The 60,948-nt window shown below is 49.6% G+C and overlaps 1 protein-coding gene and 1 long non-coding RNA gene across 6 annotated transcripts; both read left to right on the top strand.

The window, feature by feature from the left end:
* Positions 1–676: 676 nt before the first annotated feature.
* RPS6KA1 (ribosomal protein S6 kinase A1) lies at positions 677–40,100 on the top strand. Of its 5 annotated transcripts, XM_030505211.1 has the most exons (23): positions 677–838; positions 7,092–7,136; positions 22,621–22,674; positions 27,200–27,316; positions 28,365–28,446; positions 28,732–28,812; positions 29,605–29,684; positions 30,287–30,393; positions 30,955–30,992; positions 31,124–31,266; positions 31,789–31,859; positions 32,109–32,197; positions 32,410–32,474; positions 33,434–33,536; positions 33,824–33,951; positions 34,408–34,533; positions 34,996–35,085; positions 35,302–35,460; positions 35,671–35,832; positions 36,394–36,470; positions 36,592–36,709; positions 37,111–37,248; positions 37,691–40,100. In XM_030505211.1, the coding sequence occupies exons 1-23, from the start codon at positions 776–778 to the stop codon at positions 37,811–37,813; spliced, it is 2,259 nt and encodes a 752-aa protein (XP_030361071.1). In that variant the 5' UTR covers positions 677–775; the 3' UTR covers positions 37,814–40,100. The 5 variants fall into 5 exon arrangements, with proteins under 5 accessions (XP_030361071.1, XP_030361073.1, XP_030361074.1 ...); XM_030505213.1 differs by lacking the exon at positions 7,092–7,136 and having other exon boundaries at positions 704–838; XM_030505214.1 differs by lacking the exon at positions 22,621–22,674 and having other exon boundaries at positions 704–838.
* A 12,823-nt stretch (positions 40,101–52,923) lies between these two features.
* LOC115616201 lies at positions 52,924–57,116 on the top strand. Its single transcript, XR_003994228.1, has 5 exons — positions 52,924–53,216; positions 55,405–55,554; positions 55,698–55,855; positions 56,255–56,342; positions 56,810–57,116. It is a non-coding gene; the product is annotated as an uncharacterized LOC115616201 (long non-coding RNA).
* Positions 57,117–60,948: the final 3,832 nt, after the last annotated feature.

The raw sequence follows: 60,948 nt of genomic DNA, 5'->3' as shown, positions 1-60,948 counted from the left end.
GGGCTTGGAGCAACCTGCTCTAGTGGAAGGTGTCCCTGCCCGTGGCAGGGAGTTGGACACATGCATTAAGAACAGTTGTGCATAAGCCACCTTTCCTCTGAGGCTCTCCCGAACACCAGAGAAAGGTGAGGATGTTTTCTGGCCATGTTCTGTAGGGAAGTCAAGGGGGGGAGACGCTGCAGGCAGAGATGAGCAGTGACTCATCGCACATCTCAAACTTGGAATCCGGATTTCCCAGAGCAGTTTCCTGCCTTAAGCAGCAAAGCTGAATTGTGTCACCCAGTTTCTCCTCACCACCTTTTCATCTGGTGATGCTGTACAGCACTGTGATGCTCCTGCAGGGGGGAAAAGCACCTTCCCAAGGCCCAGGAGAGCGGGACGCTTGGTGTAGTTGTCAGTAGGTGTTCTCGGTGCTTGGAGGGTTCCCTGCTAGTGGCTGCTCCTCTCACCTTGTGAGGAGCCGGCAGGATTAGATCCGTTTGCATCCAGAGTGCATCAGGGCAGGGTGAAGGGTGCGGGATCCCCGGACACACCGCCCCGCTGCCGGCGCCCCCCGCAGCACCCCTACACCGGTGCGTGTCTGCCGGTGGGGGGGTCCCCGGGCCGGGCTCCGGCCCGCCCCGCGGCTCAGCGGGCGGAGCCGCCCCGCCCCTCCCGTCCCCTCCTTTCCCCTCCCGCCGCGCCCGGCCCGGCCCGGCCCGGCCCGGGCAGCCGGTGCCCAGCGCGGGCCGCTCCGCCGCTCCGAGCGCAGCCCCGCGGGCAGCCCGCCGGCACCATGCCGCTCGCACAGCTCGCCGAGCCCTGGCCCGACATGGAGGTGGTGCATCTGGACACGGAGGTGAGCAGGCACCGGCCTTTACCGACCGCGGGGGCTCCGCCGAACAAAGGAGCGCCCGGTCCGGTCCCCCCGTTCCCTTCCCCTCCCGGCGCGGTCCCCGCGGCTGGAAGGGGATGGGCGGCCCGGGGGGGATGCAGCCGGCCGGGGCTGTGCGGGGCCGGGGGCTGCTCCGGCCGGTGTGGGGCTGGGGCAGGCTTCCCGGCCCCGCTGCTGCGATTGCTCGGGGAGCGCAAGCAGCGTGCTCCTACATCTCCAACCAGACAGAGAGGGAAACGGTCCCCGCTGAAGGCCCAGGGAACGAATGTCTCCGGTTTGGGGTCTTTCTCCTGCGGGCTTCCTCGCTATCCGCCTTCCCAGCCCCGACTGCTCTCTCAGGCCACTCCAACTCCGGTCACGGTCCTGTGTCACTTTCCTGGATGTCCGCTCTTCCTTCTTGCTTTCCTCTTTTCCCTTCTAATTCAGCCCCCCGAGCCAGATGTGCAGGACAGCACACTGCCTCTGTCCACATCTGCAGGCTTCCATCACAGCCATTTCAGAATAAAGGGACAGCTCGTAGCAGTTTCCAGCCATCGCAGAGCAGCCGCTGAGGCACTGCGCTCTGCCACTCTTTAGTTAAACATCTTCTCATCCAGCCGGGAACTAGCAGCTCTCCTGGGGAAACCGGGAGGCGGGGGACGACACATCTTGGTGCTTTCCCATCGTTTTGTCTGGATTCGATGCCGTCACGCTCCTTTATCTTGCCTGGGGATGTCTTGATCAGTCAGATTTGCTCGTTCCTGTTTAAATTTGCCTCTTGAGAGATCTGTGCTTTGAGTGGAAGCAGTAGTTCACTGCTGCTGTGACAGCAGGGGGGTCTGCTGGCGATCGGGGCTCAGGTAGATTGCCTAATTTTCATCAGCCAGATGTGCGACAGCTTCTCCTAGAAACCCCCATGTGTGGGGGGTGCTGTGGGCTCAGAGCATCTGCTCTGAAGCATTGCTTGAGTCGTGAGGGTGGGTTTGTGTTGGAAGGTGGAAGAGGAGCGAGGTCCTGTGGCCATAATTGCGTTGCCTGAAAGCACATGGTGCACCTCAGGCCGGGGCACAGGTTAGTGCTGGGGGACAGGGATTTTCTTTGTGGTTTCTAAGTAGGAAGATAGCCCGAAAAGCCAAAAAATGCAACTAGACTCATAATGGGAGGAAACTAATGCCAGTGCCCAGGGCGGTGAATGCCGTGGGTGAGATTTCAGTTACTCCTTAATCCCAGGTCTCCCAGGTGCCAGGCAGGCGCTGTGTCAGCATCACGGGATCTCTCCCGAGCAGAAGCGGCCCAGGGGGGGTCTGGTGCCTTCACAGCCCGAGTCAGCTGCGAAGATCGTGGCTGGTTTCCCCATTGCATTAGTAACTGGTGTGTTGGTTGTAAATTGAAAGTGGAGGGCCTGCCCCTGGCTTCTGAGCTTCCCCCATCTCACCTTGGCCATGGCTCTAGGGCAGGGTCGGGACCTGCTCTCAGGTGGTATTTCTGCAGATCTGTCTTTTCACATCTCAGCATCATGATTGGGACACTGGCAGTTTACCTGCCTTTGTCTCAAAGTGTGGAGTGCTTGATTCCAGTGAGGAAAGCTAATACAGATGTTCTTCACCTCTAACCCTGGCTGCCATCGCCTGGGCCGGGAGTTAGAGGGTTCCCTGAGATCCAGCAGCGTATCTGCAAACAGCAGAGAGGGACTAAGGCTTGGGGGGAGTTTTGCACCTTGAGGCCCAAGGTAGGGGCCCAAGGATTAAGTTTTCACCACTCCTGGGCGAGGTGGCACCACTGAGAAACCCAGGAGACTTCTGGAACACTGGTTACGTAAATTGCCCTGGGATCGCTGCCATCCGGGTTAGAAACCGGCTCCCTCCAACCTTTGTTTTCTGAGTCATGGAGCAGAGGTGCTTGTCACCATGCTGGCGGATGGAGGCATCAGCCCTGTTGTTATGGGATTTGGTGTTTTTCCACTGCATTCCAGCAGTGTTGGCTGTTTGCTGCTGGAGACGGGTGCCCCTTGTCCCAGTGCACCGGAGCTCAGCCTGGAGCCGGGCTGGGGAAACACATGGGAGCGGGTGGCAGTGGGAGCCTGAACGGATCCCTTGCAGGAGACGAGTCCCTCAGTGCTGAGCTACCACCGTAATACTTTTCCTTGGTTTTCCCCTCCTGTCCTCTCTGCTGCTTGTATTACTCAGGATATTGCTTATGTAGTAGAAAAACCTGGCTGGGGCAGAGCACAGGCAGTGGGCAGTGGAGCTGAATGACTCCATCACCGTAGCGATGGATGCTGTCATCGGGACTATGCTTTTCTTTGAGACTCTTGTCTTATGACACAAACATCCAGCAACACAACTGACGTGGGATTACGCCAAACCCAACCACTTCAAGCTAATTATTTTTGCCAGTATAAGTGTCTTATCCTTTATGGAGCTGGAGCTGTTCATGAATAACTATCTGCTTCAAGCATCTTAGCTGAACAATGCAGAAAACAATGATCAAAAGATAGGGGAGGAAGCTGAGAAACTGTTGTCTCCGATACACCTCATGCGTAGACTCCTTGGTCTGTTTGTGCTGTGTGAGTTCTTTTGGAGATCTTTATTTGTGCAGAATCTCTGACATGCAGCAAGATCCACAAATTCCACTTAATAATAGTAATAAAATGCCTTGTTCTTGTGTCAAACTACCAGAAGCTCTGGGGTGGAGGGTTTCTTTCCCATTCCTTCCTGCTTGAATGCTTCATGGTTCATCAAAATTGGGTGAAAGAGAGTCCCTGAGTACCTCGTACCCTTGTTGTGTTGCATACGGGCATCTCAAAAGTGACTAGTCAAAACCTAGAGGTCCAGAAATAGCAGCAGGCTGCTCTTCTAAACAGAGCTGTCGATAATCCAGGATGACTTGTGCTGATGGTGCTAACTATAGAGCACAGCCCTCGATGGCAGCAGGAGTGGGCACAGTCTCACATGGTCCTGCTGGGGTGCCACTCGTCCCTGTTTCACATCAGAGCAGCACTCGCCTGTCCTGTAAATTGCTCCCTGTGCTGCGGATTATGTGGAATTAAAGGGATTTAAAATGCAAGATGTCCTAAGATAAATATCTCCCAAGTTCAGCCATGCTGGCAGTTGCGTAACTGAGTGCACTTGTTTTCCAGGATACTTCTCTGCCTGCTATTAAGAAAAACTTATTAGAGCAGCACGTGTGCAGAAGGGCTTTTGTATTACCTCTCAGGCAGTTGTAGCTGTCACTTGCCCAGAGGTGCCCTCGCTGCCAGGCTGCTGCTCCACGTGCCCATCAGATTAGCTCTGTAATCCCTGTTTCTGCTCGCCCCAGAGCTGCAGGGACAGGCTGCTGGCCCCCGGGGAGGCTCGTGTCATTGCCTTCTTGGTAGCCCAAGCCCTGCTCTACCAGCATCTTCATCAGCTCCTTGCTGCCCTGGGCACCCAAGGGAAGGAGCTGTGCCTCCCTCCTGCAGCAGGCATTGCCTGGTTGCTGCCTATGGGAGAGCTTCAGGGTTGCTCTAAGTTCAGGAGGCTCCTTTCCAACCCGAAAACAATGTGCTGTAAGAGGGCATCTGGCACAGAGGCAAACACACATGCGCTCGCTAACATGCTGTGCGTGGTATGCAGGGGGAGTGCAGGAATAAAGCATTTTAAAGAGGCAAATGTCAAACCAAGAAACCCACAAACTCTTTCAGCTCTACTTACGATGCGGTGAATGGCTGTATTTTATCTCGGGAGGTGATGAGTCTGTAACTGTGAGTGTGTTTCCATCCTGGACACTTACAAATGCCTCTTGAATTCCATATGAGGGAATAAGGACTGGGTTTGCTCTGGGGTGGAAGGAAAGCACTTGGCTGTAAATAAGGCTGATTCTCTCCTTATACATCTGCCTTATGTCAGCTTGAGAAAGTGACTGTTTCATCCGGAGCTTCATCCCTCTGAGACCATGGACTTAAATGCCCAAGAAACCTCCTTGGCATGGATGCTGTTCTCTTTCTTTCCACATCCCTTCCATCCCCAGGTAGGATGGATTTCTGCCAACAGCAGTGCGTAAGACAAGTGTTCCTCAGGGTAGGGAGCTGATGAAATGCAGCACTCAAAAGGTCAGCAGGAGACACCTGGTGTCTCTGAGCTTATCCTTGAAGCTGAAGGGTTGGACAGACCCTTGCCTTGTGCTAGTCTTCCCAGGGGAATAAAAGAGCTGTCCCATGCATCAGCTCACCTCTCTCCTGACACGTGCCTCGTAGATCTTTCTCCAGACCATGAGCCAGGCACTGCTTCCCTCTGTCCAACGCCCAAATTCTACTTCTTAAGCTGTTTTAGACATAAACAGCCCTCCCCGAGCTATGGTTTGGATTAGCAACGAGTGATGGATTGTTGATCAGTGGCAGCTAAGCCAGTAAACGTGAGCATATTTCCAAGTCTGGTTATCTTGAGCGCAGCATCTGCCCCTTCTTTGTGGAGGCTCTACATAAACACAGAATCTTACTTCACTTCTTTGCTATTCTTTGTCCTAATGTCACCAAGAGCTCCATGTAAACATCAGGGCAATGTTCCTCTGGAAGAACTTGGCTTGTGTGGCAGCGCTAGTGCTTTCTTCAGTCACTGGCTGAAAACACTTGGGAACTTAAGCTGAGTTTATGTTGATACTAAGGTGAGTTATGGAGCTCAGGGTGGATCCAGGGTGCTCTAAACTACAGCATTAGAGGCTGTAGCATCAGAGGACAACCAAGAGGCAGGTTATCTTCTCCCCATCAGGTGTGATGGTACTCCATATTGTGGTAGTCCTGTGAGGTGCTGCAGGCAGCCAGGTTGGGCTGAGGTGGGAGCGGAGAGACCTAAATATGAAGATACATGGGGACTCTGGAGTAGTGTCTGTGGATTTGAAGTATCTGAAAACTAAGCTTGTGCTACAATTTAGTTCTTTAGTGTTACACCTTTTCTAGCTGCGAGCTCGCAGCCAAGCAGGCATGACCTCCTATGGGAAGGAGAAGAGTGTGAAGCTGGAAGCACCCAGGGAATGTTGTAGGAAGCGAGTGCAGCATTAGAGGGAGGTTTTCTCAGCGGTTCTCTCTAGATCAACAATTGCAAGGTTTATTTTGTATTGAAAGTGGGAAGAAGGTAGTGTGAAGACAGATGTCAGGTTGATGTCCCCTTGCTTCTCCAGGGAAGGAGCTGGCTTGGTTTCTGTTAGACTCCTCAAAAGCTCTCAAACCCAGTCATTTCACTAAGAGTTTGAGGCTGAAATACAATTGCATTGCAGCTCTTCTCTTGGACTATAACATCTGAAGAGGAGTGAATAAATTTGCCTTGTTTTCTCAAAGAAAGAGAGGAATTCCATGATTTTTGGAGCCTGACACTGTAGCACAAATAGATGTCAAAGCAAAATCTTCTTGCCCTTGTTTTTCTCCAGACTCTGCAGAAAATCTTTTGTACGTGCTTACTCTGCTCTGAGTATGTGTCTCATTAGATCCCACCCACTTCTGCTCCTGCTGGTTCCTCCAGGCACGGTGCTGTGCTGAACCTGATATGTCTTCGTGTCTTCAGTTCAGTGCTCGGTGTGACCGGCTGATGCTACTCTGAGCGGTTCAGGTCACCTGCAGTGGCTTTGTGCAGAGCTCCAGCAGCAGGAGCTGGATTTACAGGCCAGAGGTGGCCTGGAGCTAAACAGGAGGTGCAGGTTTCCTGCTGACAGGGTACTAAAGGTACTAAAGAACTGATAAATGTTCATGCTATCGCCAACGTCATGGCCCAGTGGCTGTTAACTGCACTCTAGCACTGCTTTTCCATCTTCACTTCAGCTCACCATCATATTCTTCCAGTAATTCCAGAGAAACAGCAGAGGGGGTATCCCCAGCGTGGATGCAGGAGGGATGGGATGGTACAATGGATGGGCTATGTCTGTAGGGCAGTTTCTGCAGCACGTGCTGCTTAGGGTGGGATTCCTGCACCCACTCCCCAGGGATCCATATCTGAGGAGTGCTGGTCACCCCACAAGTAATGGTTGGTATGTAAGCAGCCCTAATTTCATTTGGGGGAAATTAGGGCATAATAAGTGCAGGGTTTTCTCTTGGCAGACAGTGTCTCCTACGTGTATGGGGAGTGTTCAAGTTGTCCCATGTCTGAAAGTGGCATCCTCCCACTCCTTGTCCTGCCTGAAGGGCTCTCAAGGCCAGCAGCCTCTGTAAGGGGGGTGTAAGGAGCAGTCCCATGCCCGGCGTGTGCTAATAGCACGTTCTCTTCTTTTGCAGAATGGGCAGGCTGCTCCAGAAGAAAGTGGGAATATTCCATCCAAGGTAAAAATGCTCTGGGGTTATGTTTTCAAGTCATCCCTCTGAGCTGCGTGGGGGGTGTGAGCTGACTTGGGGAATGGGTTGGGACAGCTATTTTTAAATCCTGTAAACTGCTGCTTTGTAATCTGAATGAGTGCATGTGGGAGAGTAAGGGACTGGAGTAGGGGAAGAGAAAAGATAAACCCTCTTCCTTTCTCTCCCTTTGGTCATCCAAATACCTGGAAAGTTTCCCAAAGGGCTACCTCAGCCCAGCACACAGGAGACAGGCTGGAGGCTGTAGCAGAGGGCTAGAAGTGAGAATCCCTGGGGTGTTTCAGTGTGGTGTTTACACCTTTCTCTGTGTTGTGATCTTGCCAGATGGATGAGAAATACAAGAGTATTTGATGGTTTTGGCACAGCTGCCCTTGCTGAGCGCCTTGTATCTGTTTATTCTCTTGCTTTGGTGGGGCTGGGAGAAGCTCTGCTTCTGTCAGGTTGTCCTCTGCATCCCATCGTTAGCATCAGCTGGGAATAGTAGAGGGAACTGAGCTGCTGTCTTCCATGTTTTGGGCAAGGGTCTTAATCCGCTGGACCTTCTTCAGACACCTAAAGCTCTTCCTGCTCCACACATGAACAGCATGATGTTGAAGGGCTTAATTTCTCTGATGGGAGCCCTCTCCAGGTATGAGGCAGAGGCACAATGTTACTGGTGTGGGTATTTCCTAATCGTGCCCATACCTCTCTGTCCTGCGAGATACTGTGCAGGGCAGAAGAGCCACTGCAGTACCTTGAAATCAGAAGCCTTTCAGGATCTCCTTGTCTGATATGTACGTGCTCTAACCATCAAGAATGACACAATGTGCTTAGTTCGGCTCAGGAGACCAAGCACGGATTGTGCCTTCCCATCAGTGAGTGCCCTGTAGCAGTTTCTCTCTCTGAATCACCATCTATGCTAAAGGCCATGGGGCTTATTGTGTTAGTTTTCCAGTTATATTTTTAGTAAAATTCAAACCTAAAACGCAATTGTCTACTTTTGAGACAGTTTTTTTCCAGAAACTTAGGTTGGAACTTCCAGCAGTGCAATTGCACCTCACCTGCCTGGCCTGCATTCATGTCCCAGTTGCTGGACTAGCGCTTCTGCAGTGACTTGCAAAGAAATGTGACGTGGGTTACGTGAACTCAGGTCAATGACACCGTGCACTTCCCTCCCATGAGATTAGTGGTTTTATGGTTCTTCACTGTGCCTGCAGCTCTGGCATGGGAAAAAAAAGTGTATCTGTCTCTTCTGGTTGCATTCCAGCTGGGTTTCTAAGACTTGAGACTGTGGCTCTTTCATCTTCAAACACTTGGCTAAACTGCCCTCTCATAAAAGCCACTGAAGGATGTTGCTTGAAAAATACTTGCAGGTTTTTTTTCTTTGAAAGACATCCCTGGGAAAACCCTGGCTGATTCCATCTGGAGATGCAGCCCCATGGAAAGATCATGTGATAGAGGCCAAAAAGCACTTGGGCTTCTTTTTGCTGCTCCGTGTCTGTCCCTTTGTGGGGCATGGATGTGAAGTCCCCAGTGCAGCTGGGGAGCTGGAGCGGAGCAGCAGCAAGCTGTCCAGCATCCCCCAGCATGCAGGTGTCCAGCTCTGCACTTTTCCAAGGCACCGTGGCCAAAATGCCTGCGAGCAGTGTCTGACAATCCCATTTTCGGTAACGTCTGAACACACGAAGCCCTCTACACGCTCCTGAAATAACCTCAGTCGTGTTTCCAAGTTTGTACAAGGTACGTTTGCTACCAGCACAGACAAATGAAATCCTTCCTATAAACACATACCTTCAACTTGAGGGCAAACTCTGGTGCTCTGAACCAGCTGTGATGCTGCAGATGGGGGAAGCAAACAGCACACTGAAGATCTGTGTCTTTTTCTGTTCACTTTGCGGGTAGACGTCAGCAGCAGCTTCTGGCACTGGCTCTGCCTACAAGGACTAAGGAAGGACAAATATAGGGCAGTAAACAGCCGAGCTTGGCTATTCTCAAGTTGAAGGTTGCTCAGGATCTCTCCCCTACCTTCTCCTCTAGCTGTGTGTGAAGAGCTGGAAGGGGAAGAGGCACCTTTATTCTAGGTTTGTACTCGCTATCCTTTTGCAGCTAATTCTGTGATCTCTTCTAAAAATAGCCTGAAGCAGTGACAGTGGCGATTACTCGACACCCACACACAAGTGCTGTCCCTGTCCCTGTGAGGAGGATGCTGCCACAAGTACAGTCATTATTTGCCTGGGCAATAACCAAAGACACTTTGCAAAGGAGGAAATCCAGGAGTTCCTCAAAAGAGTTGGGAACTTCACAGCTGGTGGTGTGCGACTGCTGCAGTCTAATGCCTCCATCATCATCTCGCCTACTGTCATTGCACGTTAGGGTCTTTGGGCATGAAATGGGCACTGCAGAGGTAGGAGGGGATGTTTTGGGCCAGGCTGGCTGTGATCTGGTACTTTCTAGCTGCTTCTGTAGCTCCAACTCAGCTTCCTGCCGAGGACAGCTGGTGCATTTCACAACTTCTTGTGGATTCCCACCTTTCAAGAGCAATTGTGGAACACAAGTCCCTGCAAGCATCGTACCTCAGCATGTTTATCTGAGTATCTTGGAAATGCCTGCAAGATCCTACAGGTTGCATGGTCACAGGACTGGGTCTGTAGTCAGGGCCATCCCAACAGCATTCCAGCTCTGTGGCCATAAGGAATTCCAAACTAAACCCTCTCCTGTCAGCGAGCACAACCCTAGATTGCTCATGCCTGAATCCTTGCTTATCTGGATGTTCCCAGTGTGCCCCTACTGTAAAAGCTTTCAATCTGTCAGGCAATCCTGCCCACATCCCTAAAACCAGATTGCTATTCCAGCGCTGCATTGAGGACCTTTGGCAAAGATTGGTACAAGGATGGCTTGTTGTGGTGTTCATCTCTTTGCTGATGGTGTTTGACCCCGTTTAAATTTGATGTTGGCTTTAGGATAGCAGCAGCAGAGGTGGTGCAAGGTTTCAGTGCAACATCTGTGGGCTGCTGAACAGAAGAGCTGCTCTTTCACGTTGGTATTGGTGGTAGAGGAGCAGGACTGCTGCCCTGGCATCCTCTGCATTGCAGAGAGCTCAGGGTCTGCTTTCCTCTTGTTCTGTTGCCTTTGACACAGCCTGGGCTGATGCCAAGAGGAGCATCTCCTGTGATAGCCTTGGCTTAACCTCAGCTGCATCTCTGTGCAGGTCAGGAACAAAACAGGAGGTCTCTTGCTGTGCTCTCCAAAGCTGCTCTCCCCCAGGGGCTAATCAGCAGCGCTGTGCATTGGTCCCTAGGTGCTGAACCTTGTTCTCCTCTATGTTCTTTAGGTTTTAATTGTCAGGTAGGCTGAATATTGGTCATTGTTCAGCGACAGAGGGCTTGAATTCAGTGGAAAGAATGAAACCTCTCATAATAGGGGTTTTACAGCTTGCTCTGCAGCCAGCTTGGCTGAGAAGTGAGCTGGTGCTCCCTGAAGGTGCCAAGTGTGAGGAATTATGCATAGAAGTACAACACCCAATTAGTGAAATCACTTCATAATGAAGAGCAGAGGAGGGGATTTGCAGTGCTCCGTGTGCCCACTCTCTCTCTGGAGGTAGCTGAGGCTGGGAGTGCTGATCAGTTTGTTCTTGGGTGATAATAGTGTGCAATGAAAACTGGGGAGGTGAATAAATAACCACTTCCAGCTCTGCCTTGCGCCATAAAAGAGACCTTTGAGACTGGAGCAAGGCTTTGCTCTGCTGCACGTACAAGGTGTGAGGTGCTCCACCTGCTCAAGGCAGGAAACTGTAGTGGGAATGCAGTAAAGGGGAAGATATGGCTCTTTCCCAGATCTGTGTAGTTCCTGCTGATTTATCCTTGTGCCCTGATCATGTAAAGCTTGCAGAAAGGTCCTCCCCTGCAGTATCTTCAGCAAGGGAAGCTGTAGGCAGGAACCCTGGACATGGATATTTCTGGCTAGAGAAACACTGTTAATATCAGCGTGTGTTGTTCTGGGTGAGACACCCTGCTGTAATGCTCTAGTGATGACAAAGTACGCTTACAGTCACAGCTCTGGATGGTAATTCTTTGGGATGAGTTGGAGGAGACAGGGTTGTAGCCATCTACCTGTGATAGCTCTGTGCCAGTCCTCTCTGTGGTTCAACAGCAGTCGGCTGCTGCTAGAAATAAGGCTGATTCTTGGCTTTGCTGCACTCCTCCTGTGAAGAGCCCAGCTCTTCACTCCCACCTGCAAACTGGATGTATCTGGAGCAGCTTTCCTGCAGGCTGGACTTCACCGCTGGTGAGGAATCCTGCTCAGACCTCTACTCATGAACTGGGAATTCTTCAGGATGTAAGAGAGGAAGGCTTTGTGCTGCTCCATCGTGGCATAGTGCGTTGGTGCTTGCTCATAGCTCTGCTTTCCAACAGTACATCTCTCTCCTTCACACAGACCTTGCGCTGTGTGTCTTGCTGCAGGCTGCACCGACTGGCAGAACATCCACTGACAGTTGTCCTGTCTTCCCTGGAGCTGCATCACTAAACACGTGAACCTGGCTGCAGGTTGAGTGCACGACAGAAAACACATCCAGTGGTGTGATCCTCACCAGTGTTGGACATCACTCTAATCACAGCCTCTTAACATGAAGGGGTTTAAACCAAACAAGTGACATTCTCTGCTTTGAACCGTGTTTGCGCAGCTGCTGCTGTTTTCTCCAAGAACTGGAAAGCTGTTGAATATGGGAAGAAACAGGTACCTCAACAAATCCCTCTGTGCCCATTGCCCCTCTTCTGTTGCTTCCAGCCAAGAGCACTCTGGCCAGAGCACAGGTATCTGTGCAGGACCTGGGATAACCTGATGGGAGTAGAACATCTCAAGCACGGCATGGTGCTGCCTGGAAATCTGCCTTCCCCTGCGCGCCGCAGGGGCTGAGCTGCAGCTATTGCCCCTCTTAACGTTCAGCTTTTTCAGCCTGGCAGCAGTAAAGCTCTTAGTTTGAACTGGCTGCTCCGTTGTGTCAGTTGAAGTAATGAAGTGGGTTTGTTTTTGAAGTAAAGCCTGACAGCTGCCTGGCTCCTTCCTGCCAGAGCGTGTGCTCCTCGTCCTTGGCAAGGCCGGGCTCTGGTTAACAGCAAGCTGCTGAGCTCTTCAAACAATAACAAATAAATGCCTGTTTGAGGAGCAGAGGCTCTGATGAGCTGCAGACTGTAATGAATAATTGAAGAGGGGTCAGTTTACAGGACTAGACACGAGGAATGCAGCAGTCTGCAGAGCTAGTGCTCCAACAGCCCTCACGCATGGAGCGCCGACCCATCGAAAACGCTCCGGATTCTCCTCTTCCATTTCCATCCCCCTCGTGGGTTCATAGAAACTGCCTTGAGCTCTGTCTCCAGAAAGCCTCTGCTATTGAAGAAAAGAAAAATAAACCTTTTGCTGTGTGCTGTACTGGGGGAAACCTGTGTCATCCATCTCCCCATCAGAGTTAAAGGAGCTCCTGAGCCTGCAGGAAGGCGAGGGACCCTCCTGCCAGCCTTGGCCAGGCTTCCTGTGCTGGGGATGCAGAGGGCATGGGATTGCTGGAGCCAAGTTCCTTGTGGACCCAGGAGGAAGCAAGGCTTCTCTCTGCCTGAAAGGTGGATGGAGATGGACTGCTGGGGATGGGGTGAAGGCAGCTCCCTCTGTGCAAGGGATAGGAGCAGAGAGCTGGCGCCAAAGAGGACCCCAGAGAGCTCAAACTTAAGAACTTGCTCACATTTGGTTTTTGAAGGGGTCAGAGCGGGCTTCAGTCTCTGGACTGTGCGTCCCTATGGCTGGGTTCACTGGGGGGTCACTGGCTCTGTGCCTGGCTGAGATGCTGCTCTGGGACTCTCCCTGCACACACAGGCAGTCTGTCTGGAGGCTTTACAAGCTTTACAAGTCTCAGCTTTAGTTGGAAGCTGAAGCCTGGTTTTAATAGGAGCCTTCCAGTAAATTCCTTCCAGAGCTTCAGGTGAGGCTGCAATAACTTTCCCCCCTCCCTGGTTGCACTGTGCTGCCTGCCAGGGGCTGCCACTGGGCTGGGGTCTGTCCCAGGAGGATAGTCCCAGCTATCCTCTAAGCCCTCCTGCCTTGCCCGGAGCACTTCTTTGCGCTTAGGAAGAGCCACTGGCTCTGTGCCTGGGGCTGCCTCCACAGCGGGGAGGCACAGGCATTGCCTCCCAGGAGCTCATCTCATTGAAACATGCTCTGAGGCAGAAAGGGTTTCCCAAGTGCAGCGTGAAATCCAGGTCCTTCCCTTGCCAGTCCTGGAGAGTGCAGCTGGGAAACGTCATCCCTTTGGTTATGGAAAACGAGGGAATTTATCCCTCATTTGTACTTGAAACCTCAGCCTCAGCGTTGCTGCTGGTGTGGCTCTGGGAATACCGAGCGGACTGTGAACGCAATCTTCCTGTGCTCCTGAAAGCACTCTGAGCTGTGGTGTATTGATTTCCTCGCCACCAGAGAGGTGTATTTAGCTGGATGGCTTGGGCTGGTGTGGGTATAGAGCAGGAATATGCTGTGTCTGCTTATAGAGGGGGGAGGTGATGGCCTTCAGGGTCACTTCTTTTGTGCAGCAGCGCCGGGGTCTCCACTGAACAGAGCAGGGGGTAAAAAGCTCCTTAAAATAGCATTTATTGTATCTTAGGGGGACAGGCCAAAACGTGGCATTCCCAGTGCTCACGGTGATTGTGGTTCCCGTACTGTGATGTTTGGGAAGGGGATGGATAGTGATCCTCCCAGTCCCATCCCTGGCACACAGGGGATGTGCCAATGGCAGAGCTGAGCTGCAGAGGGGCTTTTTCCAAGCATTAATGAAGGCACTCATCCTGTACGCTGTCACTGGGGTGCTGGTAACACATGGGTCGGGATGTGCTTGAAGGCGAGGTTTTTCCCTCTTAACACTGCTATAGTTCAGAGCCACCATAAAAATGTGATGATCACTTTTCGTTCCCTATATCTCGGACTTGTGGCCTTCCCAAAGGATTGGGAGAGCTGGGTTCTCCCAGCATGCACATACCAAAGCCTGGTAGGTACCAAGTAAAGGCTTTCCCAAAGTCCTGAGACCACTTTTCATGTGTCTCGCAACGAGAAAACCACCAGCAGCATGTGTGCTGTGGGAGGAGTATGGAATTCCTGCGTTCCTGCAATATAGTTTCCACATCCCACGATAACTCCAGGGGCCACAAACAAGTTCTTGTTGTGAAACCAGCGTTGTATTTTATGATTCAGTTAGAGTGTTTATCTTCTATACTGGAAGTAGCAAAACTGCATCGTGCACAGAGGAAGGACAGTGCTTTAATGCTTGGTCCTAAGGTTATTCTTCACTTAGAAGAGCCTGGGTTGGGGTCTTCTGGTTTTACCACCATCAAAGCATCAGTTGATCGGCATTTGCTGAGCGTGAACCTTTCCTCCTTGCTGGGGAATACGTGTGGGGCTGTGGGAAGGGGGGGCACTATCCTTTGCACTTTCTAAATAGAGAATTTATCCTGTAAAAGCTGCATAAGTCAGTAGTTCCTTATCTCCTGGCAGTTAAAGGAGTTTTCCTCTCTGGCATCTCATTTCCCTGGGTGCAAAGTCCTCCACAGCAGGCTGCAGCGGCGCCTGAGAGCTATTGGAAAGTCTCAGAGGGGTTTGGGAGCATCTTTTGCCTGAGCTTGTATTTTGAGGCCAGACTGCTCATTGTCAGCTGATCCTGGCCAGCCGTGGCCTGTAGTGCCTGGAAAGGGTGGAGAGATTTAATTTAATGGGTTTGTTTAAAAGAAACTTTCAGGATCTGGTGCCAGATTGCTCCTGGAGAGAGCCAGGAGCAGGGAAGAGACCAGGGGGTGCCTGTGCCTGAGCCGCTCAGCTCTCTCCATCCCAAAAGGGACCTGAGCCCTCTGGCACAAAGCAGGTATTTGGGTGCTCCTGGTGAAATGAGTGGGTTACTGAGCAGCTCAAAAAGGGTGTTGTGAAGCAGAAGGACTTGCCTTGCCAGGGGAACTGTGCTGTGTGAGCCCACCTCTGCCTTCTTCAGCCTCATGCTTTGCTTTAGGAAACATTTCATCCCTTCATCCCTCGATCCCCCCTGGTTTAGAGCTGCTGAATCTTCCCCCAGAGGCATTTATGAAATAGGGGCTATTTATGAAACGGGTCCTTTTGGCTCTTACCCCCCAGTTTTAGAACAGAAACAACGTTTTGGGTATTAAAGATGCTCCGAGTGCCACCTGCTGGAGTGTGCTCGGGGGGAGCGGTGGCTGGGCAGGCAGCCTGGCAGGGTGCCCTGGGCTCTCATCCCCTTTGGGGTGACACAGCCCATCCCATGGCTGCACGCACCGTCCGTGGTGTCCCACCACACACTGCCGGGAAGTCCTGTGCTCTGTTACTGGAATTCCAGGATTTGCAGCCTCCCAGATTTTGCAGTGTGTCCTCCCTGTGTCCACCTCTGTGGGAGATGATGTGTGTCCCCCTCTGACATACAAGAGAAGTGAACTTGCTGGTAAGAAAAGGAGCCCAGAAAAAGCATAAAAGGGTGGAACTGCTCCATCTGAACACCAAACAGGGTAAAGCTGCACCACCCTGGGCTGAGTTTTCCCTTTTTAGGGATTTGCTTGTAACCCCCATTGCGGAGAGCCAAGGTCACTGCTCGGAGTGGCAGCAAAGTCCTTCCCAAGGGTCACCAGATTAATTGGACACTGAGCATTTGGCTGCCTCTGTGAGGAATCGCCCCGAGGAAGATGGCAGGGTGCCTCTGGGATGCTCTGAGCCTAAGGCTTTTGTTTTAAGCCATATAGAGGAAGGTTCCTGGTGTTTTCCGTGCCAGGATGGAGCTGGTCATTCCCTTCTCCCAGCTGCCTTGCCCCGTATGTGCATGAAGGTAGAGATGAGCAGGATTTCTAGACACCAGCGTTCCCAACGCCCTCACTGTGCAGAGCTCTGACTCTGTGACCTGGGTTTCTGCCCCCTCCCTCGGTTTGGGTTTGTTTTGTTTTTCAGGAGACCAATCAAACAGTCCTCGGAGATGGTGCAGGGTGAAACGTGCCTCCTCCTACCGCAGCACTGCTCCCTCTCAGTAATCCCTTCCTGCAAACCACAAGCAGCAAAGCTCCTGCCAGGAATCCGCCCCCATCCTTATCCACTTATTGGGAAGTTCCAGTTGCTGGAGTCTCCGGTGCTCCTTCGCTGTGTTTGTAGAAGTGACTTTATCCAAGACTTCCATCTTCAAAGCCACCCTGCGGAGGGCCCTGGCTGCCTCCCCAGGCTTTGGTCTGTCAAACAGCAAATGCCCTTATTCAGCTCAGTTTAGTTTAAAGGACTAATGAAGCCGCCTCCTTCCCTGCACATCCTCTTGGATTGCTCTAAGAATCTCCTTCTTCTTTTAAGCTTTGTCTGTGACCCCACACGTTTGTGCCGTCCTGTTTTTCCCTTCTGCAAAAGCTGTTGCTGATTCTCTGATGTCTCGTAGGGGCACAGGCTCACCTCTTCCCTCTATCTGCCACCTGATTTTATAACACCCCCCCAAGGACTGAATTCTTCTTCAGCTTTTCCTGCTCTGAGTGTGGTTGGAAGTGGCTGAAGAGCTCAAGTGAGAGGTCTCGTGTTTTCTCCTCGACCTTTTGCAGGCGCAGGCATGCAGGTACTATGTAAAAGTAACCCTGTCTGATAGAATGCAATAAAAGGGTGGTCAGCCCTTCACTTTGAGCAGGCAGCCCTGCAGTAATGCTGAATCAGTGATGTTTGGGATGATGCTGGAGTTGGAAAACCAGAGCCCGCAAGGTTTTGTACCTGGAAGGGAGGGCAGCAGTGGGGCAACAGGAGCTGTATGGCCCAGGGAACATGGGCTGAGCTGGAACCTGTTGGAACACGTGCAGGAGAACAGGACAGAGTCTTCTCTTGGGCAAAGAGGTTTTTAAATCTGCTTAAGGTTTCAAATTATTACTGTTTTCTTTAATTGTGTGTGCTGTGTGTAAGCATGAGAGATGGCTTTGGTGTTTCATCTTTGAATACAACCTTGATACTGTGATGTCCACTGAATTAGATGGATGAAACTTGAATTCTCCCAGGTGTTTGAGTTTTTTAACTTCAGCAATTGAATGAAATTGGTGCAATGTCACAAAATGCTTTGCTTGGCTGGACTTCTGTGTTCAACTTCTCTTCTAAGCTGTAGCGAGCGGCAGGCCAGGAAACAGCTTCTTTCCTGAACACAGAGGAGCAGCACTGCTTATTCTGACCCAGCTCTTGCTCTCCCCTCCCAGCAGAGCCCCAGGAGTGGTGTTGGGCTGACGTGGTGCAGGATGTGCACGTAGCACAGGTCCAAAGTGACATTTCTGAGCTCCTGGGGGGTAGGTGGCATCGCTGCTTCACCTTCCTGGAACAAAGCAAGTTCAAATCTGCAGCTGCTGATGTGACCATCTCGTTGCTGTGGGTACCACTTCCTCTCGTGTCAAAATGGCTCTGCCTCAACCCCAGCTCCCTTCTCTCCATCCTGACTCCCTAAACAGGTCCAGCCTGTCCTCGGTGCTGGCTGGTGGGGTCTGTTTAGATGCAGGTACCACAAGCTGAAGCCCTTTGCTTTGCCAGGCTGTGCAGTGTCTCTGCTCAGGGATGAGTGGTGCTGCTCAGGGACAAGTGTCCCATGGGATTTCTCAGGCTGGAGCCAAGTCTGGGGGCTCCCAGGAGCACTGAAGGTGATCCACCAAAGTGCAGGGAAAAGTTCTGGCCAGTTCTTTGGTTGCAAATGGGACCAACCATCAGCATTACCCAAATAAGGCCTCTGCAGGAGGCAGGCAGTGGCTGGGGAGGTTTCTTTGCTTTGTTTGTTCCCCTTTTTGGGAAGTACCACTCTAAAAAAGAAGTTCCAGACAGAGCCTTTGCCTCTGCTCTTGACAACAGCAAACATCACACTCGTTTCCTCTGCAAAGCAGCATCATCTCTTGTTTCCTGTGTATTTCCAGCTCCCTCCAGAGCAGGAGTTGCTGCCCTGCAGGGAGGTTGTTGCTCTGGAGTAGGCTGCATAAAATAACTCGATGCAGAGTTCAGGAGTGTGAAGCTCCGTGAGCCTGGCACCAGGAGCAGCCTGTGCTGGAGGGTCTGCAAGGTCTTGTTCACCCTGTGCTTCCTCAGCAGCTCAAACCTCTGCTGAGACATCCCTTTGGTCCAGCACGGGGGCACCGCTCCTGCTTTGGGGGCGCATTGATGTGACAGCAGCTGCCTCCCTTCAGGCTGCAGCTCTTCACACCATCACCTTCCTGGTTACGAAACCCTGATCCTTCCCTCCCCAATGCTGTTCCCAGTGCTCCGTGGGGTGTAACTGCATCCTGGCAGGAGGCAAAAGCCTGGTTGCTCTGATTTAAATCTATAAGGCTGGGAAGTGTCTTGATTTATGGAGCCAGTGTTTGGACTTGCTGGAGCGTAGTCCTGCAGTCTTGTCTGCTGACACAGAATTGGATTACAGCGTCTTGAAACCTTTTGGATCTGGCACCGCTGGATTTGGGATTGTTTTTCCATGTGCCAGTGACAGCAGGTCATGCAGAGTTTACAGCTGAGACTTGGCACTTCAATGCCAGCATCTGGCACAGTGCAGCCCATCGTCTCACTACTCCCAGGACCCATGGCTATGAGAACAGAATTGGCAAAACCACTTCTGTCACCAACTTTTTGCTTCTCAAAAATACAGACTAAGACCTAGAAATGACTTAATTCTGCCCTAAAGGCACCAAGCTCAGGCGAGGTGTGTAAGGTCACTGCAAGAGTGACGAAGGAAGGCTCTTAGCCCACGTGTTGCTGGCCCTTAGACCCACAACTTGCTTGCTGGTGTGCAGCTGCGTGCACCGCAGCTTCCTGTGGTTTATGCTTCTTGCTTTAGATTTATCGTCTAATACTGGGATTGTTATCTGCTTGTTTGGTTCTGGTCCCTTCTCTTGGGAGCAGAGGCAGGGAGGCAGTGAAGGTTTGCACTTCTGCAGCATCCATTCCCTCCGTGGCTGTTAACTGTATCTGAAGCAAAGAGCTGATGGCTTCTGCTTGTGACCCAGACTGGTTTATGGTCTCTAGGTTTAGCAAAGGGGCTGTGACTTTTTTAAGGTGCAGAGTAGGGAGAGCTGAAGGGATTCTGTAAAACAGCAACGGAGCTTGCAGGGAGACTAGTGAAACACTGGGTAACTTCTGAAACCATGTAGGGCATCTGTTTTGCATAGATGAAATGCAGATGGCCTCTTGACGGGAACTGGGAGTAAGCACATGGCTCACTCTTTTCCTTGCAAACAGAAACTGGGAGAGAACTGGTTCAGAACCATAGGGCTGAAACCTTCCTTCCTTCTCCACTGCCTGACTCAGCCACTTCCCATCTCCTTCCCGCTCCAGCCCTAGTAAGTCATCCCTTGATGTGTAAGAGCAGGGTGCAGAGCAGTGGTGCAGTGCAGGACCCCAGAGCAAGCAGGCAGGATTGTGCAACCCTCCCATAAGACGTCAGTGTGCAAACCTCACGTGGCGCCTTGCAGCACCATCCTGAAGACCTGGTACAGCAGATGACCAAGTGTCAACTCAGACATGGGGCAGGAACAAACCAGGGGAGGATGCAGAAACTGCCTCCTTCTGGCCTTTCCCCTGGGGACCTGCAATTTGGCTGATCCTACAGGGAGAGCATTTGTGCTGGACTCAGCATTCGTGCTGCTCAGAGCAGGGGCAGCGTAACTTTGGGGAAGAAAAGCTACAGAGACTCTCAGTTGTTGCTGCCTCGTGTAGTGACTGAAATTGTTCTTTCTATGCCTGTTTTCCTGTCTGTGACACAGGGGACTATACTGATCCTCTTGAAAAGCCTGCTGGATTTGCTGATGGAAAGAGCCATGCTAAGCACCCGTAAAGCCATCCAGTGTTTTCATTTGGCTGCTGGTATTGTGCAGCCATCACCACACAATGCAATTTCCCCATACGAAACCACAGTTTCCTTTCAGCAAAATACTCCCAAAATACATCCCAGTGACGTAACTACTACACCCAGGGTTCTCATGCTGCTCTGGGTGCTGCACAGTGCTCTAAGTCCAGAAGCCAGCTTGCAAAGTATGGGAGAATAGCAGCCTAAAGCTTTGGAGATGCTGAGGCTCCTCTTTCGCAGCAAGCCAAGGATCCAGGAGGCAAGTGTCTATCTGCTCTGCTGCAGCACGTGCTCTGTCTCTTCTGCAGGACACAAGAAGTTGGTGAATCTCCTGACCTCAGAGAGCCAGACCTTATCCAGGTTTAATTAGTGACTTCTCTTTCTGGAAAAGGCATTTCTGATGGTAACATTGCTTTCTAAGAAGTGTCTTTCTTAGGTGCTGCCAGAATTTGGGATTGTTTTGGGACCAGAGCATGTGTTGAAGCAACAGAAATTAAAACAGCTTCTGGTTAGTTGTTGATGAATAGGAAGCGAAATGCCAAAAGCATAATCTGTTTCTAGCTCTTGCAGGTTGTTTTTTTTCCCCTTGCATTTCGATGTGACTGTCTCAAGCAGCAAAGTGACAAAACGCGAGCAAAAACAAACCTGTCTCTTGGCTTCTGGCTTGTAAAATCCTTCCTCCAAAAGGGGGAAAGTAGGAAAGAGGACTCGTATTTTGAACTTGGTGTTGGAAAAAACCCCAACAGACGTATGTATGTCGCCAGCTCTGATCCAGGATGACTAAGCCATCTGTGCAGTTCAGAGGCGGCATCGGGAGGTTCAGAAGTTGTCTCCTCCTCTGACTCGAGCAACCTGCTGCTCTCAGAGCTGGTGGTGGCTGGGGGTGTCCTGTTATTGCCCAGGAGCAGCAAATACCATTTCCCAGTGGTGCAGGAATCGGTGTAAAACAGCCTCCCCCAAGGCTGTGGGTGCCAGAAGGCGGCTGGTAGCTCACAGGAGCAGTGTCTTGGGGACGGTGGACGTGCAGAGAAGTGCCTGATCCATCCCCATCCAAGGCAGGGGTTGGTGCCTGCTGGCTGGAGCTGGTTTCCCCATGGGTGGATGTGATCCCCAAGGAGTGGAGGGAGACCACAGAGGTTTTTGCCATCACTTTTGGGTGCTCAGGAAGGGGTTTAGTTGTGGTTTCGGTAGATGGGGGCATCCGCTTCCCACGGGGCAGCCACCTTCGCCCAGACCCAAAGAGATCTTGGCTGCTCCTCCACAACAAGAGCAGAGCGATGGAGGGGAGGAAGGGGAAGAGGTGCCTGCAGGGCCCCGTCCGATCTGATTCAGTCCTTCTGGAGCTGAAAATCAGTTAGTTCTTAACTCTGATCTCGCTGTTTTCCCTTCCTTCAAGACTTGCTGCTTCTCCTCTCGCCTCTCCATAGCTCCTGTCCTACTTTCAGGTCACTCTGTGCCCACCAGTTGACGTTGCTGGCGCCGAAGAGCCCTGCCAGCACCGTGAGAGCTCGAGTCTCTCTTAGATCCCCTCTGTGTGCAGTCACATGAGTTTTATCTCATCTGCAGCCAAAGACTTGAGCCTTGCAGAGGAAATGTTTCAAATCTGATTTGATTGGGGGGGGGTGTGATTTTTCTATTCAAACTTAGCTTGTTATCTAAAAACCAAGTGAACAAGTACCTAGATGTGATAGCAAATCCATGTACCTTCATTAACATACAGCAGGCTTGGGGACTGGCCTTGCAAAAACTTACTACTTCCTGTAAGTCTGAGGTTTTTGGGAAGAAGGAGCCATATCTTAGCTGAGAAGCAATTCTTTTCTGAGCTCCCCTTAAATACTTCTGCATGTCTCCCTATAAAGGTTCACAGAATTGCATCTGGCCCCAGAGGCAGCATAAACTGACATTTCTAATGTTGTTAAGGGACCTGTTGGAGCAGTGGGGCTGGCCCTGCCCTGCCCTCAAGAGATGTGGTGACTTTGGGTATTTGAACATGTTCCTCCTGGTTGCTTTAGGAACACTGAGCGTGACCCTTGTGCCTAAAGGCACAAGAAACCTGGAGAGGGGCTTTTGATAAGGGTCTGTAGGGACAGGCCAAGGGGGAATGGCTTTAACCTGCCAGAGGGGAGGTTGAGATGAGCTCTGAGGCAGAAGCTCTTCCCTGTGAGGGTGCTGAGGCGCTGGCACAGGGTGCCCAGAGAAGCTGTGGCTGCCCCATCCCTGGCAGTGTTCAAGGCCAGGTTGGACACAGGGGCTTGGAGCAACCTGCTCTAGTGGAAGGTGTCCCTGCCCGTGCCAGGGTTGGAGCTGGATGAGCTTTAAGGTCCCTTCAACACAAACCAGTTGGGATTCTGTGCCTAATCATCCTGCCAGAAATTAATTCTCTGTCCTTGGCTGAGGTGCTGATTCTTGGGGAACTCGTGTCATCAAGTCCCACCTCCGTGTCCTTCTCCACTGCCTGTCAGAGTTTACCAAAGCCTTTAACACCACAGCTCAGAACTGCATCCCGGGGAGCACTGTCTGCTGGGCCGATGCCACCAGTGACTGTAAACAGCTCCCCTGCTCTTGTTTGCTTAGCGGAGTATCATGGCCCCTCTGTGCTGATGCTCATTTATTGTCCTGCAGGCAAAATCAGACATCACTTGGATAGAGAAGGACCTTGTGGACTCCGCAGACAAGGTAAGAGCCTGCTATAGATGCACACCTTGAGGAGACTCACGCATTTAATCTGCACTTTCTCCCATGACGGGTTGTCCCACGTATGCGAGGGCATGAGTAGAGCCTCTCTGCAGACCTCATCTCGGCTAGGTGGGACTGCTAACACAGAAAGCAGCTATTACTCACTTGCTCAGATGACGTCCTGGACTTGACTTTATCCTCCTCCTCCTCCTTCCTCCCCACAGCAAACTCCTTTCCATGCTGTCATTTATGTCTCCTGTGGCTTTCTGATCTTGTCAGCTTGCTGGGGCGGGCGCTCCAGCCTTTGCGTTGCCTGGAGGTACAGTGGGGTTTTTTGATGGCTTTTCTGAGGCTCCTCTCCCCACGCTGATAACACAACATGCAACGCTCTCTTGGTCGAGACAAGAGCTATCAGATCTTGCTAGGCCCATGTGCAGAGAGCTGCATCTCCTGCACGGCCTCACCGAGCAAGGTGAAGCCTCCTGGGAAGCGGTGATGCTCACCTCTGGATGGTACGTTGTGGGCACGGTTTCTGCTTCACTGGGCCTGTGGCAGGACGAAGGAGGTGTCAGTATGAACAGTTCTATGCTGCTCTCTGGCACCTACTCCCAGTTCCCTTGCTTTGGACCTCATCAGCTATTGAGGTTCCCTCTGTGGAGCTGGGACCAGCTGCCTTGCTGGTTTTAAGTAATTTCTTTCTTTCGTTATTGGCTCTCAGAGCATGTTATGGGGGTGGAGAGGGCAAGACAGTCATAAGTAGCCTCCTGAGTCCAAAGCAGATCCTCTTTTCATACTCTGCACTCTGGAGATACTCAGAAGTCAGCGCTGGCATCGGGTTATTTCTAATTGCAAAGGTGTGTGGGTGTCTTTTTATTCATTTCAAGGGGTTTCTTTCTTACCCACACCCTCTGGGGTCTTGCTGCAGAAAACATCTGCTTGTCCTTGCCCAATGGAAAGGTCAAAGAGGGACAGGCTTGGAGGAGGAAGGAGGCAAATCAAGAGATCTGAATACCCCCTCTCTGTCCTGCTAATACATCCGAGCAGCAGTGCGGGCAGAAGATGTCTGCATCAGAAATGCCCTTAAAAATACCTTGCATGGAACTTCCCAGGGTGGCTCTTAGATACCTCCAGCATCCACAGCAAGGACTCTTGTGCAGCATAAAGCAAATGAAGGACTAGATGCAAATCCTAGTGATGCCAGAGGGCTCGATCCACCATCCTGTGACAGTGTGAGAGCAGAGCTCTGCAGCTTCCTGAGGTGGCGTTAGACTTCTGCGAGAGGTCTCAGGAGTTAATTTTTTCTTCCTTTTTAAAGAGCAAGTGGCTTCTCAGAATGTTCCCCTGTTACGGAAATACCCCCAAGAGCTCACAGGCTGCCGTGTGATTCGTGTAGCACTACATGAAGTCACTTTAACTAAACCACATACATTTTCTGTCAGCGTCTTTGTCACCCAAACGCGAACGAGGAGCTCCGAGATTACTCTTTTATTTAAAAGCAAAAGCAAAATCAACCAAAAGCCCCAACCACAAGTGCTGCTGCTGGGGAGTGGGAGCACGAACCATCGCTTGTCTCCACTGCGCATCTGCTGCTTGGGCTTTACCCACCTGCATCAGCTCCATCCGGCACCGCGAGCGTGGGGCGGCCGCAGCCTCCCCGGGAGCTCCCGGGGGCGGCGGTGAGCGGCGCCGGGCCATGCTGATGGGGATGGGAGGATGGAGAGGGACCCCAAACTGCCTCGCATCTGCGCCTTCCTCACGCTCTGGCTGCAGAGGAAGCACCGAGCCAAGCCCTACAGCCTGCAGCTGCCTGCCCCCAGCCAGCTCTCCAGCCCGGTCAGTACTGCTGCCAGCTTGCTTTGCTTCACTGGGTGTCCCTGGTTGCTCATCCAGCTGGGTTGATGCTGCAGGTGGATATTTGGAGCAGTTTGGGATAGTTTGGTTTTTCTGTCTTCTGGGATAGTTTGTTTAATGGTGCCATTGGAAGGAATGTATCTTAGTGCAAGTAAAGCCTGTTTGTGCTGCAGCTTGGTGGCACACGGGTGCTTTTGTGCTGGAGACTTATTCCGGTGTGCTGCTAAACAGGCTGTAGGAGCTGGTCTCCAGCTTACTGTTGAATTGTGACTTACTGGATCAGTCCATGGGAGGAAACCTCCCTTGTGTCAGCAAGATGCCAAATGGCATCTCAAAGCTTTTCTCAACAACATCTTGGCTGATGCCACTCGTGGTCTCATCGGTACATATGTGTGTGTTTGCTGATGTGGCTGCCTGGCAGGCTGCGTGTGCAGATCTCTGCCTGCCTTCAGATACAGCTTGAGCTGCTGAAACTTGCAGTTAAACACACTGGGTCTTGCTATTGGCCAAGGGGAAGAATTCCCACAGTCGCTCTGCAGCTCCTGAAGAGCCTGTGGCAGGAGGATGGGACAAGATGTGCTGGAGCGGATGGAAGAGTTCATCTTAAATGTTCCTCTTGGCATAGGTGTGCGATGCTACAGGGTGAAACGTGGTTGTACGAGTGCTGATGCTGTGGAGACCTGGTTTCTCTCTAGTGTTTTCATGGAGATGGGGGGGGAAAGAGCCGACAGCTTCCACTGGTCCCATCCCTGGGTCTCTCCCTGCTGAGGGATCGTTCCCTGGAGAGCTGAACAGGACGGACTAGCAGGAGGAGGCCTCTTGGCTGACTCCTGCTCAGACTCTTAGCTAGAACTGGGAAGCTTTTCCTCACCAGCAGCTGTCTGCCATGGACTAAGCCTCCAAACTAAACCAGAAGCGTGAGGTGGCTGGTTTAAGCTGGGAGATCACATAGAACATGAACTTGTTGTTACACGGATTATAAGATCTTTCTTGTCTGTGATCACTGAGGGCAGCAAAAGGCAGGATAACACAGGGGAGCTCCTGCCCCCTGCCCTCTCTCCGTGCTCAGGCTGTACGTGCTGCATTGCTGAGAGCGAGGGCTTCTCTGCTAAGTCTTAGTGTCTGAATAATGCAGGACCTTGAGAGAGCAAAGCTACCAACATGGAAACAGAGGCACTGCTTAATCTAGAGAAGAGCCAAGCGTGGGAGCGGGAAGGGAAGGGTGCTCAGTGCAGGTAGGCAACCACATCCGCGGGTGCTTGCAGGGCCACCCTCCCCAAGAAGGTGCTGGGCTGGGGTGCAGAGGAGAGGCAGGGCCTGAAACTTGGTTCCTGTTGTTTTCAAAAGCTGCTTTGGTTAGATGGGTTCCAGACCAAGCAGCTGAATCGTTTCAGAAAACAAAGCATAACTTTTCTTCCACCAACGTTGCAAGGGGAAAAACTAAACAGAAGTTCCAGTTTCTGGCAGCCTCTGATGGCCGCATCTGCCCTAGGGTCAGACAGCAACAGTTTAACGTCCTTTGGAAAGTAATTGCTGGCCTTCAAGGCCAAATAGTGACCAGACCACATATAACACTGGATAATGTGGGACTGAAGTGCTAAGAAGCCCGGACTTGCCCTTACAAGACATACAGCCACAAGGGATTTCTGGCCTGAGTAAGATTCGTGTCTGTAGAAGTGGGGAGTTGAGTCCAGCACGCCCCGTGGGCTCTCCCTGTGGTCAGCGGGGAGAGGGGCTGGAACTGGTGAAGCTCTGAGGAAATCTAAGTCAGGAGATACTGGCTCAGTGTGACCCGGAGGAGTAGAGGGAAAGGTGCAGCTGGAAGACAAGTAGTATAAAAAGTCTCTTCTATATATATATATTTATCTATATATCTATATCTGGGCTACAAACAGAAAGCAGCACAAAGTGTTTCTGATGAGCTGAACGTTGGGCTTTATGCAGCAGGATATGGACAGGGTTTGCTGGGGAAAAGAGGTGTTCCAGCATCACCCTGGGGTCTGTGGCTGTGCTTGTGTGCTGGCCCAGCTTCGCTGGTGAGTTTATTCTAGATCCTGCTGATTAAATCTCTTTTTCTTCTTTATTTTTTTTAAATAAAAGAATGTGTTTTCAACAAAACATGTGCCAGAGACCTTGGCTTCCCCTCAATCTTCTTGAAGGCTTGAGTCTGTTAAAGCATCATCTGTATGTGCTGAAGATGCACTAAGACTTATGTTGCAGAGTTGCTCAGATTGCTGAGCAGATGGGCTCCAACATGTCTGATTTTTGCCAGCCCTGGCCGTGTTTTGACAACAGTGCCGTATTTTTGTGTTGTGGGATTTTTTAGTGGCATAAACACTCCTGTTTTTGCTACCAGTGCCTTAAAAAGGAAGGTGCTTTTCAAGCACCCTTCTGAAATGCAGTTCAAAGCAGTGCAACGCCTGTGGCGTGAGGAGCGGAGCCTTTGGGGAGAGCGCAGGGTATGCAGCAAGGCTGCCTGGGATGAGCCTACCAGTGACTCAGTTATTCCAGATGTTGAAGCCAGGAGATACCTGTGACAAGCACCAACTTCCATGGTTCTCTCAGATGTGGTTCCTGTGAGCCTGTAGCTACGATCCGTGTTCCTTACTCCGATAAGGTTTGCTTTCCCATGTTCAGGAATATATTCCCAGTAAGCTTGTCCCCTCGTTTTCAGGGCGAAGGTGTTGTGAAAGAAATCAACATCACACACCATGTGAAGGAAGGCTCTGAGAAAGCAGATCCTTCGCAGTTTGAACTCCTGAAGGTGCTGGGACAGGGCTCTTTTGGCAAGGTGAGTTCACTTCTTCCTTTGTGTCACACCATGTAAATGATTTCGATGACAAAAGGGACTGTCCCCAATGAAACCACTTTACTGATTCCCACGAGATCATAAGAATCTGACTGGTGGGCAAATGGTTGCTTCTAACCTGAAAGGCAATTGTAGTGATGCCTTCTCATGAGACCAGCCTGGATGTCCAAAGCTCCCCTGTAATTCTTTGGGTGATCATGAGGAAAGGAGTGTCCTGCCTGTGGATGCAGGTGTCACACGGGGCAGAAGCACCTCCTGCAGCTCTCTAAAGACTGCCAAGCTGTTGGTTGAATTGAGGACTTGGAGGACTCGGGCATGTTCCTCTCTTCTCAGAAATCATGCTGTGTGCAGGACTGGTTTTGGCCCCTGGTTATGGTCCAGTTTCCCTTCTGTGAAGGGAGAAGGAAGTAGCCTGTAACTTGTATCTGTGTCAATGTGTAAATAATCCAGGTCTCTTACTGACCATCTGCTCTCACATTAAATCAGCTTCATGTCAGTCAGTTACCAGCACTGACAGTGGGGGCTTGTGCTGTTCCCTGGGCAAATGCAGCAGGGGCTTGATGCAAAAGAAAGGTGGTGTCTTTTTGGAGCTGCCTGAATATAGAATGGCACAAGGGAAGGAGGTAAAAATCCACAGAGGATGCAGGACCTGAATGACAAGGAGTTGATCTGGCTGTCAAACCATCAAGTCACCAGGAGGCTTGGTGGTACGCTGAAGCATCAGTGCTTCAAATCACAGCTCCCAGGCAGGAACTGCAGGAGTGAGCAAGAGCTGTGGAAGACTGGAGAGGAGGAAAGTGCAGTATAAAAGCACAAGTGCTATAATGGCTGGAGATAGGGGGTGAGAGGAGTCTACACACAGCACTTCACCAGAAACCTCTTGGGGTTTCACGTGGACAGCTTGAGGTACATCTTACCAGCCCTGTGGCCGGCTGCTTCTTAGGGTTACTGTGAGGTTGTCACTCTGGGAGGCATCAACTCCTACTGCTGACGTTTAGTGCTTGGCAAATGTGGTGTTCTTTCGCCTCAGGTTTTCTTGGTGAGAAAAATCACACCGCCAGACAGCAACCACCTCTATGCCATGAAAGTGCTCAAGAAGGCGACACTGAAAGGTAGGAGACTCTGAAGTGCAATGCCTCCATGTCTTAAAGAGTGCTGGGGAGATGTCACAGCAGTCACTGCTGGCCATGGCTGAGCTGGGTGGAAGAGAAGTATCTTTATCCCAGCCAAACAGCCTCCTTTTCTCTCCGTCTATAAGAGACCCTTGTTGCAGTGTTGGAGGTGGGAAAAGATCTGGCTCAAGCTGCCTGGTACTAAAGAGCTTAAGGCTGGGGACAAGGCTGATGCCACGATACTATGAGCCTTTTTCTGTGAGCTGTTCCTCTCTCTTCCCACAGTGCGTGATCGACAAAGGACAAAGATAGAAAGGGACATCCTGGCGGATGTAAACCATCCCTTTGTGGTGAAACTCCACTACGGTGAGTGTGGAGCTAGTTGGGGCACTGGGAGAGGGGCTCAAACAGGCACTGGCTGCTTTTAAACACAATAAAGAAAGATGCTGCTCCAGGCACGCTTGTCACGAGCAGGTAGATGAGCATGAAGCATCCAGCAGCAGGCTGCTTGGAGGATGCTGGAAACCTCTCATGGTCCCTAACAGGCTTCTGGAGATACCCGAAATGGAGAAAAGGCCTGGATCGGTCTGTATCCCTCAATGGTTGTTGCTGCTCTGGAGCCTTCACAACCCCCCGAACACAAATCTTTTCCTAGAAAGGTCTTTGGTCCCATGCCTGCTCTAGCTATTGAATGGGAAAGAGAGCACAGGCCAAGAGAAGGGGTTTAAACACCAGATCTTTGAGCATAAAGCATTAAATGAGGATAAATTGAGAAAGCAGAGCTAACTGGCCAAAGCAGAGCTTGGCAGCATTAACGCTGCGACTCAGGAAGGCGAGGAGAGCTTCTTTCCTGTAAAGTGACCAGTGGTTCTCTTAGGAAACAGCCCTTTCAGCAGGGCATCACTGGCTGAAAGGGAACCAGCTCCCCATAAAATGAGGATTATCTGCAATGCCAGGATGCTGCTCGTGAGCTCCAGTTTCAACATCACGGACAGGCTGTCTCATTTACCCCAAATAATCAGCCCTACCTGTGTTTAAGCTAGTAACCATGCAGGGCATCTGCACAACTGGAGCCACTGGGATTTAAGTGATTAATGTAACACCACGGAGCCCCCCCTCAGCGGAGGGGTCTGATCCCTGCTCCGGCTTGTGTTTCAGCATTCCAGACAGAGGGGAAGCTGTATCTCATCTTGGATTTCCTCAGAGGAGGTGACCTTTTCACTCGGCTTTCCAAAGAGGTGGGTATGCTCTGGCATCTTGGTGGGTTGCTGAGGCTCTGGGTTCATCTGTGCTTAATTGCCTGGAGAAACAATTGATCCTTGCAGAAGTCTTGGAGAGGGGTGGAAACAACTTCCAACCTGGTGCTAGCCCAGAGCTGGCAACAGGAGAGGGTGTCTCAGGAGCCCTGTCCTCTGCAAAGCAGCAGCACAGGAGGCAGGTCTCACCTCCACAGCAGCTTCTGCTGAGCATCACGTTAAGAAGGAAAGCAGCAGAACCATGTTGTGCTGCAGTGTTGGCTGCTTGTGTCACCTCCCTGGGACAAAGCCAGGGCAGGGAATGGGAGGCGTAAGGAGAAGTTGTGCCAGGTGAAGACAACTGGGAACATAACCTGGCGAACCTAAACAAAGAGCTTTTGAGAAACGTGCCTGCTGCTCAGCAATCTGTTCCGTTCTTTTGGTGCTGCTGCTTAATTCCTACTTCAGGATGGCAGGCGAAGCCTGGGAAACTTGGGAATGAAAGGGCAGGAGGGAGCAACTTGGATGTGAAAGGTGCAGCAGAGGCGGTCCCACCGCCTGCGTTGTAACCCCAGCGCCTGTCCGCTCCCTCTCCCTTCCTGCAGGTCATGTTCACCGAGGAGGACGTCAAGTTCTACCTTGCAGAGCTGGCGCTGGGGCTCGACCACTTGCACAGGCTGGGAATCATCTACAGGGATCTCAAACCGGAGAAGTACGTGTGGCAGAGCGGAGGCAGGGAACCCGTCCTGCAGCTCAGCCCCAGGCCTGGAGCCAGCAGAGCTGAGTGATGCCCCAGGCCAGGCAGATGGAAGGTGGCAGTGCCAGTTGACAAGGCTCCTGCTCCTCAGATCAGCAGTTAGGGCCAGGAGCGTGGTGGAGGCAGCATGTGTGTGCCACATGTCTGAGCAGGAATCCTTGGCAGTCTCTGGGCTCCAGCTTTAAGCAACTGAGAGCCTTCAGAGGGAAAAGGACCAGGTTGGGCCTCTGCGGCGATGCATACCAGCTGCATGAGTTGCTTATTCTTACGTGAGGATCCAAGGAGGGATAACCTGTGTGGGTCATTCATTCAATGTGAAGTTGAGGGTGTAGAGTGAAGGGAGCTGCTCTTGGTCCCACTCATGTTTTGGTGATGGAGCTTAAAGCAGGGGGGAAAGGGACAGATAACTTTCTCCTCTGGATTCTGGGAGCATCTCAGACCAGCCTCTGTTCTGCGTGCTTCTTCTCAGCCCTCATTGCAGACAGTAACAAGTTGTTTTTCCCATTCATGCTGTAGCATCCTCTTGGATGAAGAAGGGCACATCAAACTCACAGGTAAGGGGCTTCACAAAAGCCTTGTGTTCCAGCAAGGTTGGTTCTTGAAACGCAGAGCTTCTCTTAGACCTCTGCTCTGTGTGATTGCTCAGAGCACATGGATGAAGAGTGACTGTTTTTCTCTTACGTAGATTTTGGCTTGAGTAAGGAGGCTATAGACCACGAGAAGAAAGCCTATTCCTTCTGTGGGACAGTGGAATACATGGCACCAGAAGTTGTGAATCGCCAGGGCCACTCCCACAGTGCTGACTGGTGGTCGTACGGGGTGTTAATGGTACGTAGCCAGTAGCGTGTGTGGGGACCTGGCTCCAGCAGTAGCTCTGAAACACCCCAACATGATTCCGCATGTCTGGCAGATGTCCTGACCTGGGGATGTTCTCCAGGCTCCCCAAAAGCTCTGTAACAGCCTGTCCGGGCACCCAGCCGGGAGCGCGTGTTCCTGGGGGCAGGCAGAGCTGCTGTTGTCGCAGTGAGTGCTGGGGTGTGCAGCAGGAGGGTGTCCGTCCCAGCGCTGGGATGTCCATGTCTGTGCAGATCTAGTGCCACCATCTGGTAGGTCCTGAAGCCGAGGGCTCCCGCAGGAGCAGGCACTGGCTTGAACATGTTTCTCCTGCAAACCTTATGAACCAAGCTCCTCCTGAGAAAATATGTCTGCTGTCTTTTTAGAGCTCTGGCTTTTGACCCCTTGCAAGCTCTTTACCAGCTTTGGTGAGCTCCCAGATGAAGGTGCAGTGGGATCTGTGCAACCCTCAGACTTGCTCCGTTGTGACCTCCCCTTCTTCTCTTTCCCTCCCAGTTTGAAATGCTCACGGGCTCGCTGCCCTTCCAGGGGAAGGATCGTAAGGAGACGATGACCCTCATCCTCAAGTAAGAGGAGTTTCTCTTTCATGTACGAACAGGAGGTGAGCTGCTGCTCTTTCCCTGAGCGTGTTGCAATTTGGGGGTTCTCACAACTTAATGGCGTTATTTGGCAAGCGGGTTTGTATCAACAGTTAGTTTGAAGGGTGCAGTGTAAATGCCAAACAGATGATTGTACTTTTGGGGGTGGAGATGCTGCGCTCAACTTGTGGATTGACTTCTTTAAACCTGCAACCAATTGCACAACTTCCTCTCCAGAGCAAAGCTGGGCATGCCACAGTTCCTGAGCGCTGAGGCACAGAGCCTCCTGCGAGCCCTGTTCAAAAGGAACCCAGCCAACAGATTAGGTAAGACATTTTTGGGGGTTTCTGAATACACCTGATGCTCTGTCAGGGCCTCTCACGTCCTCCTGGGTCAGCAGCATGTTCGTGCTTGTGCTTGGTTAATGGGCTTGTTTAATTACAGCCAGGTTCCCTGTAATACCTGGCTGTGTTGCATACATGGTATCAGCCTTTGCTTTGTGGTTTAATGCAACACACTCCATGGATGCATCTTTCAGGTTCCGGATCAGATGGAGCAGAAGAGATCAAGCGCCATCCTTTCTACTCCACCATTGACTGGAATGTGAGTATCAGAAACATAAGAGCAAACTCCTTCACTACTCCCCACCAGCGGTGCAGTTCTGACTGCAGTAATAGCACGGTCAGGATGCTTGACCAGCTCTGGGAGAGCCTCCCATCCCCATTTCCATCTGTTCCAATAATCCTTCCCAAAACTAAAATCCTGTTTGTCATGTGAATAACTGTTCCATACCTGAGCTGCCCATGATCTCACCTGGGTTCGTATTTACTCATCTCTCAGGAGTAAGGTGCAAGTTTTAATTGGGGTTTGGCACAACAAGGATTGTCTTGCACAAAGCGGGAAGGAATTAGGGAAGCATTTCTGGCAAGGACGTACCTTGTTTTGTACAGAGAAGCAAGGTGACAACTGAACCAGCATTTCCCAATTGCTTACGGCCAACTCCCTACTCTACCACATAAGTTTGTTTCTTCCCTGTTTTTCCTTAAGAAAAGGGATTTTGAAGAGCAGTTTTCTAACGCTTTCGAGGCACCCAGCAAGCTCCTAGGCTGAACCTCAGCAGTGCCAGTGAGGCTTATTTCAAAGTTTGGCTTCAAGAAGCACTTAAAAAAGGCTACTTGTGAGAGTGCTGGGATACAGATGTCCTCCTAGAGCATCTCCTTGGCTGTCCCTGGGGAGATACGTGTCAGCAAAGCCCTAATGGGAGTTAGGAGGAGGCAGAACCTGGTGAGATAAATACTGTATGGATACTGCTTTTGGAGTGGGGCCGGGTTACATATAGAACACTTTTCTTTCTTGATTTAATAGAACTTGTAGTATTTCTCCACAAACTGACTCCCAAGTGCCTCACCAGCCACGAAGTCTTCCCTCAGCCTGCTGAGCTGTAAATGCTAAGCCACGGAGCTGTTTCTGTTTTGGCAAAATCTCACTCCCACTGAGCCTTTGCACCCTTCTGAGGGTATATTGACCTGTGGGAGCACTTTGGAGCTGTCTTTGTTTTGCAGAAGCTGTACCGCAGGGAAATCAAACCCCCCTTCAAGCCTGCAGTGGGGCAGCCAGATGACACCTTCTATTTTGACACAGAATATACATCACGTACACCAAAAGGTTTGTAGGAACTCACACAAAGCCAAAGTTTCCTGTGTGAAATGATACCTGTTTGCTGGTGTCAGCAGGGCAAGGTCTGCCTCCTGCTTGTGCTGCCAGTGGTCGCAGCACCGAGGAGGTGACCCAGATGTAGATATGTGGGGTGTGAAAGGGAAGCTTGGTGCTGTGTGGTGTGGTTCTTGTCTGGAATAGACTAAAGAGGAGCCATAGCTCCTGGGGAGCAGGGGGAAGGCTTCTGCTTCCACAGGGCTTGCCGTCTTCAAGCTGTCCCTCAACTCCTGTCGCAGATTCCCCAGGCATCCCCGCAAGTGCAGGAGCCCATCAGCTCTTCCGAGGCTTCAGTTTCGTGGCGACGGGGTTGATGGAGGATGTCAAGGTGAAACCAGCCCCGGCACCACTACACTCGGTTGTACAGGTACGCGGGGACCGAGGAAGAACTATTTGAAGCTGCAGCAATACCCCAGCGTGGCTCTGTGGGAGCTGAGCTAACGGGAAGCCTGCGGCAGTGTGGTTCTGTTCCGAGTTCTTGCCATCCCGTTGTTCTTTCATTTCTGTTGGCTGTCACGTGCAGAGGTTGTCAGGGCAATGTGAGTCTCTGCTTTCCTCTCCCCAGGTGGACCCATGCTAGTGGGAGATGTGTGGTTTGAAAGGTGCCACTGAAATGCACCGTGCTAGATGCAGACAGTATTAGCCCACTGACCTATATCTGCCTTGTTCTCTCCTCCTCCCTCTCCCCAGCCGGGAGGAGAAGCTGTGGGATGTAGCAGACAGCAGTCTGTCAGCTTGCTCAGTGTTGCACTTAACTCATCGCATTGCACAAACCCTTCCCTGAACCCTCCCAGCTCAACTGCTCTCCCCTTTCCTCTTGCAGCAACTGCATGGCAAGAATGTCCAGTTCAGTGATGGTTACGTGGTGAAGGAGGTGATCGGCGTCGGCTCCTACTCAGTGTGTAAACGCTGCATTCATAAAGCAACCAACATGGAATATGCAGTCAAGGTCTGAGATTTACCATCTGAACTGAACCCCTCTGTTAGATTTCTGTTCATCCCCATAATGACCAAAATAACATCCAGGAATTAAATGGCTTTCCCTGCTTGGGTAGGGCCTAAATACACAATTCCTGTGCTGCTGCACACGTAACTGCACAAGCTCTCTTAGCTGGGAATAGCAGGGAAGCAGTGTTCTCTCAGAGGAAGGACAGTATCTCACCTTTCTTTGCAAAGCTTGCTCTGGTTATGTCAGGTTTAGCAAATAAGCCAGACATAAAACTTTGGGGTTTGGAGACACAGACCTGATGAAGCAATTAGGGGATGTCTAGAGCTTGTTGCTAAAGAGAGCAGGGGACAGGGAGCAGATGTGGTACAGGATCTCTGCAAGGTTCCAAACACTCAGCTTGTTTGCTTTGTCCTGGTCCCCTTCCCACCCCCCTGTGGCTAATGCTTGTCCATACTCCTGCAGGTTATTGACAAGAGCAAGCGAGACCCTTCGGAGGAAATAGAAATCCTCCTGCGCTATGGGCAGCATCCAAACATCATCACCTTGAAAGATGTGAGTGTGACTCCCATGACTTCCCTCTATTTGGGGTTAGGAAGTGCAGGCTGGTCTCCTGGGGGGCAGAATGCAGCTCCAGCATGGGCAACCCTGCAGCCCTGCTCACTGTATCGCTCTGCATTGCTGATTTCCGCCTGCTTCTTGGTGGTAAAAGTACAAAAGGAAACTCTTGAAGCACTTTTTGGCCAACCCACTTCGTCCTCACTTTGGTAGGTGTACGACGATGGGAAGTGCGTGTTCCTGGTGACTGAGCTGATGAGAGGAGGGGAGCTGCTGGATAAAATCCTCAGGCAGAAATTCTTCTCGGAGAGGGAAGCCAGCTCAGTCCTGCACACCCTCTGTAAGACAGTGGAGTACCTGCATTCCCAAGGGGTGAGTATGGTTACACATGGAGCCTGTCTGGCACTGCACCGTGATCCGTCTCCTCCAGGGAGTAACTCTGCCTCTCAGGACTCTTAGTCTTGCTGATGTTGCTGTCCTGGCAAGCCAGATGTGGGGCCAGAGCAGGGGTTGAGTGTCCTGATGCAGTTTCAGACCTTTACCTGAGACCCATCTGAGAATGGCACTTTCTTTGCTCCACAGGTGGTTCACAGGGACTTGAAACCCAGCAATATTCTCTACGTGGATGAGTCAGGAAACCCCGAAAGCATCCGCATTTGTGACTTTGGCTTTGCCAAGCAGCTGAGGGCCGAGAACGGCCTGCTCATGACTCCTTGTTATACAGCAAACTTCGTGGCACCAGAGGTGAGCACCTTACTGACCTTCAGCTCTCGTGTCCCTCCCCTGGCTGTGCTCCCCTGCTCTGGCATACTGTGTCCTGGAAGAGGTAATTACAGAAATACTACTTGTAGTAATGAACAAATAGGGGATCTCAAGTGCAGTTGCAGTGCAGTCCTCCAGCTCGTACTGTCCTTATGAGCAGGTTTCCTTAGTGTACTGATGCTTTAAAATCCCAGTGATTTTCTAGGCTGCTTCCCTTCCTGGTTACCTGCTAGGAGAGGTGGGCTGATTTTCCACTCATTTATCTTAGTGGGGAAGAAGGAAAAAGATCCACCATGCCACGGAGCGTGCATGCGGTGTCACCACACTGGACCATGGCTTCTTTCTCACTCGTTTTGATGTGCCTGAGGGGTTCCTCTGTTCCGTGAAACCAAAATCTGATCTTTAATCCAAGATGTTGCTGTCTTGGACTCCAGCAGTTTGCAGATGGACTTCATGCAGGGGTCAAGCTGCTCTGCGCAAGCTGAAGGGAGCTCAATGACAAAAGCCAAACACTCTTGGTTTTCCTTTGCTTGCTCTGTTCAGGTACTAAAACGCCAGGGCTACGACGAGGGCTGTGACATCTGGAGCCTGGGAGTGCTGCTCTATACGATGCTCGCAGGGTAAGTGCCTCTGTCTCGCCGCAGGGGAACACTTGGATATCTCCTTGGTCTCTGCTCCCTGGAGGTGCTCCCCGCCTGGGTCACAGGACAGTAAATCAACTGCTCTCTCTTCTCTCCCCAGCTGCACTCCGTTTGTAAATGACCCCAGTGACACTCCAGAAGAGATCCTGACCCGGATAGGCAGCGGGGAGTTCTATATCAGTGGAGGCAACTGGGACACTATTTCTGACATGGCCAAGGTACGGTTTGATATTTGTCTGCGTTACATTAAAGGGCTGTGATCAAGCACAGCCAGTTCTGAGAGGCAGGTTTAAAGCAGGCTGGGGAGGGAGGACTCGAGGAGAAAACCAGCAGCATGGCTGCTATCCCAAGCACAGCAGCATGTGTCTCCCTGCTTTGTTTTAGCTCTGGCTGTGACTATTTGCATGGAACACCAACCTCGTGCTTGACCCATGTAGGGTTTGTTGCTGTGTTATACCTCCCAGGCCCACCAAAACCATCCTTTATACAAGAGATTGATGTCTGGGGACTTGAAACTTGGCCTCTGAGTTTAAATCCTAATTTGGGGGTGGACAAGTGGTATTTCTGCATTTAAAGTATGAAATCTTCTGAATTCTAATTTCCCAAACGATGCCTCTAGGATCTGGTATCAAAGATGCTTCACGTAGATCCTCACCAGCGTCTGACAGCCAAGCAGGTCCTGCAGCACCCGTGGATAACAAAGAAGGACAGCTTGCCCCAGAGCCAGCTGAATCGCCAGGACCTTCAGCTTGTAAAGGTACAAAGTCTGGGCTGGGCCTTCAGCTGGTTCCTCGTGTACCTTTGGGCTCTTTGGAGAGCAGTGGTGATGGTGGTGCGGGCAATGCAGGATGGGAGGTTGGAGGGGCTGAGGCCAGGGGAGGCAATACACGAGAAGCTGCGTTTTGGACAGGAAAACCTAGGGATGTTCTTTAATGGCATGTTGTATGGAGGGAGATTTAAAGGAAAAAGCATCATAGAATCATAGACTGGTTTGGGTTGGGAGGGACCTTCAGAGGTCATCGTTCAACCCCCCTGCAATGAGCAGGGACACCTTCAACTAGATCAAGTTGCTCAAAACAAGAAAGATGCCTTTGGCTTTCTATGTGGGTCTGGCTACTCTGGTGCCTCCTCTTGTGAAGCCATGAGTCTGAAATACCTCTTCAAGACCTAAACGACTTCTCTCGTGCCTTCTCTCCAAGGGGGCGATGGCTGCCACATACTCTGCACTGAACAGCTCCAAGCCAAGCCCCCAGCTGAAGCCCATCGAATCCTCCATCCTGGCACAGAGACGGGTGAAGAAACTTCCTTCCACCACACTGTGAGGCTGGGGGGGCTGCAGCCAGGCTGTGCGCCCCCACCCAAGACGGGGGGCAGGAGGTCGGGTGGTCAATGCCTGCACTGGAGCTCCCTTGAGGACTTGTTCTCCAAAGGCCAAGTGCCTTCCTGTTTCTGAGACTGGGCTCCTCCTTGTGTGGACTGATCTTTGCTGAGAGAACTTCACTGTAAAACTTTTTTGAAGTGTAAATTGTCAATTTTTAAAGACATCCATCTGTGTATATGAGAACTAGAATGTATAACTGATGTCAAGTGGCACTAAAAAGCAGCTCTGATTCACCCCTCCCTGTGTTGGGCCAGGTATTTCTTTGTAGCTACATCATTTCTTGGAACTGATCCTCTCCAACACCATTGCGGCTGGAAGACTGGACTGCATCACGTTTGGGATTTAGGCTTTGGGCTTTTTCCTCCCTTGAACCTTTGGATGCTCTTCCCAAAGTCAACCCTGCAGATTCCTTGCCAGCAGCACTCATGTTTGTAAGGGACTTCCCTCCCCTTCCCCTTCCCTTGTTGTGTGTGAGTGTTTAAGGTCGATTTTTCAGACTCCATTTCTTGTGCTCCCCCTGCCCAGAACCTGCTGGGTTTGGCTCATCCCTCCTCTTTGCCCTCCCATCTTCATGTTCTCCCCATCCCTCCCTGGGGAGCTTGTCACCCGCGCAGGTGGGGACGTCAGAGGAACCTTCTCCTGAGCAAAGCCGAGGCTTTGGGCTGCTCTGGCTGCTGCTTTTGCCATCTCTGGGTTTCTTTTCCTTCAGTCGGAACCTCTGAAACAAACCACCCGTTTTTACTTTAACTTGGTTCTCCAGCTCAGGGTTTCTTTCTGAATCCTACAATAAACGTGTCATTCAGTTGATGTTATTTTACTGACTGACTTTTAGCTGCAGAATAAGCGACCCGGGTCACTTCCCCACGTCGTACTGGTGTAATGATCCTTGCTGCCTTTTGGGAGAGCTGCAAAGCTTTTTCATCTGCCCCTGTGATGGGAAAAGCAGCAGGACTTTCGTAGGGCTGCACATTACACCACCTTTTCTCAGGTGCAATACCTCCCTTTGCAGTAGGAAGTAATTAGATCCAGTTGTGGAATAAGGCAGGAATCAACAGGAAAGGTGGTCAGACGCGGGCTGCGGAGGGCAATTTCTTACTCTCAGGACATTTCAGTGCGAATAGAAACCAATACTTGGAGGCAAACTGTGCTAGAAATCAACCCTGACCCACTCTGACTTGCAGGGAAGTGCTGGAGCTCCCTGGTTTGGTGCTGGCTGGAGAGCTCCAAGGACTGCAGACGGACGCTCCTCTGCTCCAGGCTGTGACCGAAGCCAGCAAAGGTTCTCACATGAATTTCTGCTACTTTTGGCTGATTGTATGACTAGAGGGGAAACTTTCTCTTTTGTTTTCCTCTTTTTCTTAGTCCCAGTTACTCTAAAATGGAGAATTCCATTTAATTTTTCTTCTCTGAGATGTACAGCTCGCTCCTCTCTACCCTCATCCAGGCAGGTCCTGCTGTCATCCCTGGAGCAGCCAGAAAGAAGGTGAAATAGTCACAATTTGGTTTTCTGTTATTTATTCCAAATACTTCCCTGGTGTCCAGTGCTGAGAGGAGGAGCCAGTGCCGCTGGATCTTCCCACTGGATCACTCGACCTGTTTTCAGACTGTTTCCTACATTGTGCTTTAAGGGTCTGAAACAGTGGATGGGGTTGGTTGTGCTGGTGGTGATCACCACTCACTGTGAACCTCTCTCAAGGGTATGGACTGTGAGGGCGGGTCTTAAACCAAATGTTCCCCCTGCTTGGCTGGTGGCTTGTTTGTACAGAATGGTAAATGTTTGCAAATACCAGGCAGGAAACACATTGCAACCTTTGCTGAACCCTCCCTGTAATGGTGCTGGTGTGAGGCCAATGGGTGACAACTCAAAGGTGTGTGGGCACTTTTGGGTGCAGAGCTTTGTGGGTGCAGGGAGAGCAGCCCAGAGCTGCTGCAGGCTCTGCCTGGCCATAAGGCAATACTTGGGGTGTCAAACCCCTCTGCCTCACTGGGGTCTTCGAGCAGAGGAACCTTGTGTTTGGTGCAGCTGCAGCTTTGGGACCTCTGTCACTTCGGAGAGCAGAGTGAACAAGGGAGGGCTCTTTGTTCTTTGCTTTCTGGGGTGCTTCTAACCAAGTTGTTTTGAGTGATCTGTAAGTAAAAATAAGTCTTGATCTTTAGTTCCGAATCAACCAAGTGCTGTTACTTTTTTAATTCCAGTCCTCAATAAAAATTGACTTGTTGATCTTTCTGTCTGTGAGAACTGGAGGTGTTTGTAACAGGTCGGGTGGACCCTCTCCTTCCCTTTCTGCTTTTGGCCTGAACAGTATTAAACCTTGGCCAAAATACAGCTGTGACCAACTGCTGTCATCTTAACTGGAATTGTGTTATTTGAGGGGAAAACTGGGCCTGTGGCAGGCTGGGTCTCTAGTGCCTGTTGCGGGGAGCCTGTGTCTTAGAGGAGACCCAACAATCTGCTCTCACAAGAGTTTGTGTCCTTCAGCTTTAAGTTGGGACAAAGAGGATATAGAGTTATCTTCGTCTTGGTTTGAAAAGGGACAAAAACATATTTAACTTCCATACATAAGGAAATCTTTACAAGGAAAACTGTGTTATCTCAGGTGTTTAATAGTTGACTTGACCTTTGGGATTTTGTCCTGTACCTCTATACGGAAGCTCAAGGGAGCAAAAATCCTGGAATCCAGCCTCGAACAGTGGAGTCAACCTGGAATTAGCCTGTGAGGAAATAGCGTGTTAATCCATAGACAAGGAGCCTGCAAATAGTATTGAACAGCTCCACATAATACAGCTTCTGTATAAGAAAGGTTAAACTTTCCTCTTTTGGGGGTAAAGCAGCAACTTTTCTGTTGTAAAGAGGTTGACCCAGCTGAGAGGCTGTTTTCCTGCTTCCCACTGCGTGAAGTAGTCATGCCTTCCTCTTAATGATGTGGTTCTGACCTCTGCCAAATTAACCAGAGCATAAATAAATGTATTTTGGCCTGATGGATGTTCCCATCATGATTATTTAGGCGTTCTTTAAAACTGAAGGTCAGGAACTTTCTCAGCAATCATCTCTTTTTCTCCTTAGTGAAACTTCACTGAGCAACTGCTCTGCTTTTCAGCTTCCACCCAACTAATTCCAACACCCTCTTCAAGTCCCCACTTTCCAGGTAGTTCATGTCATTCTTTTTTTTTCCTGTGTCTTTAGGCATTTGTGGACAGTGAATGTGCAGCTGGTGACCTCCTGGGTGCCACCAGCTCCTCGTGGTAGCCACTGCTGCCTTCCCAAGAGGGTGGGAGGCTTCGGAAACACTCGGTGCTACGAGTGTGTGTGCCGGTACGTGGGGCGGCTGCTGCGCTTTCATCTAATATTCAACAATTTAATCCCTCTTTGAATGCAAAGAAAACGTTTTAAATATTTCAAGGTCTTCTTTTGCAAGTACACAGGAGGCTCTGAATAAAACCTTCGTTCATGCTATGAAAGCTGGAGGTCCGCTGCCATTCCATTTTCTTGCCTCTGGTTATTAAAACATCAAGCTGTCTTCCTACTTAAGCTCAGCTAACTTCAGCCTTCCTCCCTTTGTGTCACACTGAACACCTGCCATTAATACTAATTCTGCTCCGGAGAGAAAATCCCTTTCAGATATGCTTGTCTGAAAATAAATTGACATGTAAAAGGTCTCTTTTGTCGGGCAGCGTGTGTAAAGTGCTGGGGTAAGAAGCTGATCACTTACAAAAGGAGCCACTGACTCTTTAAATGATGTGTGGGGAGGGGGTTATAAATGTTCCATACGGAGGGCGATGCTGTAAATGGGCTGACGGGAGAAGGAGTTGCCTGGCTGCAACCTCTGGTTGGTGTTAGGCTTGAAGATTTGGGGTGAGTTTTGGCTAAACCCGTGCTGATGAAACCACTGCGTTGCCTCGGGTTTTATCCTCATTGCCTCACGAGTGAGGACTCGTTGAGACCCATTGAGAGACTTCTAATTATTTTTAGGAAAACTGGGGTTATTAAGAATACCTCTTTGCTTTTTAACACATGCAACAAAACCAAAGAGCATTGGTGGGGAGACGTTCGATGTAGATGTGTAATGAGCTCCAGGACTCTTGTTTTGCCTGGGACAAAAGTTTGTATCACTTTTCATTAGGAAACAGTAAAAGAATCCATGTTTTGAGTGTTTATTCTGTTGTACAGAAGCAGTCTGAGACAGCAAGAGGTAAATATAGTTATTTCTAGTAGAAAGAATTATTTTCTTTGAGTTCCTCAGAGCCTGTGGAGGAAAAATTGAAGGAGGTTCTTTGGGCCAGGCTTTGGAGGGGAAAGACACTGCTTGGAAACCTGCTTCAGTGCTGACAAGGTTGGGTCCTGTGACTGTGGATGAAGGTTGAAGTTTTGAGGTTGTGGACAGCATCACTGCTGCTCTTTGGGCTCTGGGTCTTCGAGTGAAGAAATAGTTCACTTCATAATGAAGACCGAGTTGAAACACTTTCAGGGCTTGAAAGGAGAAAAGTGAAATGTGCCCATTACAGAACCCTTCTAGCTGAGCTGGTGTCACTTCTGGTTTATGTGGTGTGCTGCTCAGCTCAAATGCTGTCTTATTTTTAAACAGCAGATGGTGTTAGAAACCTGTAACAGGTGGAACCTCTTCAGTTTTATGTGTGAGCTCAGAAGTGGCAGCAATTTCGTTTCCCATGGGGTGGTTTCTTCAGGAGATAACCAGCAGCCAGCCCTCTGCTTGGGTATTTATTACAGGAGGAAAAACTTCTGAATCACACGTGTTCATATGCAAGAAAGCAATTCTGGTTTGACTTATTCTGGTTATAATGAAAGGAACCTGGTAATGCTCTCCATAATCCTCTGTTAGCAACTCTGAAAGAGAGATGTGGCGGGAGAAATGAGCTGTGTTTGCTGGTGTGCCTCAAAAGCCGGCTCCAATCTGCCACAGTCTATTGGTTTCTTGTCTATGATAATGGCACTTCGCATGCTTAAAGTGTTTTATAAACATTTAATTACTGCAGCATTTGACTCCAAGCCAGGAATCTCTCACTCATCTGCTTCTTGCAAGGTTTGTGAAAATGATATTCCAATCACAGAATCACAAGAAGGGCTGAGTTCAAACTTCACTTCCAGGAACCTCCGTTAGCGGGGATCCGGGACGTCGCTTGTCTGCGCTGCCACGTTTGCAACGTGAGTTACTTCTTCAGCCATGGAAATGGTAACGTGGGTTTGAATGCCTGTGGATTTGAGGATTTGTCAGTACCCCAGGACAGGGAGCTGCATTTTAATCATATTAAGGAAAAGATATGCTAAATTCTCCTCAGCCTGTGCTGTATGAACCTCTAAGGCAGGCGGGGGTTGCAGCTATGTCTAGACTGGAGCCGTGTTTGATCCCCGCTCCCCGCCGCGTCCTCGGCTGCTGTAAGCAGCAGGAAAATCATGATTTGTTCAAAGTTGCTTTTTTTCCCACCCACCAAACTACTTGTAATTTTAACATGTGTTCTCCACCCCAACTCCCAGCTCTACTTCTTAAAAAAGGTAGAGAAATGCAGGTTTACAGAGTGGTTTTACTGCCGTGCCATTGGCACACCTGCAGCCTGGGGGTCAACCACAGGGAAGCCCCCAGAAGTTGTTGGGTTTGTGACACTGAGTAGAAGCAGCAACTAAGAGTAAAAAATCTTGTATTGGACTAATAATTTCCATCCAACCATCTGCCTCTTCCACCAGCTCTTCTGTACAGCAGATTGTTAAATGCACACTGGGTGTGCATTTACTTTCCATGAGAAAACCCCAAGTTGTTGGCTGGCTGCACGCGTGTTCTCAGCGATGCACGCAACAGATCACTTCTGGTCATGGCAGCAAACCCAGAGGAGAGTTTGTTCCTCTGTGAGACACGTATGAGCTGACCCTGGTGTGAGGAGGGTTTATCCTAAACTATGGAGGAGAAACCTGAGGTCTGCAACTGCTCGTGTTTCCAGTCTGTACTGTAATTCCGAAGGCACATCGTGTGTGCCGTTGCTGGCAATCAGACCCTTTATAATGGGACAGATCCCCAATTTCAAGCCACCAGCTCACTTGCTCTACGCTCACTCTCTGTTCAGTGAGTTGCAAGCACATGATGAGCAGCCACTTAGGAAGTAAACCAGGAGTCCCTTTTCCTGCTCTGGTTAAAGAAGGGGTAGGGAGCCCTTGTGATGTGTCATTAAAGCTGGCTTTTCTCCTTGTAGCAGAGCAGATTTGATCAGACCCGCCTCCTAGTTCCAGCTGCTGGGTTTGAACGCTCTGATCTGTGCACTGGGTGCACGTTAATTATGGAGGCAATTCCCATGGATACCAAGAAGAATTGTCTGTACTGGCAAAAATGATCCCAGCTGGGAAAACGGGGAAGGGAAAAAACGTGTTGAAATATTCAGGGAAGAGACTTCAAAAGTTTCTGGGAATGTAGGTGGAAAACATTTCTGGTCTTTTTGTACACCAATGTGCAAATCTTTCTTGGTTTAAAACAAAGATACAGGTTGTTTTCATTCTGGGTTGCAGGAGCTAATCTGCAGTTGCTGCTTTACCAGCACAGCAAAACTGAATTTGCCCCCTCCTTGTTACCTGCATCCACTCGGGATTTTCACCCTTGCTTTTGTACCCCCCAAGCCTCCCCCTGCTCACCTGCACAGCACCACAAGTGTGTGTTGAGAAACCAGCCACCAATTTGTGTTTCCATAAAGGCAACTCCCTGGGTGAGGCAGGCGGCTCCGGGTGAAGGGCTGGTAATTCTGGTTCCATCCGCAGTGCCGGGGCTGCTGTGCAGGACTTGGGTGAGTGACTCCCCTTTATGCTTCATTCTTCTGCAATGTATGAATTTAAATAACTTAGTGCTGGGTAAATTAATATTTGAAGGGTCTGCTCAAGGAAAAAGAGAACTCCCTGGTGAGAAGAGAGGGGGAAATACCTAGTCAAGCGATGTACAGATATGGAAAATTAAACAAATAGGATTCAAAGTTATTTTGTAATTGTTCAGCTGCGAGGCCCTTATGTTCAAACTGCGTGGGGAAAACCAGATAGTTTCATTTAACTACGTAAATAGAGGATTTTTGTTTCTTTGGGTTTGTTTGGAGGGTTTTAGGAACATCATAATCAACTACACAATGGTTGTAACTTGTATTTCTTTCACTAATTTCTCTCCAGCAGGAGCACAGACACTTCTCAAGATGTTGCTAGCCCATATAAACAGAGAGAATAAGAAAAGCTGCAGTACCATTAGGTTGGATTTCCATCTCTTTCTCATCCAGGGCACCTGCTCCCCTTTCCCTCCCCTCCCCAGTCTTCCCAGCTGTCTGTCTTTCTCATTTATGTCAATTAGAGATTCAATGCTGCCTGATTTAATTGGCCTGACTTTCCTCTCTAATAGAAGCCCAAGTGAAGGCAGGGCAGGCAGCTCTCCATGGGCTGCCTGCCCGGGGAAGGAGTCTCTCCCTCGCTGTTGGGAGGGCTGGGGCTTGTTTGCAGAGTAGAGCACAATAACCTGTTTGTTACCATCCGCGATGGGGAGGTTGGTGACCTCCTAACGGGGATGGGCCACGGGCATGATGTGATCTGAAAGCTTGGGGGTGTTTCTGAGTGCTTCAGGAATCTGTGCAACCAGGCGCCCACCTCAGGTTGGCTTTTAGTGTGCTGCAGTGGTCGAGATCTGCCACGTTTCCTCCTGCCATGAAGTCAGTAAGCAACACAACTTCTACCGACCGCAGCCGCAGAGGGCTCGTCCTTCCTCTTGAGCCTGAGCCACCCCCAGCGCCGCTTAACCATGAGCAAAGCTGACCAAGACCTCGGTTTCACAGGGTTTACACAAGGGCCTGACCCTGTCCCCGCTTTGGGCAGCAAGCAGATGAAATCTCTGCCATCCCTCCGCTCCCCCTCCGAGAGCCGGATCCTGGGAAGCAGATCTGACCTACTTCTTCTCCCCGGCTCCTCGCTTGCAGCTCCCTGACAAACGACACAGCCCTTCAGCAGCTCGCAGCAGCAAAGCGAGTTTCCCAAAGAGCTGGCCCACAGAGGCGTCAATGTTAAACAGCAACAGTACCATCTAGTGACTTGGGCTTACAGAGAGCATCACTTGGAAGGGGAAGAGGAAATCTGTGAATTAGGGAGGCCAAGCAAGGTCCCAGATTTGCAAATGAGATCCTATCTCTCAGTTCATTTGGATTTAGGAAACAAATGATGCTGATGCTGCAACAGTCTTTCTTTTCCTGGGTTCACAGTCCCATATTTAGGCTCCTGCCTCCCCGCTGAACCCAGCCCTGACCCACGCTCCCTCTGCTGGTAACGCACTAATTGATTTAATGTGTTCACAGCTTCTCACACACCCACTTGCACGCACAGCAGCAGATCCTTGCGAACGCCTGAGATGAGATTCAGGGCCGTGGTGAGTTCTCCCTTCCCACCAGTGACATCTTGAATCGGATGCAGGAAATAAATAAGATACAATTCAATTGACTAAATCAAAATTAGGCCCAAAACTGAGCGTAAAGGGCTCGTTCCACACAGCTCTGACATTACACACTCTCCTTCACAGCTGAAGGGAGGAAATCGAATTAGAGCGTTTCTTTTTCCATCAAAGGACATTAGTCCTCATACAGGCTCGTTACGCCTCACCATCATTTATTGTGTGCAGGAGTTATCCCTGTAAGAATTTCACTTGACTGGAGCTACAACATGGTCTGCACGTAAGAAAAAGACCAAATAGAAGTTTTCTACTAAGAGAGCAATTTTCTTCCTCTGTATTTTGATGATTTTGTGAAGGTGGCAACTTTTCACAGCTGTTTTTTGCAACACACGTGTGCACGTTGCCTCTTTGCCTGTTATCACATGTACAAAGTGCTTGAGAGGTGAGAGGTGACACAAACCCCAGCGCTGCAGAACTTCAATGCTAAAAGCCTTTATCAAGCCTATTAAGTGCCATTGGTACCGGCAGGAGAAACTGCTTGGCTGGCTCATCAAATGTGTCCCCTCTTTGCTGTCAAGAGCGCAGCACTGCCCTAAGTCCACTCAGCCTCGCTCATGGGCTGGTGAGTGCCTGACAATTTTCTGGTCTCAAATGAAACAGAAAACTAAATTAGCAAATTAATTGTTTGCCGTGTTTTTCCTTGGGCCCCATCAGCTGCCTCAGGACCTACAGCCAATCCAGAGCCCCTCTCTGCAGGCCCAAGTAGAAGGTGCAGCCCTGCGCTGGGTCCTGCTATCTACCAAGTGTCACTCATGTTAATTTTAAATTACTTTTGTACAGCTTGGTGTCAAAACGATTAAAGCATGAAAAGAAAAACTGAACTAGAGGGAGGAAAAAGGGGGAGAGAGAGAATGAATAATTTACCTTGCATTTACAGCAAGGACACTTGGATTTCTTTAACTCCTCAACTCTGAGAAGCCTGAAACTTTTATTTCATAGAATCATAGAGTCACAGACTGGTTTGTGTTGGAAGGGACCTTAAAGCTCATCCAGTTCCAAACCCCTGCCACGGGCAGGGACACCTTCCACTAGAGCAGGTTGCTCCAAGCCCCTGTGTCCAACCTGGCCTTGAACACTGCCAGGGATGGGGCAGCCACAGCTTCTCTGGGCACCCTGTGCCAGTGCCTCAGCACCCTCACAGGGAAGAGCTTCTGCCCAAGAGCTCATCTCAATCTCCCCTCTGGCAGGTTAAAGCCATTCCCCTTGGCCTGTCCCTACAGGCCCTTGTCCAAAGCCCCTCTCCAGGTTTCCTGTAGCCCCTTTAGGCGCTGGAGCTGCTCTAAGGTCTCCCCTTAAGGAGCCTTCTCTTCTGCAGGCTGAATAAGCTCAACTGTAACCTGCTTGGGACCGTGGCTGAGGAGTTGCTCAGGATCCTCGTAGCCTACAGGGAGTCAGTAACCACTCACAGCATAAAGCCAGGATTTTACCTTGTTTCTTCCCAGGTCAGACTTCTCTCAGCACTGTGCTCACTGCTTGTTGCAATCAGCAACACAGACAAAGCCCCCCATCCCCATGCAGGCCTCTTCCCCCCTCCCCAGCACTCTGCTCCTGTCTGGGTTTACTCCATCACCCGCACGTACTGTGCCACATAACAGAAATGCATCATCACATACAGCCTGAAATGTGCAAGACTGAGAGTTGGGCTGCAGCGTAACGTCCCTGTAGCGCTCTGCATCTTGTTCACACAACCAACCCACATGCATTGGGGAAATTTGGGGGTTGGGACACAGACTGCTTTTATCTCTCATCTTAACTTCATCCACAGCTTCTTTCTCTTTCCAGCTACTGAATGGGATCATCAGTGGTCTTTGAAATCTCATTCTACATCTCTTGAGGTCAAAAGAACAGCAAAAAGATTTGTAAGAGGGCAAGAGAACGTAAAACAAGTTTAGCCACTTCTGTTGATGTTTATTGTGTCTTCAGCTCATACACAAGAGCTCCTCCTTTCATTAAAAAAAAAGGGTATAAATATTTTGAGTTATTTTGTCTTTAGGGGCTACAAATTGCAGTGAGGTGGCTTCGATGGATGATCACTACTGGGGTGGCAGAGCTGTCTGGGAAATGAGAGCCCAGCTACTCAGATGTGATGTATCCTGCAGGATGTCTGTGGGCTTGAACTGATTTGTCAAATTTGAGCAAAGAAAACAATTCCCCTAATGGGTGTTTTCTGGAAGATGAGTTTGTGCTGTCTTGGCGATTTCTGCTCTGTCTTGTGCTGTCTTCTCACCACCCCTCCCTGGCAGCCACCGAGAGGAGACACCTGTATCTTCTCCCTGCATTTCACTTCTTTGGCCTTAGGACTAAGGCGGCCTTGCCAGGACCCAAACAGGTCGTGCGACAGGTTCAAAAGCATGCTTGAAATCTCCTGCTCCAAAAGGACTTGCCCGACTTCTCTAACGTGTTTGCTTTGGCTCGGTCACCTCCACCTCCACTCATCCTCGTGGCTTGTAGTTCCTGTGACCTGCAGCATAGTCTCCAGCGAGGTGGGGAAGGTGAACACCAGCGCTCTTGACAGGGGCTCTTGACATCATTTGCACAAACGATGCCATCCTCTCCCGGCTCCCCAGTGTTTCTGCTGCCTGCTCTTGGGGCAGGGAAATGAGGCAGGTTTGCACAGAGCTGTGACTGGTCTGGAGAGTCGCGCGGGCTTTCACTTAAGCATGCAGGCATGGAAAAGTTTCATTAACAGTGGGAGTCCCTTCATGCAACGTTTCCTCAGCTGCTGTGTCGCAAATCCAGCATTTAACTGACTTCTTTTTCCCTTTCCCATTCAGGAAGCTCCTGTAAACTTCCCTCATCCTCCTCAGCGGCCAAGCAGGAGGCTCTGGAGATGAAGAGCACAAACTCTTGCAGTGTGTTTCAGTAACATCACAGACATGCCATGTGGGAGTACGGAGTATCAAGTACTCCGGTCTGATACCCACAGCTCTCCCTGTTTAATACGTGCTTAGTGCTACACCAGCAGCTATATAAAACTAACACCCTTTTTACTGGATTCTGCTTGTCCATATTCAGAGTGATCTCTGCTCACTTGAGCCACTTGAAAAATAAACCCCATTGTCAGCTGGAATATTAAACATACAGTGTAAGTACTACCCGGGATCTGGTAGTTATTTAAAATAAAGCACAAGTCTCAACCAGATTATCTTTTTTTCCCCTAACCAAGCAGGATTGCCCTTCTACCCGGCGCTGGGGAGCTGACAAAACAGCAGGAGAGGGATTTGTAGTGGATCTATTATCAACAACGCTGTTAAATCACTTCCAACTGCAAAATGTTTCCCTATCAGTTATGAAAGGGTTTCAAATTCTGGACTGTCTGCTGGCCAGGCAGTTCAGCCAAACTGAACACAATTCGGCAGCCAGAATGGTTCATTTATCACAGAACCTGCAACTTCTCAAGGTGTATGTGTACCTCCGATGTGGATCTCTGTGCTGGGCAGAGGGAGCACATCCTACTTCCCAGGACTCACTAAAACCCCTCAAGTGGTTAATATTAAAGTGTCAATACTGGAGTGGTTGCCATAAAAACAAGAGGACAAACAATAACTTGCTCACACAAGAGCATGCTAAAAGCACTTTTAGGAATAAACCCATTTTCCTCAATTAAGAGTTCGTGAAATCAGGGAACTGGGGGCTTTTTTTTTTAATCTATTTCTCTCCAACACTTGAATTTCCTGCAGCTGGAGAAGAAGAATTTGAGTTCGGTTCAATGTGCTGGGGATGGGGTTTTTTTAGGCTTTTGATAATCCTCCCATGATAATTTAAACTATCAACCAGGCAACATAAAGCTTTTCAGTGCAGACTATTGAATCAGCTCTTTGTTGGATGACACTTTATCCCCTTGAAGTACCCAGGATGATTTATTCTTACGGGACGTGTAGACAAAGTGACATTTTCCTATCTATCTCCTGCTATCTAAACACAAGATTGCAATTACTCCAACACACCCGGCATCGGGATGCGGCGTGCTATGGGCTTTGCAATGGTGGCTGTTTATTAGCTTTCCCCAGGACCTGCCTTTTTTTACTGAGGAGGAAAGAAAAGGATGTGGAAACAATCCATTCTCAGGCCAAGGTTTTTGAAGGAGTTGTTTTGAATTCGCTGACCTGCTCCAAGGAAATCCTGCATAAACCCATGCATGTGCTGATGAGTAATTGGGGAGCTTTTGTGGTTTAATGTTTTGCTGGTAGAAGGGATGCAGCAGCGCAGGACTGATGGAATAAATATGTATATTTACAAGACACTGATCAGAGTACAAAGACCAAAATAAAACTGCAACAAAGACAGCAACAAACTAAAAGGTATTAAAAGGGAGGCGAGGCCTAAACCAGAGCACTGATCATCTTTAACTGAGTGGTGTTGGAGGGGTGTGAAACCAGGAGATGTTTCTTAGTCCTCAAGAGCTGGAGCTGCTCTTCCCAGTAGACTGAGCTATAGAATTTAGAGCTAAAACCAAGACCAGGAGGTGAGGACAACCTTCACCCTCACTTTACATTTGGATTTTAGGTTGGTAAGTGGAGCTACATACAGATTTAGGAATGGTATTAAGGAAATGGAGGCATATGGAAGGTGCTGGGCATCTAGAACCAGGAAATTTCTATGGACGTGTTTGGTCGCTAACAGGATTTATGGGTATCTACTCGCTATAATGAATCTTTCTCTTCCACATAATTTCATTACATCCTGCCCGCTTTTCCTGAGTTGTTCCAGCACCCGAAACTCATGGATTCAGGGGAGGGAGTTTTTTGTGTCAAAGAGTTGCACTGCAACAGCAGGAAAGGACCAACAACTCCGTGTTCAAAGGGTGGTAAACCTTGGGAACGGGGAGACATGAGTGTGGCAGGCACCAGGCGAGGGAAGGCAGAGGAAGCAAGGTCTGTAAGGGTGAGGCAGGATCACTAACGCCCATATCTAATGCACCACACGGTTTCTTACTGCTGCTGCGTGTCCTTGGTGTGTATCATGGGCAGTTATCAGCGGACTCGCTTCCCCCTCCTGCTTTTGACATTTCATCTTTACATACACTCTGCGTTCTTACTCCCATCGTGTTAAATAACACAAGCGCAGAGCCCAAAAAGCCCCATCGCCCTTTAGTCGAGCCAAATGAGAGAGTGGTTTAGCCCCTTGAGAAAGCCTCGTTGGGGCGAGGGAAGCAAAGCGCATCCCTGCCAGGGACAGAGGATAACCTATTGCCTCCAGAGCCACCCAGGTACGAGGGCTGGCCCCGATTCCCCCGTTTCTTCACCCAGAGCAGCCGTTCCCGCGGCCCGGCCCCGCGGCAGGCAGAGGGCAGCAAAGGGAGCGGTTTACTTTTTCCCTTTCCTCTTTTTCTTTCTTTTTTTTTTTTTTTTTTTTTTTTTTCTTTTTTTTAATTTTTTTTGTTCTCAGCCCTTTGCAGCCGGAGCTTTCCAGCCCCGATCGTGCCCAATGCTCACGGACCAACCTCGACAGCCCCCACCCACCGCCCTGCAGCCCACGCCGGGGGGAACCGTGTCCCCCAGCCCCAGGAAACACGGGATAAAAGGCGCTGTTTCGGGGGTGGCTGCCCCCTGCCCTCGCCCCACAACCAGCCAAGCTGCCCCCTCACTGCCAAGTCCGGGACGAAGGACTCTTTGCCCCTATCCACCCTGTCACGTCCTCCCGCTCCCCACCCCTCTCTTTGGGGGTACTGAGGGGCTGTGGAGGGGAAGGGGGTGCCCATGCCCCGCTCCCGATGTGGGATCTTTGGATCTTTCTCTCCTCCCCCCCCCCCCGTTCCTAAGCGGGAGTTTCCAGGAAGCGCTGAGAGGAGCCGCAGCGCCGCGCAGCCTCTCACACAGCGCGCTCCTTCCGCCGAGACCGTGGCAGGAACGCCAAGTAGTCCCAACCTCCCTCTCCTCTCTCACCTAGCAAAAAGCTCAGCCCCGCTCTCCCTTAACGGGACACCGTTACAGAAACGGGAAGAGAAGCGTTTCCCTCCCCCGCCCCGCAGCCTTGGCTGGGATAATCCAGGAGGAAGCGGTGTTGGGAGTGGGGGGAGGGGAAGAGGTGAAAAAACCCAAGCGCCGGCTCGGGCGGAGGGATCCGGAGGCGCGGAGGAGTGAGGAGGCGCGGGGAGCGCTGCGCGAGGGAGGGAGGGGAGGGGGGTGAGCGGGAAAACGCGGCGCGGAGCCGGGAACTGCGCCCCCTCCCCCCGCTGCCGGCGGGGGCGCCGCTGAGGGGCCGGGCGGGAGCCGCCGAGTTCGGGCAAACTTTGCCCCGCGGCAGGGAGCGGGTCTGGGGCCGTGTCCTCCCGGCAGGTGAGCGCCCCCGGAGCAGCCTCCCACCCCGGCGTGGTTTGTTTTCCCACACGGGTTTTCCACCCGCTCTACCAAGGGCCCCTTGCGTTCCTGTCAGCGCACCTGAGCCCTCCCGCCGGCCCTCGGCGCTCGTCTGCGCCCTGCAGATAAGGAGCCGGGCTCACCCCGCGCCCCACCGGCGGCCGCGGGCACCCCGCAGGCTCCGAAGGGATAAGCAGAGCTCCGGGCTGCACAAACACGGCGCCACGTTTAAAGGAAGTTTGGCCCAGGGTTTCCCCTCGCCTCCTCCCCCCCCGCGGGTGTTTGACTTCGCACAGGACCCCCCCCCCCCCAAAACCCTAAAGCTGCCCCTAGACGAGAGCTTCACATCCTCCCGTTAACCCTGCGGGGAGAGCAGGGCAAGGAGCTGTGATCTAAGGCCTGATCCCCTCCCCCTATCCCAGTTACACAGGCTTCGTGTCCTCCTATTAACCCTGTGGAGAGAGGACAAAAGCTAAACTATGATCCTGCCCTGCTTCCCCCATCCCGTTCCCAGCTACATGAGCTTCACATCCTCCTGTTAACGCTGAAAAGGAGACGAGAACAAGAGCTGCTGATGATTGTAAGGCCTTAGCTCTGCTTCTCCCCACCCCCTCTGCCAGCCCCATCCCCCACTGCAGCTCCCATAGACTTCCATCCCTCCCATTAACGCTGAAAGGGGAGGACAGGAGCTCTGATGGGTTTTTCTCAGGCTTACTCTGTTCTCTCCCCCCGCTACCAACCAATACCAGCTCCACAGCCCTGCATAAGTGCAAGGCATGCAGCTGGCTCTGCTAGCGCAGCGCCTGAATGCCCCCTTTCCCCGCAGCTCCACAGCCCTGCAAGGGGAAAGAAAAAACCCTCTCGTTTTGCTTATTCATTATAAGCGGTTGGTAGTGTGCTTTTTAAAACGTGTGATCTCTTGTTTTAGAAGCATCTGTGCTTTAAGGTTTTGTCTTCTATCATCTCGAATGTAGCTCTTCGTAAGAATGTTCTTGAAGTGCTCCATTTTTGCCCTTAAAGTTGTATTTTATTAGCTCTTCTGGATCAGGGAAGGTCGGTTTAACCCTTTCCATAGAAAACCCAGCAGTCACTTTAGGAAAAGGTTGCCTTTTTCTTTACTGATTCATGGGTATAATAATATTTAGAGGGGGGTTTCCAGACCAGTTCTGATGCATGCTAAAAGAAGCGTGTGCTTCAGCACTGATGAAAGTCATGTATGAGTTAATGAGAAGCTTGCAGAGTATGTGAAGCAAGAGAAAATCTTTAACCAGCTCTGCTGTTCCTTCTACATACCACAAACTTGTGAGCTGTAACCAGAAGGTGGATTGAATATGTGTGAAATGCTGCAGTAGGAGACTCTTGTCATTGCATCACAGGTGGATGCTTGCTCAATGTATTATCATTTCCAAAATACCTTAAAGTTGGGTGGGTTTGGGGGTGTTTTTTTAAGTGTTTGAAGACTTTATACTTCAAAGTAGGTTGAAATCCTCGGATGAAAGATGCTGCAAGCCTAAAAAGTGCTATTTTCTGGGTGCTTTTTTGATTTAATTCTAAACAATCTCCTCCTCCCCTCCCCAATGCCAACTGCTTCCTGGGTTAATAGACTGGTAACACATGAGAGACTCGCAGGTGCTGGAGGAACATTCACAGTGGTGACAACATTCTAGTTGTGGGACTTCTAATTTAAGAAGCATATAGTCATAAGGAATAAGATCAAGGCTGAATCCTGCTTGCATTTAGGTCCAAATATAAAACACACTTTGGAAGGAGTCCCCAGTGAACACTGAGAGTAATTAAGTAAAAATAAAACCTTTCCTTTCAGCCCCCCCTTCCCCTGTTAGCACAGGCAAGTAAGTGCAATGCTGTTTTCATGCCACCATTTTCATGATGTGTCCTGATATTTCTTCATTTTGTATTGCATCTGAAATCCTCAAGTGACTTACAATTTCTGTGATTTGGGGGTATTTCTAGACCATACTTTCAAAGAAGTCATCTCACAGCGTCCCAAAAGGAGCTGTTGAGCAGTCGGGCTTGTGAAAAGGACTGAGCTGCTCACAGCTTTGCCTTTCCAAACACCTATTTTTTTCCTGTAATTTTCATATTTAATTGTTGAATTCCATTTTCCTTACATGAAGGAAATATTTATTAGTACCAGTTGGGGGTTTGTTTTCATCTTTATAAAAGAACAGAGCTTTGTCACTGAGACAATCACTTCACATGGAGGAGATGACATTAAAAAGGAGCGAAGGAGAGTTGTCTTGTGCTGGGAACATCAGTGCCGTTTTTGGAAAACAATACTGTAGGAAATGGAAATGAAAAATACATTTTCTGCTGGTGGGAACCTGTAATGAGGCTAAAAGAGGATTTGATGTCTCAGAAAAGCAATCATTACAAGGGGAAAAGCGGGACTTTAGCATCCATTTGTACAAGTTCTCTGCCTGAATATCCTTTTGGGGAACTGAAATTTGGCTCCGCTCTGGTTCTGAACATCTGTTGAATGGAATTTTAAAAAGGCACAGATTATAATCTGAGTTTCTGTTGACTGTTAAGGGTGATAAAATAAAACAAAAGAAATGGATGTGCAAGTACGTTTGGGCTGTTTTGGTTTGGCTTTGAAATAATGAGCGGCGTGAATGTGCAGTGATCTGCACTACCTGGTTGTAGATGTGTTTGCCATACAAAACACAGCCTCTGCTCCTTTCTGGGGCTGTTTAATTCCATTTGAATACTTCCTTAGCAAGCTTTCAAGTTGTATTTTTTCCTGACAGGAGACTCTTGGATTTTTGGTGTCTCTGACCAGTTTTGCACAAAGAATATGATCTGTTTGAGGGGAGATCTTGAGAACTGTTGGGTATTCCCAGAACTGGGGCCCTTTGCTTAGATTCACATCCTGCCCACCTGTCCTCCGCTGGCTTTCTGTAAATGCAATCACTTGGTGTCCACTCTCTCTGGATAGCACAACTTCAGCAGCTATTTCTGCAGTGTTTGTGACCTCCTGTTATTCGGGGAGGTCTTCACTGTAATTTTCCTTCCTATTATTTTGCCTTTTTTTTTTTTGCAGGCTGATGCTTTTGCTGTTGTTTTATATTCCAAGCAAGGATCCTTGCGAATGCTTCAGCTCCAGATTTAGGTCATCTCCGATGGAAGAAGGAAGACCTAAAAAGTAAAAATAAGATTTCAACGTGCCTTTAAAAGTGACAACTCTTTTGGAAAAGAAAGGTACAAACTCATTGTATCTCGTGGCTGATGGACTGGGGGTGGATGGAAGGTGCCTTTTTTGGCTGAGAATGAAAGCCAAGTATCTTCATGTGAATGTAGTTTCTTTCCTATGTGCTTCCCTTGTCCTTTTCATTTTCACACCTGCTTTGAGCTTTAATCACTCAAATTATTCATAGACTTGCCCTGGAAAAAGAAGAGAGTGACCTCTTCCCATCTGGAGTAGATGGATTTACCATCAATAATTGTAAATGGACTTGGATGACTTAGTAATGGGTTTTACGCTTGAAATTCTTAATTCTGTGATTTCATTGAGTTTTAAGACTTCTGCACATGGTCTTTTCTGAACTGATAAGTTGAAGTTACAACATAGAGATTTATTTCTTGCAAATTATCTCTTAGCACTGGGCTCCCATCTGCAGAGAGCTGACGATCCCCTCCAGAACTGCTGAGTCATCAAAGAACACCCGTCTTCCGCAGGACCAGGCCTGTAAGTTGCAGTCATCTTTTCTTCTGTAATTACATACGATGTCTTTCATGGCAGAGAACCTCGAGACAATTTCTGAACTCAACAGCCACAAAAGCAGTGCCTGTTGGGGGTTATGTAGTCGCATTGATTCGGATTTAGCAGCCCCTCAGCCTGAGGGTATCTAAGGGCACGTAGAGCCAACTGCTTCTCAATTCCTGTGTGTTGCTGGAAGCAGCAAGCTGGAATTGATAGATATCTGTTGCTATTGCCAGCACTTTAGTGGCTTAAATTACTGAGAAACTTGCGAGCCTGTTTTGTTTGGTTTCTGCTCTTCCGAGCCAGCAATCTGCAGTTTTATATGTATTAAATGTGCTAAGCTTCATCTGGCCTAGATGTATAATAAATACCTTAGTAAATGCAGTTAAGTCCAGTTTCCTCTATTAACTCAGAAGAGATTTCTTTCTTGTCTGAATTGTTCCTCCATTCAGGAGGAGAGAAGCCTTGCATAGCTGGAGTTCACCTCATAAATCACCCAGGCAAATGGAACTCGCGGCAGAAGAAGATACAAAATGAGACTTGTTGCAATTTAGACTCAATGAACTTTGTGGTGTTCTGCTGTGGAAGTGTGCTTGGCATGAGGCAAGCGGAGTCACCAAATGCACCTTCATGATGGAGGGACTTCCACGGGCTCAGCAATCCCGTGGTGGTATTTAATAGCTGCTCCATATTCCTTTAACAGTGTCTTTTGCAAACTGCTGCCATCTTCTCGCTGTTATGCTTCCTCTGTTGTGCTTCACTGCCCTGCTCATCTCACCTGGTGGTTCTGTTGGAGATGGAGCCATGTAAAGCCATCTTTAAGATGGTGGTATTTTTGGCACAAAGAAAGAACATGCTCTTCAGCTTCTGAATGTGGGCTTCTGTAACACAGGTCACTAGTTTCTCCTTCCCCTGCTTCCCGTATTTGGTAGAATATTCATTGGGATTAATTCTAACGACTTCATAAACTAGTGATGGATTTCACTAGGGGCCTGTCACTGGCTGGAACAAATCCTGCAGGAGATGAGGAAGCTACTGCTTTTTTTCCTAATTTCTAACAAGTATTTGAAACATAAATGTTCAGAATAGTTACTGCTTTCCACCCATTCAACTGAACTGCATTGTCTGTGCAACCACAACAGCTCATGTGGCTTTGGAGGGCAGGTCCTGGACCAAATGATGCTCATGCACAGGCTGCATCTCTTCCTAACCCCATCACAACACTGCGGCCGTTCCTGATGATGAGAACTCTTCTAAGCTTTGTTTGGTCTTCTGCCTAATTTAAACAATTCATCTTGTGTTTATTCAATACAAGGTTATTTTCTACTTTTAGCTCTTTTATAATGTCTTCATTACCTACTGATTACAATGCTGAAATAGTTGGGGGCTCAGGGGGGTCTGTTTTGATTCAAAGAGTGTTTGATGAATATATTTGTTGGCACCTGCAAACCCTGTCCTTGTTTCCTCCACTCTTTTCATCTTTACTTTAAGGACCCTTCACAACAATCTCAACTCCCCTCATTATGATGGGTCTTTCCTTCAACTAGATGAGAGCTTCCTGTTGGTGTTTTGTCATTTCTGAGTAAGGAAGGTCTGATATCTTGCAGCTCAGTCGTTGCTTTGTCTCCTCAGCTCTCCCAGGGGTCTTGCACATGCTTTCAGTTCTGCCTTACGTTTTGATTTTGTGAGGTTCCCTACTATTTACATTTCCTCACATATATCCTCCTCGTACCATCTGCTACCTTATGTCTGGCTCATCTCTGAAATTGAGTGACCATATTTCATGCGATGCTGTTCTACATTATTTTCTTAATATTTAATTAAAAGCATCTGAAAGAACAAAACAAATTAGAATTCACCCTGTGTAGACACTTCCACTGATGTTAAGGTGAATAAAGACCTTCCAATGCCTTGACACAAATGAATTTGTAACCAACATTTTGTATGTTGTTTATCCAAAAGGTATCTTACCAAATCAATGAGGAGAGTTTTATTAGTGACAAAGTGAAGGTTATTATTAAAGAATGCTGTCTTCTCTAGAAACTCCTTTTCTTTGGAATTCAGCAGTTCTACTCAGTAGTATTTACTTTTGAGTGAGTGTGTGGCTGTGCCTTGTTAGATAAAAGCTGCAGCACTAACACTGCTTCACTGAACTTAGCTCCTGACCTACCTTCTGAGGCCATGTCTACAAAGGGAAGATACATCAATCTGGTTTGTTTGATCTAATTACAGCTCTTTAACTATATTGAGCACAAGCAGCTCACCCCACTTTGTTATGCTGATTTAAGGTATTTTCAATGTTAATCGGGTGCACGGTGCTTTCTTGTATCAATTTACCTCTCAACATATTCTGGGCAGTTATCCCATGGAGTGCTGTTCTGCTGCTCAGCTCTATGGGGGTTTTTCACAGCGTGTTGACAGGGAATTCTCAGGAATTTGGGGATTCTGTGGGTCGACCTGACAAATGACCATTCCTTTTCTCCTGGCATCCGTGGATTTTTTTGCTTATGCATCTTCTTTTTCAAAATGCTGCAAGGTTGCATGAAGAAGAAACTGGTAAATCCTTTACAGTGCATATTCCTGTGAGGCTGCCCAGGTGGAAGGGTTTAGTTCTGTGCCTCGTAGGGCTTTTGCTGCTTTGATAACAGAAGAAATGCATAAAGAGAAACAGGAAGATGTAATCAACCTGCTACCTCTGTACAGGATTTTTTGGAGCGGTTTACTCACTGGTGTACTGTTTCTGGGTGTAGTCAGCTAGCAGGGACTGATAGCACGGGGTACTGGGGCAGCACTGGGATGGTCATGAGTGGCAGCCAAACATCAGGGTGACAACATTGTGTTCCTAGAAACCTGTGCAGAGGCAGAATACGAAACAAAGTCGCTTCTGAACAGGCAGAAGCCCATTGCCCGCTGTGGGAGAGCAGCATTTCTGATTACTTCCAACTGAAAACGAGCCAGGTTTATGTCAGGGATGTTGCCATGGGATTTTATGTTATTTTTTATGCATGTATGTGGAGAAGGTGCTGATCTTCCATGTCATAAAGCTTGGCAATGCATATGAAATTACCTAGAGTTTTTCCCAGTCACTGTCCATGAATCAGATAAGGGTTAGGGGGGGTTCAAGGACTAAACATGCTCTGTTGAGCCCCAAGAAAGAATTTATGAACACAGAGAACAACTTCTTAATGGTTGTACACGGCCTTGCTCATCAGAGGAGGTGATTTACCATTGCATGGGTGTAGAATGGTATTACAAAACTTCTTCAGAACAAGCTCATTAGAAACCTGAGCTTGCCCTGATTTGTACAATGTTTGTAAGAGGCAGGGAAAGACACTGAAAGGTGGCTGGGAGCAAGGAGTGGAGAGATCCTTTCAGTGTTATGGATGTCCAGTGGAAAAATAGCCATTTTAGAAGGAAAACTCCCCTACAGTTTGATGAACAAGAGGTAATGGAACAAATTCATCAAAGGAACAGTGTCTGTAGTAACAATTACTGCAGGTGATGTCGTGCTGCTGCGGGCTGAGGTGAAGCTTTTCAACTAAAGTGTATCAAAAGAGTTGCACTCGGCAAGATAAAATTAATAAAGCAAGAAACATTGACTCTGAAATGCCTTGTAAACTTTAAACTCAGAGTGCATATGGATTATTTGCATACGTGATGCACTTCATGCAGCCCCTCATCTCCTCTGGAGCTGGCACTTGCAGGGAAGTCCTCAAGTCACTTACTGAAATGGGGGCCTGAGATGGTGGCCCAAAATGGACAGTGGCCCCGAGTGGCATCGTCTTCATCTAAAAGTCCACTTTTGTAATTGAAATATTCCTTTCTCACCGCTATTTTTCTTCCTGTATTTGCTATAATAATAAATGTAGCTGTCAGACATCAGGAGATCTGTGGATCCCATCCTGGCTGTAAGACAGGAGGGAGATGCTTCTCTGTATCCCATAAGGATGTTTGTGTATCCTCTCCTTAACAAAATCTGAAGGGCAGGGCATTCCACAACTTCCCATACTGGTGTTTCCATTGTTTAAACATCACTTTTGTTACTTTACCAAATCTTGAATTAAGTCTATTCCTGTTCTACTTTCAGTGGGCATGAACATTTGATTGGTGACCTTTACTGTAACAAAATGGACTATTGGTGTTTTGTCCCTTCTCAGCTCTCGCATGAGCACTCTCCATTTTCTTCTTTGCATTAAGCAAACCCAGTATTTCACTTTGTTCCTGGGGGTTAAATTTCCTCCCAGCATCTTTGTTGCTCTTTTTGTGCTCTTTGCAGTTGGTTTAGATCTGGTTTTATTTTCTTATGTGGCACCTGAAAATGGATAAGATATTCCAGCTGAGGCTTCACCCACACTGAGCTGAGCAAGATAATTGTCATGGGTGTGTGTGTAAAGTAGCCTTAGTAAATATGTCTGTATAATAGACACAGTTGCTAGAGGTGAACTAAACCAAAGTTAAAGCTGAAAGGCACTTGAAGAAAGAAGAAAACAACAACAGAAAAGTTACAGGATTTTGGTTTTGTCCAAAACATTGATGACATGAAAATACATGGATGTGAGGTATCCTCTTGGTCTTTCATCCAGTTATCAGA

The sequence above is a fragment of the Strigops habroptila genome, chromosome 12, assembly GCF_004027225.2.
Source record: "Strigops habroptila isolate Jane chromosome 12, bStrHab1.2.pri, whole genome shotgun sequence".
NCBI classification, from domain to species: Eukaryota; Metazoa; Chordata; class Aves; order Psittaciformes; family Psittacidae; genus Strigops; species Strigops habroptila.
The sequence above is the reverse complement of the archived record's forward strand: the minus strand, read 5'-3'. Positions and strand labels throughout refer to the sequence as shown.

Coding starts and splice junctions, on each gene's coding strand:
- RPS6KA1 (XM_030505211.1), top strand. CDS start 776: ATGCCGCTCGCACAGCTCGCCGAGCCCTGGCCCGACATGGAGGTGGTG. Junction 29,685..30,286: donor TCACTCGGCTTTCCAAAGAG/GTGGGTATGCTC, acceptor CCCTTCCTGCAG/GTCATGTTCACCGAGGAGGA. Junction 30,394..30,954: donor AGGGATCTCAAACCGGAGAA/GTACGTGTGGCA, acceptor TTCATGCTGTAG/CATCCTCTTGGATGAAGAAG.